This window comes from Meles meles, chromosome 5 (assembly GCF_922984935.1).
Source record: "Meles meles chromosome 5, mMelMel3.1 paternal haplotype, whole genome shotgun sequence".
Taxonomy (NCBI): domain Eukaryota; kingdom Metazoa; phylum Chordata; class Mammalia; order Carnivora; family Mustelidae; genus Meles; species Meles meles.
The window spans coordinates 48,783,856-48,855,944 of record NC_060070.1 but is presented as its reverse complement, the minus strand read 5'-3'; the positions used below and the strand labels follow the sequence as shown (position 1 = coordinate 48,855,944).

General features: G+C 38.2%; 1 protein-coding gene across 2 annotated transcripts; it reads right to left on the bottom strand.

Moving 5' to 3' along the window:
* Positions 1–19,532: 19,532 nt before the first annotated feature.
* TENT5A (terminal nucleotidyltransferase 5A) lies at positions 19,533–26,387 on the bottom strand. 2 transcript variants are annotated; one of them, XM_046006341.1, is made up of 3 exons: positions 26,058–26,387; positions 25,331–25,877; positions 19,533–24,231 (listed from the first exon to the last, which is right to left on the bottom strand). In XM_046006341.1, exons 1-3 carry the CDS (start codon positions 26,075–26,077, stop codon positions 23,455–23,457), a joined length of 1,344 nt encoding a protein of 447 aa, XP_045862297.1. In that variant the 5' UTR covers positions 26,078–26,387; the 3' UTR covers positions 19,533–23,454. The 2 variants fall into 2 exon arrangements, with proteins under 2 accessions (XP_045862297.1, XP_045862299.1); XM_046006343.1 differs by having other exon boundaries at positions 26,113–26,387.
* Between the last annotated feature and the right edge of the window lie 45,702 nt (positions 26,388–72,089).

The window sequence follows — 72,089 nt, the reverse complement described above, 5'->3', positions numbered from 1 at the left end:
GCTAGATTAGAAAAGGTTATTGGCCTTCCACCTGGATCTCTCCCTTGAAACATGCACCTTGAGAGCCCTGACCTACTCTGTAATAAGTTTGGCTAAGCTGAAATTGCCATGCTGGAGAGATCATGTGGAAAGGCCACAGAGAGAAAGAAAGAGGTGCCAAAGAGTCCCAGCTATTTTTGCCTCCAAGTATTTGAGTCTTCCCAGATAACAGCCAGCATCAACTGCCAGACCTGTAAGTGAACAGCATTCAGATGGCTCCAGCCCAGCTTTCAACCACTCTGATAGAGCAGAGACAAACAGTTCCTGCTGAATCCTGCCCAAAAGCTTTGTTATAAAATTAAATATTGATACTCTTTTAAACTATCAGTTTTAGGGGTGGCTTATTACATTGCAATACATAAGTGGAACACAGACCTTACTTCTACCTATAGAGAAAATCAACTTCAGGTACAAAAATGGCTAAATTGGTAGTCTCCAAACTTTTCTGATCACGCACAATAAATGTTGGCTTACACATGTATGAATACACTAATGTATTATATACAAATATAAACCAATGAAATGGGGGATCAGCTAAAATCAGAAATTCTAATTTTTTTTCATGCTCACTCAACTTTGAAAACTTCTGGAGTCAGTATGTGAATTGTTTAGATAATAGCTCTGAAGCTCCAGTGATTAGACAACCCACTAGTCAGGAACGGATTAAAAGTGTTAAGGTTTGCGGAAGCTTGTTATTTATATAATTTTTTTTTTCTTTTTAATCACTTTAGCAAACAGTGGAGACTTTTAGAATAGGAGGCCTTGGAAATTTTAGGTAAAATTTCTCTACTCTAGTATCAGTTATGAAATTATTTGTTATAAATATCAGTTAAAATATATCAATTCATGAGGCAGTCTCTTTTTAATAAAGTCAGCTGGGTCCCAGAAAGTATCCATAGTTAGATCTACCCAGTTGCTCATTTTAAGTGGCGATTCCTGGAAACAAACAGCACTGTGCAATGGTCACAATCACTACCTTGCAAAGACAGTGTAGCTTGGTGGGTCAATGCTCTGGAGTAGGCCCACTGCTTTCCACTTAAAGACCATGTATTCTTGGGCAACTACATAATTTCTTTGTGCAGTTTCTGCTTATGAAAATGGGGATAATAATGACATCTAACCTGCAAAGTTGTCATGAGGATTCAGTGAAGGATGTAAAGCTCTAAGCACCGAGGCTAAACTACAGATTTTTGTTATTATGTCATTACAGAAAGAATTAAATTTTAAATTTGAGGAATTGGTTGAAAATATATGTCCTGTCTATAAATATTATTATTTAAGTCAAGATCAAGACAGAAAACTAGCCCAGTTTTTTTGTTTGTTTGTTTGTTTTTTATGGATTCATTTATTTATTTAGAGAGAGAGAGAGCACAAGTACAAGGTGAGGATAGGCAGAGGGAGAGGGAGAGAATCTCCAGCATACTCCACTAAGCGCTAAGTGCAAATCCTGACATGGGGCTTGATCTCACAACCTTGAAACCATGATCTGAGCCAAAACTGAGTATCAGATGTTCAACTGACTAAGCTACCCAGTTGTCCCCAAACTAGCCCAATCTTTTGCTCACACATTTCCTCACACTCTTCCACCTCAGCCTACCCTCAAATTATTTATAAATGAGGCAGCTGAGGTAGAGAGCAGAAAAATGTCTTGTCTCAAATACTAAAGCTAATTATTGACAAAGAGTATGCTAAAGCTATAGAACTAAATGTATAGCAGAAACACCAGTGTGTTTTGAAGTGTGAAGATGTAATTCACCAGGAGTTATAATACACATGATACTCTTGTGTAGAGTGAAGTAAAAATATATGTAATCTATTGTTTCTTAAACAAAGGTAAGATAGAAACACTATTAGAATCTATAGTTCTTAAAAAATTAAGACATATTGTCCTCAAACTATATCAAAAAATAGAAAAGGAAGGAAAGATTCCAAGTTTATTTTATGAGGCTAGCATTAATCTGACACCAAAACCACACAAAGACACTATAGAAAAAGAAAGCTACAGGCCAATATGACTAATGAACATTAATGTAAAAATCCTCAACAAAATATTAGCAAACAAAATTCAACAATACATTACAAGAATCAATCACCACAATGAAGTTGAATTTATTCCAAGGATACAAGGATGGTTCAATATCTGTAAGTTAATCAACATGAAACATCATATTAACAAAATGAAGGATAAAATAAATGATCATCTCAACAGTTGCAAAAATGCATTTGACAAAATTCAGTATCTGTTCATGATAAAATTCTCAACAAAGTAGATTTAGAGGAGACAACCTCAACATAATAAAGGTCATATATGAAAAACCCACAGCTAACATTATACAAAATGGGGAAAAGCTGAAAGCCTTTCTTCTGAGTTACGGAACAAGACAAAGATGTCCACTCTTTCCACTTGTCACTTTTATGGTACATAGTACTGAAAGTCCTAGCTACAGCAATAAAACAAGAAAAGAAATAAAAACATCCAAACTGGTAAAAAAGAAGCAAAACTGTCACTATTTGCAGATGACATAATACTATATAGAAAACCCTAGAGACTCCACCAACAGTGTGTTAGAAGTAATAAATGAGTTCAGTAATATTGGAGGATACAAAACTAATATAAAAAAATCCATTGTATATCTATACTAATAAGTAAATAACAGAAAGAAAGTAAGAAAACAATCCCAACTACAATTGTACCAAAAGATTAAAATACTTAAGAACAGATATAATTCAAGAGGTAAAAAAAAACTTTTACTTTGGAAACCATAAGACACTTTTGAAAGAAATTGAAGATGGCACAAACAAATAGAAAGCTATGCCATGTTCATGGATTGGAAGAATTAATATTGCCAAAATATCCAAACTACCCAAAGTAATCTACAAATTCAATGCAATCCCTATCAAAAGACCAGTAGTATACTGAAATAAGCAATGCTAAAATTTGTATGGAACCAAAATGGACCTTGAATAGGCATAGCACATCTTGAAAGGAAGAACAAAGCTGGAGGTATCACAATCGCAGATTTCACAATAAATTATGAAGCTACAGTACTCAAAGTAGTATGGTATAGGTACAAAAATAGGCACAAATATCATGGATCAGTAACAGGATAGAGAGGCCAGAAATAAACCCATTCTTATATGGTCGATTAATCTATGACAAAGGAGGCAAAAATATATAATGAGGAAAAGATAGTCTCTTCAATAAAAGGTGCTCAGAAAACTGGACAGCTGCATGCAAAAGAATGAAACTGGACCATTTTTTTACACCATGCACAGAAATAAACTCAAAACAGTTTAAAGATCTAAACATGAGACCTGAAACCATGAAATTCCTAAAAGAAAACATAGGCAGTGACCTCTTGGACATGGGCCTTAGCCAATTTTTCAAACCAAAATAAACTACTAAAACTATGCCATGATAAAAAGCTTTTGCACGGTGAAGAAAACCATCAACAACAACAAAAAAAATCCAACCTGCTGAATGGGAGAAGACATTTGCAAATGATATGTCCGATAAGGGGTTAATATCTGAAATATATGAAGAGCTCATACAACTTAACACCAAAAAATAATCCAATTAAAACTGATCAGGGGATCCACATAGATATTTTTCCAAAGAAGGCAACAAATGTCCAACAGACACATGAAAAGATGCTCAACATCATTGTTCATCAGGGAAAAGGAAATCAAAACCACAATGAGATATTACCTGATACCTGTCAGAATGCCTAATATGAAAAAGACAAGAGTTCAAAAGTATTGGTGAGAATGTGGAGAAAAGGAAACTTTTATACACTATTGATGGGAATGTAAATTGGTGCAACCACTGTGGAAAATAGATAGTATGAAAGTTCCTCAAAAAATTAAAAATAGAGGGGCGCCTGGGTGGCTCAGTGGATTAAGCCGCTGCCTTCGGCTCAGGTCATGATCTCAGGGTCCTGGGATCGAGCCCCGCATCGGGCTCTCTACTCCGCAGGGAGCCTGCTTCCTCCTCTCTCTCTACCTGCCTCTCTGCCTACTTGTGATCTCTGTCTGTCAAATAAATAAACTCTTAAAAAAAAATTAAAAATAGAAATACCATATGATCCGGTAATTCTACTATTTGGTATTAACACAAAGAAAATGAAAACACTAATTCAGGAAGATGTATGTGTCCCTGTGTTTATTGCAGTATTATTTACAGTAGCCAATAGATGGATAACAAAGCTGTTATTTAGACACACACACACACATTTATACACACAACGGATATTACTTGGCCGTGAAAAACGAGGTCTTGCCATTTGCAACAACATGGATGGAACTAGACAGTATTAGGCTAAATGAAACGAGTCAGACAGACAGAAAAATACCATATGATTTCACTCATACATGGAATCTAAAAAACAAAACAAATGAACAAACAAACAACACAAACAGAATCATGAGAATAATAATAATGGTGACAAATGTTAACTACATTTATGGTGAGCATAGCTTAATGTACAGAACTGTTGAGTCACTATGCTGCATACCTGAAACTAATAAAATGTTGTATATCAAACATATTTCAATTAAAAAGAAGCCATAGTTCTTAATTCTAGTTGTAATATGTTTTATGCCAATATTTTTCAAACTATACGTGGTTACACACATGATTTATGTGATCCATTTGGCAGAACAACACATTTGTGATAATGTAAAAACGTTTTTTCACTAGACAAAACATTTAAAACCACCATATTAGTGGTTCCCAAACTTCTTCAGGCCTCAAAATCATCCACAGAACTTGTTAGAAATAGAGACTTTCAAGGAAAACAGGCTCTGTAAGAAGGTCCATAGGTGATTTTGATATATAGAAAATTGAGACTCTCTGCACACTACCACTTTATGAGACTCACTTTAGCAAGTGAGAAAGAGCTTATATTTATACATTCTTCACTTGTTCCTAACAACTGGATTTTCATTGCATCAATAAGATTTGGTAAAAAACAAACAAAGAAACAAACACCCTTATATATTTTGAGGAGTGCTTCAAACATCATTTGAAGGAAATGCACTTAAAATTCCCAAATACCTGGGATGTCTGGGTGGCTCAGTGGGTTAAAGCCTCTGCCTTTGGCTCAGGTCATGATCCCAGGGTCCTCGGATTGAGCCCTGCATTGGGCTTTCTGCTCAGCAGGGATCCTTCTTCCCTCTCTCTCTGCCTGCCTTTCTGCCTATCTCTGTCTGTGAAATAAATAAATAAAATCTTTAAAAAAAAAAAATCCCAAATACCTTATTAGATCACCAACCAAAAGAGGGCAGGAGTTGATCAATGAGTTTTTTAAATGCTTTGTACCAACCTTACAATGTGCAGTGTTGGTAAGTCATGAGTGAGACCAAATATTGTTCTCTTATTACTTTCCCACCTGCAAATTATAGTCTGGATATAAGCTGCTGGATATCTGTCATTCACTCATTTTATAAACACTTATCAAACATCTGCTGTATGTCAAGCTCTGTATTGGGAACTGGGGATATAATGGTGAGAAAATTGCTCTTACATCTGTGACTGAGTAGGTTTATTACAGTCCTAGTGACAACACACAACATGCATTACTTGAAGTACTGATGCTTTAGAGTTTTCCAGTTTAAAACATAATGTAGCTATTAAAAAGAAATTTTATACCCATTGTCTCATTAAGTCTGTGTAACAAAGATCTAAATTATTATGTTATTGAGCATTAGTCCATTTTTACATTGAGAAAACAAAAATCCAGAGGGTTTAAATACCATGTGTAAGGTTAAATAAGTTGTGAGCGGTGGGACCAGAATTGAAACCCAAAAGCTTGACCACGTGGTCTGTGCTATTTCAACCAGACAGTCCTGCTGCTGCTGACCTTTTCCATTCCTGCGTTGAGGACAGACAGAGATAAGGAGCAGAACATGAGGCTCAGTGCAGCAGGCTTCCACAGAGCCTGCTTTGCTCTTGGTGCTTCTAACTGCATTACAGGAAATGGAAACTGCTTCAGATATTTCCACCATAAAGGGTTTAAATGCTGAAAGAAGGTGCTTACAAAATCTTTGGAAGGGTTGAAGAAGTCAGAGGACCCTACTGGACTCTGGATCTTGAAATCACGCAACCATACCTGCAATCTAGAACTCAAAAAAACCACTGCTGCAACCAGTATACACATCTAGAGGAACTTTCGTGGGGGCACCACAGTGACATAAGAAAGGCCTCTCTATCATTGAACAGAAATATAGAAACAATCTACAGACAGAAAGACTTCAAAGGAAACACGATGTCAATAAAAACCTATCTCTCAATAATCACTCTCAATGTGAATGGCCTAAATGTGCCCATAAAACAACACAGGGTTGCAGATTGGATAAAACGACAGGACCCATCCATATGTTGTCTACAAGAGACCCATTTTGAACCTAAGGATACACCCAGACTGAAAGTGAAGGGATGGAGAAGCATCTTTCATGCCAATGGGCCTCAAAAGAAGGCCGGAATAGCAATTCTCATATCAGATAAATTAGATTTTAAACTAAAGACTGTAGTCAGAGATACAGAAGGACACTACATAATTCTTAAAGGGACTATCCACCAAGATGATCTAACAATTGTGAATATCTATGCCCCCAATATGGGAGCACCCAATTACATAAGAAAACTATTAATCAAGATAAAGAGTCATATTGATATGAATACAATAATAGTAGGAGATCTTAATACGCCTCTCTCAGAAATAGACAGATCATCAAAGCAGAAAATCAATAAAGAAATAAGAGCATTGAATGAAACATTGGACCAGATGGACCTCATTGACGTATACAGAACATTCCACCCTAAAACAACAGAATACTCATTCTTCTCAAGTGCACATGGAACCTTCTCCAGAATAGACCACATACTGGGTCACAAAGCAGGACTCAACCGATACCAAAAGACTGACATTATTCCCTGCAGATTCTCAGATCACAATGCTTTGAAACTGGAACTCAATCACAAGGAAAAGTTCAGAAGGAACTCAAACACCTGGAAGCTAAAGACCACCTTGCTTAAGAATGCTTGGATCAACCAGGAGATCAAAGATGAACTTAAACAATTCATGGAAACCAATGAGAATGAAGACACCTCGGTCCAAAACCTATGGGATACAGCAAAGGCGGTTCTAAGGGGGAAATACATAGCCATCCAAGCCTCCCTCAAAAACATTGAAAAATCCAGAATACACCAGCTGTCTCTACACCTTAAAGAACTGGAGAATCAACAACAAATCAAACCAACTCCACATGCAAGAAGGGAAATAATTAAGATTAGAGCAGAGATCAATGAGGTAGAAACGAGAGATACAGTAGAACTTATCAATGAAACTAGAAGCTGGTTTTTTGAAAGAATCAATAAGATCGACAAACCATTGGCCACACTAATCCAAAAGAAAAGAGAGAAAGCCCAAATTAATAAAATTATGAATGAAAAGGGAGCGATCACAACAAACACCAAGGAAATAGAAACAATCATCAGAAATTATTACCAACAGTTACATGCCAATAAGCTAAGCAACCTAGATGAAATGGATGCATTCCTGGAAAACTACAAACTCCCAAAATTGAACCAGAAAGAAATTGACAACCTGAATAGACCGATATCTAGTAATGAGATTGAAGCAGTGATCAAAAACCTCCCAAAAAACAAGAGCCCAGGAACTGACGGATTCCCTGGGGAATTCTACCAAACTTTCAAAGAAGAAATAACACCAATTCTCCTGAAGCTGTTCCAAAAAATTGAAGCAGAAGGAAAATTTCCAGACTCTTTTTATGAAGCCAGCATTACCCTGATCCCCAAACCAGGCAAAGACCCTACCAAAAAGGAGAATTTCAGACCAATATCCCTGATGAATATGGATGCAAAGATTCTCAACAAGATCCTAGCAAACAGGATCCAGCAGCACATTCAAAAGATTATCCACCATGACCAGGTGGGATTCATCCCTGGGTTGCAAGGTTGGTTCAACATTCGCAAATCAATCAATGTGATAGAACAAATCAATAAGAGAAGAGAGAAGAACCACATGGTCCTCTCAATTGATGCAGAAAAAGCATTTGACAAAATCCAGCATCCGTTCCTGATGAAAACACTTCAAAGTATAGGGATAGAGGGAACATTCCTGAACTTCATAAAATCTATCTATGAAAGACCCACAGCAAATATCATCCTCAATGGGAAAAAGCTTGCAGCCTTCCCGTTGAGATCAGGAACACGACAAGGATGCCCACTCTCACCACTCTTGTTCAACATAGTATTAGAAGTTCTAGCAACGGCAATCAGACAACAAAGAGAAATAAAAGGTATCCAAATTGGCAAGGAAGAAGTCAAACTCTCTCTCTTCGCAGATGACATGATTCTTTATATGGAAAACCCCAAAGACTCCACCCCCAAACTACTAGAACTCATACAGCAATTCAGTAATGTGGCAGGATACAAAGTCAATGTACAGAAATCAGTGGCTTTCTTATACACTAACAGTGAAAATACAGAAAGGGAAATTAGAGAATCGATTCCATTTACTATAGCACCAAGAACCATAAGATACCTGGGAATAAACCTAACCAAAGAGGTAAAGGACCTGTACTCGAGGAACTACAGAACACTCATGAAAGAAATTGAAGAAGACACAAAAAGATGGAAGACTGTTCCATGCTCTTGGATTGGAAGAATAAACATTGTTAAAATGTCTATACTGCCTAGAGCAATCTATACTTTTAATGCCATTCTGATCAAAATTCCACTGGTAATTTTCAAAGAGCTGGAGCAAATAATCCTAAAATTTGTATGGAATCAGAAGAGACCCCGAATTGCTAAGGAAATGTTGAAATACAAAAACAAAACTGGCGGCATCACGTTACCCGATTTCAAGCTTTACTACAAAGCTGTGATCACCAAGACAGCGTGGTACTGGCATAAAAACAGACACATAGACCAGTGGAATAGAGTGGAGAGCCCAGATATGGACCCTCAACTCTATGGTGAAATAATATTCGACAAAACAGGAAAAAATATTCAATGGAAAAAAGACAGTCTCTTCAATAAATGGTGCTGGGAAAACTGGACAGTGATATGTAGAAGAATGAAACTCGACCATTCTCTTACACCGTACACAAAGATAAACTCGAAATGGATAAAAGACCTCAACGTGAGACAGGAATCTATCAGAATCCTAGAGGAGAACATAGGCAGTAACCTCTTTGATATCAGCCACAGCAACTTCTTTCAAGATATGTCTCCAAAGGCCAAGGAAACAAAAGCAAAAATGAACTTTTGGGACTTCATCAAGATCAAAAGCTTCTGCACAGCAAAGGAAACAGTCAACAAAACAAAAAGGCAACCCACGGAATGGGAGAAGATATTTGCAAATGACAGTACAGACAAAAGGTTGATATCCAGGATCTATAAAGAACTTCTCAAACTCAACACACACAAAACAGATAATCATATCGAAAAATGGGCAGAAGATATGAACAGACACTTCTCCAACGAAGACATACAAATGGCTATCAGACACATGAAAAAATGTTCATCATCACTAGCCATCAGGGAGATTCAAATTAAAACCACATTGAGATACCACCTGACACCAGTTAGAATGGCCAAAATTAGCAAGACAGGAAACAACGTGTGTTGGAGAGGATGTGGAGAAAGGGGAACCCTCTTACACTGTTGGTGGGAATGCAAGTTAGTGCAGCCACTTTGGAGAACAGTGTGGAGACTCCTGAAGAAATTAAGAATAGAGCTTCCCTATGACCCTGCTATTGCACTGCTGGGTATTTACCCCAAAGATACAGATGTAGTGAAAAGGAGGGCCATCTGTACCCCAATGTTTATTGCAGCAATGGCTACGGTCGCCAAACTGTGGAAAGAACCAAGATGCCCTTCAACGGATGAATGGATAAGGAAGATGTGGTACATATACACAATGGAGTATTATGCCTCCATCAGAAAGGATGAATACCCAACTTTTGTAGCAACATGGACGGGACTGGAAGAAATTATGCTGAGTGAAATAAGTCAAGCAGAGAGAGTCAAGTATCATATGGTCTCACTTATTTGTGGAGCATAACAAAGAACATGGAGGACATGGGGAGATGGAGAGGAGAGGGAGTTGAGGGAAACTGGAAGGGGAGATGAACCATGAGAGACTATGGACTCTGAAAAACAACCAGAGGGTTTTGAAGGGGCGGGGGGTGGGGGGGGTGGGAGGTTGAGGAACCAGGTGGTGGGTAATAGGGAGGGCACATATTGCATGGAGCACTGGGTGTGATGCCAAAACAATGAACACTGTTATGCTGTAAATAAACAAATAAACGAATAAAAAAAAAAAAAAGGAAAAAAAAAAAAAGAAAGGCTTCTCTACCATGTCTCATGCACGTGTCTCCTACTGGCAAAAACCTGTAATGCACTCAGATCCCTATCTGCAAGAAAGCCTAGTAAATGGAGCGTTTGTTTTATTTTGTTTTGTTTTGCTTTCCAATTCCTAGGATACAGAGGGAAATGCAGAAAGAGGGGAAGAGATGTCAAGTGCCAATCAACAATAGTCGACACTAATTTCCCTTTTCTTGATATCTTCTGTGTGGCTGCCATCCTCCCAATCTTCCACTCCCTCTTTAAATCTGACTCTGTCTTCTTGGCATGCTGAAATATACCCCTCAACAGTCTCTTCCATACTCCAGGGACAACACTGCATTGTAGGACGCAAACCTGGACCACCTTCTTCTGTCTTTCTGAGTCATCACCCCACTTATTTCCAGATCCACACCAGCTCTGGAATTGAATGAAGCAACACCCTGGAGGACATGAGAGAGACCTGTCCTCCTGCACATCCACTAGGAGCCAAATAAGGCAACTGGAAATGTCAAAGAGGTAGTTCCCCAAGGAATGAAACTTGACTAATAGAAAAATGGAGACAGAAAGAAACCAGGCAGATAAATTTCTCTTCCATTCTCTATCCTGTGTACTACTCCAAAGTACAGAGATTTCTTGCAAACCTTCTGGAGAAATATCTCCTGTTTGTTGAACATGCCTACAGATTCACCTTTCATGTTGCTTTGTGGCTCCCTGTGATGCCATAGTCAACATGGTGACACACTGCATTCAATGAATTACACTTGTTCATTACCTCAACATCCTGTGATCATTATCTGGAAAATAAACCATTAGGATCATAATCACCACTTCAGATTCTGCTTTCTAGAGGGCCTAGGATAAATGACATAGATTAGGCACTATACATCTGCAAAGCAGGGGTTCTGAGCAGAGCTGTGCTCCAGAAACCCTTTATAAAAATTATATAATGTCCTTGCCTCCCTTGAGGCCGACTAAATAAAAATTGCTAAGAATGGGACTTAGGTATGCATGTGTTTCCTTAAATACCATTTTAGAAGTCCATCAATTATTACTAGTACAGAACTAGGATCAGGTCCACAGATCTAATCTTGTACTTCCCCACAATGACTATGAAGTATTTTTACCAAGTGACAAAGAGTCTTGTTGACGTTATATATTGAGAAAGGCTTATGACATCACAGAGCAGAAGTTCCAAACTAGAAGAAAAATGTTAAGGAATATGCTTGGGGTAGCATAACTGAACAGGTGTGATTAGCCCACACCACAAGAAGACTAATGAACATTTCAGGAGTTAACAGAAATTTGATATTCAGAGTTTCGTAAGAGGTTAGCATGTCTCATTACACTTTGCCTTTCCTTTCAGACATTCTTAAAAAAAAAAAAAAAAAGATTCAAAAGCAACCAGCTGGTAGTATGCGTTGTCAGTAAGAAGTGACGTAGGCCAGGCTAACTGATCACTTTTTAAAGATTAAGTGGCCTATTCTCTGTAATAGGATATACAGAAAACAGCTTTGACAGCATTGAAGTAGTTTACTGAGTTCTGACTGCCAACTGAAAATTTAAATCATGCTTATTTTTCATAAGGTAATCCACTCACAATAGGCAATTTACATGATCTTATACTCGAAGAAAAGCTCTGATGCTCTTCTTGAACCTTCTACCTGCTGTGTTGCTATGATGCACCTGCATTTTGGATAGATGGTTGAAAGGAAAGAGTTGTAGAAGGGCCTGAAGACCAATTTGCCTTGTATGTCTCAGGCAGAAATAGACTCTGTGTAATCTCTGAATAAGTTCGAAAGCCCTTTATGGCTTACATGCAAGCTCCATCTCTCTAGCTCTCATTTTCTTAGCTGAAATAGGAGATAATCATGATACACTTTTTAACTAATTGTGATGATTAAATGGAAAATATAATTAGTTTATCAAATTGAATGTGTATTACTGACATTACACATCATAAGGAAGGCCTGCTATAGGGAATAATTCACATCCTGTAATCACTCTTTCTCTTAGGGGTCACAGGGTCTTAGCTGGACTGCCACTGCTCATCCTTCCTCCTGCTCTTAAGTATAGAGGATTGAGAGAAACAGCAGCACTGACAAGCCACAGCTAAGGGTGACAAATGGAGAGTTTAGGAAGATTAGAAGAAGAAAACAAAGCATTCAACATTCAAGATTTGCTTTGGAAACCTCTCTCCCTCTTCTCCTTTTCAGTTGGTTAGCTAGTACTTCATCCCTCCTAGAGTCCATTTCCTACTCGGTAAAGCGGGGAAAATAACAGTGAACCATTATGGTGTTTGGTGATTAAGGAGGATGATGTATGTAAAGTGCTAAGCATCCCCACCCAGAGTAAGAACTCAGCAAACATCATGTCCCTTCTTCTAGGTTGCCTGAATAGACTGCACTGTGGGTTGGGGGAAGGATGAGGATTTCTCCTTATATGCACATACTCTGGTCCATTTTCCAGAAGTAAAGAAAACATATTTGTTTCTACGCTCCTCTTTTATAGATTTCTTCAAGAGGCCTTAAAACCTTAAGTTGTATCAGAACCTCCCAAATTACCTTTTTAATAGAGTTTTTTTTAATGAACTGTTCAGTACTTTTTATAAAATATATCATACTGTTTCATTTTTCTTGATTAACCTCCCTAACTAACCTCCTTCCTCATGTGAATCACCATGGATTAAGTGGATTGGGACTTGCGACAGGATCCAGAGAATTCAAGTCAGTTTTAATACATATGAGTGGCAATAATTAGTTTGAAATTAACTTTTAAATGATTTTTTAAAGTCTATGATCCTTATTACACCAGACATCTAACCTGTTCAGTATTTATAAAATGATACCTATGATCAGAAGGCTTATTGTGACCATATGCAACAACAGGGCAGCACTCTGAAATTGGGGCACTCCTGACAAATCAACAACAAATGATCACAGCAGGTATAATGCCCCAGGGCAAGACTGTTTGTTCTGTGAGGCTTGACCAGCTAAGGACACCAGTGGAAATGCTGATTATCTGTTTTCAGAAGAGGCTGATGAACAGACTGCCTTTTATAATTTTGCCTTCTTCAAATAGCAAATTTCCCTCCTAATGGCCCGTGACCCTTACGTAAAATATGAAACAGACCTCAGTCTTTTTGCCCATGGCCCTGAAAATTTATCTCAAGGATTCCCTAGTTCTGAAATGTAGCATATGGTGAAAAAGAGTAGTCATTACCAGGACAACTGTAGTTCTCAATTTACAATGCTGCTAGTTTTGGTTTGGAACAAAGAGAACAGTCCCTTGGCGCTAGAAGATTACCATCCTGTTATTGTCCTTAAGGGCCAGTGCCACAGAAATGCTTTGGGCACCAGTGGCCCACTGGTCTCAACAGCCTCAAACTCAGCAACCAAGGAGAGGTAAATACTTCTGCCCTGAGAATCCCCATGAAACCATCTCTCCTTTTGTTTCATGCTTCTAACTTGCTTCAAGATGGGAATTTCTCCACCTGGGTTCTCATCCTTGCCCTTTCAAAGAGCAAGCAGTCTCCGAGATCCTATTCTTGTTTTCATAGCACTCCTGGATACTCCACTCTTTCTACAAGTTCTCAACATCTTCCCAAATAGATAGTTCATGTAACTGTTCACCTGGAACCAAATGGGACTCATTCATTCATTCACTCACCAAAATTTAACAAGTACTTCCCATGTAGCTGGCACTATTTTAGACACAAAGAACACAGTAGTAATTAGACAAACTCTTAGCCTTCATGGAATTTCTTTCTATACTGACAAACAAACTATAAATGAATTAGTTTATAATACAGTTTCAGGTAGTGACAAATGTAAAGGTAATATACATCTAAAATTAGTATAAAGACTCTAGGGAATAACTTGGTAGAAACACTGGAGGGGAAATTCTATTTTTAAGTAGAAGATCAGGGAAAATCTGAGGTAGTAACATTTCAACAACAGAAATAACAAGAACAACAACAACAACAGTAATAATATTAATAATAATAACAATAATAATAATAACAAAGTGAGGGAGTAAGAGATGCAAAAGTCTGGAGGAAGAGATTCCCAAGGAGATGGAACAATCAGCAGATACTCCAAAGTGGAAATGAGCTTGGCCACTCATACTTTCGCTAATTTCTTAATTTCACTGCTGTTGTGTGTTTTGTTTGTTCATATCCCTGTGTCAGTTTTCAATTAAATGTGCCAGTGAAAAGAAGCCAGTTTTGTATAATTCCTTATAAATCTTCAGTGAGTATCAAGCCAAAGGCATAAGAAACTATTTGTTAAATGTTTTGATGATGGCGAAAGCTACAGATTTTCCCACCCCATGAAGTCCAGGAGAGTGCATAAACAATCAGTGACAGTTATAAACGTTCTTTAAATAAGAGCTCTATCCTGACTAAATAAGTACTCTGAATGAAAATGCAACTGGTTTTACACAAATGTGGAGGGGCTGAGATCTAGGGTGCAAGGTGTTTTTGGTGCATTTCAAGCATCAGAGAAAGGGACTATCACCGCTCTGGAAAAGGCAGGAAAAAATAAATTGTAATACTTCAAGATGACAGTTAACCAAAAGTGGTTACGTAACAAACATTCAAGGGAATTTTTTTCTTTTTTAACAATTTATTTATTTGAGAGAGAGACAGTGAGAGAGAGCATGAACGAGGAGAAGGTCAGAAGGAGAAGCAGATCCTCGTGCTGGGAGCCCAATGTGGGACTCAATCCTTGGACTCCAGTCCAGGATCATGACCTGAGCTGAAGGCAGTCGCCCAACCAACTGAGCCACCCAGGCGCTCATTCAAGTGAATTTTAATGTGCTGCAGCAAACAGGATGATAGGGCAATAAAATTTCAAGGTGCATTCTAGTTAAGTTCTAAAGATTTTTGTAATAGTTTTGAAAAGAGAATGCAAGTGCCCAGAACTTCAGGGAGAATTTGTGCTTCCCTCAGCAAAAATTGCAAAACATCTACACTTATCCTTTGCTGCAAAACAAACAAATAGCAAGTGCCTGTCTATACTGGGGCTACCTGTGGGAAATTCAGCCCTGTGACCTCCCGAAAAGGCACATTTCAAGGACTATTACCTTCATCTTGACTCTCCATTAGTCCACAGTGCTCTTTATGGTGCCCCATGCAGAGCTAAGCCTTGTGAGTAATTAACCCCAGGGTAGCTGAAAAATTAATTTTCAGCAAGTAAGTTCTACTCACAGGTATAATCTAGCCTTCTAAAGGGCAATAGTCCAGGTCTTTCCCTTCTTTTTGGGTCTCAGGATCCAGCACAAGGCTAAACACACAAAAGGTATTCAGCAAATACTTAACAGATGAACCATGTCTCAGAGGGTTTGCTGCTATGGCTACTCTAAGGATGCAGTATTTAATGGTTCGTAAAGTTAGATATTAAGGTGTAAAATGTCCTTGACTCAAACTGTAGTAGAAAATTTTTCAGATTTTTGTAATCCTATATAGATTATAAGAGTTGCCTGATAAAATTTGGAAATCCTACTTAAATTTGAATTTCAGATAAATGCAGGTAAGTTTAGTATATATCCAAAATATTGCATGGACCACACTTAAAATATTTTTCATTTCTTATCTGAATTTATGTGTGCTGTATTTTTACTTACAAAATGTGGCAACTGTATTTTCAGCCATTAGGCCTTGAACCTGATTGAATTTCTCTTTTCTCTGATAACTGAACTCTAAAATACAGGCATTTTAATAGTTCTTAATTATTCCCTTTTAAAATGAAAAGGATATGAACTATGTTCTTCTTCACTTTACTTAAAAAGATATGGAAAAAGAAACTCCAGAGCATATGCAATTTGGGATTAATGCATAGAATGGCACTACCCACAGTGCCTAGTATAGTTTGTTATGTTGAATTTTGCTGAAAGAAGAAGAAAAAATAAATAAAAGAATAAGGTTTCAGCCGTTTTCTAATGACATGCCCAGATGATGCCACAAAATCTTGGCATTACTGATAAGTACACACTGTGCTGGAAAATCAATAGTTTCAGAAGGGGATACTGAAGGGAACTTTCCATTATGGAGTTTAGAAATAACTTAGCCCCATACTCATAAATTCCTATTCAGGGTGCTCCATGTCCCTAAGAAGGAAAGCACAGGCCTTGTCCTAACTAAGCTGGAATTAACGTTTTTAATTACTAAAGGTGTCTATTTTTTAAAATTGTATTTTTAACCATTTATAATAACAGTGATTGAGTTGAGAAATTAAAAAACAGGTGTCCCAGTACTTTAAGAAAATCTGAGAGGCTGAAAGAAAAGCTGAGGTAAGCAGATAAATTTTGAAAGTGGTTATATTAAATAATAATTCATATCAACACTCCCCTAAATATTCACCTCCCCTGGCATTTAGTAAAGATTATCGATTTACTCCCTTGCAAAGGGTTGTTAACCAACTTTCCAGGGTCTTCCATATATTTGAACTGTGAAAGTTTAGCCCCTTGCTCATTTTAGAACTCCATGTTTATAAATATCTACACAATCATTTGTCACTGTATTTAGTATTGGTCTTCCTTAAAACTAGAGGGGAATAGGAATTCCTCCTACTATTCTGCAAGAAAACACAGCCTATAACAAATCTCTCTTGAACTTTTTCCTTTTTCTCTAAAACTTAAAGTTTAGTAAAGCTTCTCTAAAACTTTGAAGCAAAACATGTCACTTTATTTTCACTCCTTCACATGCTCTCCTAACTCTCTTAAGTGCAGAAGACATTAAAATAATAAAATTCACTATTCACAATTATTTTTCCAAATGGACTCACTTCCCAAGAAATAGCAAGGAAGGGCCCACTCCATTTTCATTTTTCAATAAACTTTTGAAAATAGTTTTAGGTTTACAGATTTGTGAAGATAGTACAGAATTCCCCACATCCAACACCCACTTTCCCCGTTACTAAATGTCTTGTGATACATTTGTCAGACCTAATAAACTGATATTGAAACATTATTATTTCAATAATGCTTTATTCAAATTTCCTTAGGTTTTACCTAACGTCCTTTTCTGTCCCAGGATCCCCTCCAGAATACCACAGTACATTTAGTTGCCATGTCTCAGTCTTCTCTTGGCTTTGGGAGTTTTCAGATTTTCCTTCTTTTGATGATTTAAGGAGTACTAGTCTGATATATTATGGAATACCCTTCAACTTATATTTCTCTGATGCTTTTCTCATAATTAGACAGAGGTTATGGTTTTTTTGGGAGGAAGACCACAGAGATGAAGTGCCATTTTTATCACATAGCAAAGCACAGTATCTTCATCTTTTTCCACACTGTACATTTTGCAGGAAAATCACTATGTACAGCCTCACTTAAGAGGAGGGATTTAAGCTCCATCTCCTTGAGGGGGCAGTATTTACACAGATTATTTGGAATTCTGCACAAGGATATTTGTCTTTTTGCCCCATTTATCCATTCAATCATCTACTTGTCTGTGTAAACTCATGGATATTTTATACTTTGGGTTATAATCCAATACTACTTATTTATTTTGTTCCTCAAATTGTTCCAGTTTGGGCCACTAAAACTCTTCAGTTGGCTCTTGTGCTAAGTTTTGACATGCCCTGCATCATTGTGGTTTTTTCTTTTTTTTTTTTTTTAAGCACATCATTGCTTTCTGGAACTGCAAGATGGATTCTCCAGCTTCCTTTGATATCTTTCTTGCCCCAGCCCTACATTTGTCCAAGGAGACTTGGTTCCTCTTTTGGAGCATGGCATTAGAAGGCAAAAAGTGGTCTTGATAGGTGAAAGCCACTGTCATTTTAAAATCATTTTCTCTTCTTCACCTCCTAACTAAATGTAATTGGCATTAGACTGAAGAACATTCATACTGTTTATTCCAAACTTGGTTCAAAAAGGAAATTAGTTAAATTTCTGAAGTATTTGATGATTTTAACAGTTCTTATTTTACTCCATATGTATAAAGGGCTGATTTTAATTTCCTTGTTTTTTCGCTTTTTTGGGTATTAATTTTTGTTTTTCTTCTGAAAGGAACAAAATGGTTGGAGAATGAGCTTCCTAAGGAAAAAAAGGGTGGGTTACTTCTACCCAGTCTTAGCTAGGTGCAGCCTCGTAATTCAACTAGAAATAGCAGGGTGTATCTAAGTCTAGGAAGAGTTTAATATATACTATCCTTATTCAACCCTTGCTTAGAAAGAATTATATGATGACCACAGACATGTGAGAGACTAGTTACAGAAGGATGAAGAGGTGGAAACAAAGAGAATGACACATTATCACACCAAATAACCGCCTTGTATTTTTTGTGATATATATGTGAGGGAAATGGCATTTTAATACCAGGAGTGGCTCTTTCATAGATGCAGTGCAAGCATGCATTTATCCAACATCAGGACATTAAATGGCTTTAAAAATCGCAATTATGTCCTATAATAGGTCAGGCTTACCAAATTCTCATGCTACTCATGGAGAAAATCTCCAAAATTACATGAAGAAAAAAAATTTAATACACACACATATAAAAATTTAATAAATACACATACACATTTGATGATCCAAACAGGTGAGATTGAGTATCAGCCAAAGGGGTGGTTTCTTTGCACCTAACACTCACATGCACACAAACTGTAACTTATTAGATCCTATAATTGCTCTTCCTTCCACTTCCCCTTCCAATTACCAGCTTCCAATTCTTATTCCCCTTCTCTTAATTCAGAATGTAAACACTTCTGGACAATATTATAGAGCCTCAAACCATAAACAACCACTAATGACTTTATCGCAGCACTTGGGCTACTCATGAAAACCAAGGCCCATTTAAGGTTACTGGAGCCCTGTAATCCAGAGCTGTGAGTCTCTACTGATGGTGGAAAACAGGTCTGACTTCCGGGTTAGTTAACACTAAGCTCATACCCAGATAAAAAAATTTGGCACCCGTTAGCTAGACTGTTTTGGAGCTAATTGAGCTAGTGAGAGATAGGCTGGCTGAAAGCTGAACATTTTAATGTTACTGTAATTAAAATTTGCAAAGGCTATTTTTTTTCCCAAATATTGGCTTGTCTTTTCTCATGGACTCAAGCTGGGATTCAAAGGACACAGTCTTTAGCCAGAACAGACGCCGAACATAAAAGACACAACTCAATAGAAAAAAATAACTTCTTTTTATTTACAAGAAAAAAAATCCAAATATTGGATGCTGTAAACAAAATTCACAATCTGTTCCCTCCAGCACTGATTCAAACATGTCAGTTTTTAAAAAGTTCATTCTCCATCAACTCCTTTTCTGCCTGTGACACAGTCTAAAGTCAAAAAATTCCAAAAGAGTGACCCAAGGTGCAGCTTGCTGCAATAGGACATCTCAGAGCAGGCAACGGTTGTAGAGAGGTTGAAAAGAGAGAGAGAGTCAGTGGGCAGAGCCTCCTCCATTCTGCAAGTCTTTGCAGCAAGTTTTGCCAAGTTACCTTGACATCTTCCAACTTTGTACTTTTTTCCATGTATTTTGTTAGCAAGCCATTATTACAACAAAATATTACATAGAGATGCTTTCTTGGCACTGAGAAGGCTATGCTATGAGAAATCTTAAAGAAAGATTATATTTAAATAGGTGCTATATATATATATTTTTTTTTTTAGTTTTTGGTTTCATCTAATACGCTGTCTTTAAACAACAGAAAAAGCTTATTTTTGAACTGCTGACAACTTTCAACATATTACATTTCATTTACAGAATAGTTCACAATATTTATTTGACAAGCACTCCATTGAAAACAACTTTATGCACAGTAAAGCAACCAACGATAAGCTAACAGAAAGGGGTGGCAAAAATAGGATGTTCACTTTTTTTTTTTTTTAAGTTTCTTCTATGGCTTGGCTTACAGATATTCTTCCACCCTAGGATCGTTTGGAGCCACATTAAAATAGTCCACCCACTACCAAACGGAGCAGCTACTTGACCACACTTCAAGAAGGAAAAAGTCCATCTCAATGTAGGACTTCTTGAGGCAACCAGATTTACTGCCTATCAACTTTTTTAAAGGGCACTGTCACAGGTCAAATGTTCTCTGACATGCCAAACTAGACAGGTGAGAAGCGCCTCCAGAAGATAAAACTTCTTCCTGCTTTAAAGTTAACACGCTAGGCCAGATAAACACAAAAGCAAGCAAATCACAGGCACTAATCAGGAGTTGAGAGCTGTTGTTTTCTCTGACTTATACACACGGCTCTCTCTCACCAGACATTCAAACTTTTAGGTTACACATCCACAAAGAGAGACATATATTCCACTGTTTGTTCACCTACATATGCACAAGACTATAATACGTACAAAAGAGAAATAAATTATGTAAGTTTTAAAGTACTGCTGAAGGTTGTCTTGAGCACAGCCTGTTCTATCTGAATGCCAGGTGTTGGCACTTCCAACTATGCTACCAACCCTGGAATAAGCAGGAAAAGAACATAAATATTTCAGAAAATGGAAAGTATATTTTCAAATAAGGCCCCTCTAAACAAATATCCGTGTCATAAATTAACAGCAGATTGTTGCTATGGCAGAGCCAGAGATCTCCAGATTCTTGTTAATATAGTGGACGACTCACTTATCAAGAGTTAGGATGAGAAGGAAGAAAGCAGATCACCATCTGCTCCTATGTTTCCAAGTGTTCCCTTAGTTTTCTTTTAGGAAATTCCAAACAGGTAAACAGGTGGAGCTGTGGCTTCTGATAGTTAAGTATCAGGCTTAATCTGCAAATGGAATCACTTCCAGGGAATTCACAATTAATTTTCAAACCCAGGGCTGGAGTGAGGGAGGATGAGCCAACAAGGGAGAAAAGAGTTCCCTAGGAAACAGTGACTGGCAGTGCAGTAGCTGTTACAGCTCAGACAGAATTCACAGGGAAGCTGCCACAGCAAACCCATCAAGTTCCTGTTAAGGCTTCAAAGAAAGATGTGCAAAAGATAGTTTCTGATGCCTAGATAGCAAATAAATGACACTGCCAAAAGGATGATGCTATTTTCTTCCTCAGTCCCTCTTGAATTTGATGACAAAAATCTGGTAGGTTCTTCAGAGGAATTATCATAGTAAGCAGTCATCCACTAGAGTTGGTAGGAATTATGTGGCTATTTCATAATACAAAGAAAGTTTTGCATGTGTTAGTTTTGTTTTTAACAAATGCATTTTTAGAGACCAGTGTCCAAAGGAATTCAGAGCTGGGAAAAGGAACGGTTTTAGGATTAGCTGTCACTGAACTGAAATGGTAATGCCAGTTCATTTCACAAAGATTTAACTGGTCTCTTGGGAAAGAGATAATAGAGTTGTATCTGTTTCAATGCAAAGTGACTGAATTTAAAGTACAGTACTAAGTATTTAAATGCAGTGTGACAACCAGATCTAATGTGTTTCATATTGGCATGAATTTATAAAATTGTATATATAACATATTTCATATATAAATTTTAAGCAATTGTGCAAATACTCTTTAAAAAGGGTCATTTCACATTTACTAAATTCTAGTGGTCCTGGAATGCAGAAAGCATTCATTAAAAAATTCATTTATATACTAATAAGTAGTGTTCAAATCACCAGAAATTTTATTAGCAGTCAGGGATTTAAATGGACTGTTCCATGATGCACTGGATTATACACCATGGAGGCATGCAAGTACTACACAAAATAAAAGGGTTCCTACTGTCAAAATGGCAGTTCAGTACAAAAAGAGTGCTCTGCCAAACAAATATTCTCCCATTTGTAGAATTCTATGGCTCACAAAAAAAAGGAAAAAAAAAAAACTCATTAAAAATGTATAATCTCTGCTCTTCCTATCATATATATTAATTGTTTTCCTCCTTCATTTGCTTTAATTTTTTAGATGTGGGTTTTAACTCATCACTGCAATATGCCCACGTCTCATGTCATCCTGTTGAAACATAAAAGCACACAGTATTTAAACATTTTCTATTTGCTACATTATTCTAGACCATAGTCAATGTATTATGTGTATATATATATACATATCCCAAATATGTATATCTATATGCACATCATGTACACACACATACACATGTACCTATAATATTACACCAACGTTAACTTTATACAAGTATTTGCCAAGAAAAAAATAGGGCATTTCCTCCACCATTCACAAGCTTATTATGTTGTTTTATTTTTCTCTTGAGTCCCTGATAAAATAAAATAATCATTAAACCATAAAATTTTTCCATTTCAAATTTTCAGAAGGCAACAGGCACTTTGATGTTTATTGGTGTGTAACAAATATAGTTAACTCTTTATATATTCTACTATATCTCTTCTACTTGGGTATTTTTATCTGTTAAATCTTTGGTCCTTGAGTGTAATTTCTTTGCTATAGCTGTTTTTGCTTGCATTTTCATATTTTAAAAATGCAAGCTATGTACACAGCTGGAAATAATGGATTGTGTCATTAAGTTCTGCTGTTTGCTATGAGAACTACACCAACCTACTACTGTTCATTCGGAGCAAGCTGTTTCTGTTAGCGTTAATAGGATAGTTTGACAGACAGCACTTGCTGCAAGTCTCAGATAGTAATCCCAACTTTGGAGACCCTTTCTTTCCATTATTGTTACTATCTGAACTTCTGAATTGATAATTAGGTTGGGGTAAAATCTTTTTTCTGTATTTTCCCTTTTGTAAATTCCACCTTATAAGAAACTCTTTTTTTTTTTTTTCCTATGGCAAAGCTATGGGAGCAGGTACTGCAAACCCATATTGTCATCAAGCATTTCTTTTTTCCTTGTTATTTTAGGAGAACCTGGTTGTTTTGAATGACAGGTCTCTTTTGTTTCAGGATAGAATCCAACTAGGTTGGAGGAACAGATGAGAGGGTTGGTGGGTAAGGAGGGATGTTTTGAGATCATGCTCCTATACCTATGAAAAGATCCACAAGCTTTGCCAAGCTTAAAACCAGGAGCAGATCTTCATTGCACAAAGCATATCTTTAATTGGGGCTGGGTCACTCAGCCTTTGTTATTTACTTATTTACCCTATCCTGTTTGAAATGGCTTCCCCTCAGGACATTTTTAAATGATTCTTAATTGCAGGGTAGCCAAGTGGAGTATGTCTGTTGCTGGCATGTGAATACTGGCTGGACCTGTGCAATGTAGTAATTGCTGAAGTTGGCATCTGCTACATAGGGGGCCGGCTGGTAATAACAAGTGACATTAGCCACGTTAGGGATGACATTTTGGTCAGCTAGCACCCGGATAGCCAACATTGTGATAAGGTTTAAAGTCTGTCTTCTTTCATGTCCCATCAGGCACACTGTACTCTCATTCACCACTCCATGAAGGGTCATGAGATAGTCATACTTGCGGTCTTCCAATCCCACGAAGTGGTTCTGCAAATAGGACTCGAGTTTTCTCTGTTGCTCTCCAATGTCTGAGAAGTCGATGAAAAACCTGGAACACATATACCTCTGAAGGGTCTTGATCTCATCAGAGGCGGGCCTAAAGCCCCTCACTAATAGGTTGCAGTACTTAAGTAGGCCGCCCCCTCTGATTTCCTCCGGGTTCCTGGTGGCAATGATCTTGTTACAAAGGTGATCAAAGGCTTCGTGGAAATCACCATAGACGCTCTCACCAATTATTGTGGGGTGAAATGTTTCAGTCATTGGGTTCTCTGAACATTCATAAAAGAGGAGAAGAGAGTCTAATTTGATTTGAAAAGAATCTACACTAAATTCAAACTGCCTCCGGAGGGAATCCACAAATTTCAGTTCCACATTTTTGCCACTGTTGTTTGACAAGGATATAAGACTCCATCGGTCAGAGTCATTGCACACTTTAACCATTTTCTGCACATAAGCTTCCTACAATTTAAAAGATAAAACAAGAAGATGAGCAAACCTAGAAGAAATAATAAATAAATAAATAAATACATCTTCACAGTTGAGAATTATTTTGTTCCTTCCCTTTTGTTTTGTCAAGTTTCAGCAAAACACTACCTACAGTCTCAAACAGTCCTCTGAAAACAGAAAAAAAAATGCATTTAACGAGTGGTTTTAGCGTCTGGGAAAGAGACTAGAAGTAATAGTTTGAGGCTTTTGGCAGACATAGCACACTACTAAGACGTTCTGTTGTCATGTCTGACTTTTGAAATGTTATTTTTTTTAAATGGTCTTATAGGTAGAATATTCACACGATATCCACATAACACTCAGAAGACAGAAAGGCCGTCCGCTTCTCACCCTTGTCCCTCCTCACCCAGTTCCACCTCCCCTGAGGCAACTGATGAGATTAGAATCTTGTCCCTCCAGGGGTACTCTGCAATTACAATCAAGTATGAACTAAATAAATTAGGATATTCTGGGAGACTGATTCCTCAGACAATTTTAATTGTATAAAACACGCTTTGAGACAAGTGCGTGTGTTGGGGGGGGGGGTACCCACAATATCCTTCACACGTGAGCCGACAAGGAGAAGCACCACATATATCCTTCACACACGGAGTCAGTGGCATGCAGCTGAGAAACCTAATCACACTATCCAATACAGTAATAAGCCCATTGACTGGATCCTGATTCAGGCTGCTCTTTCTCCAAAAAGCTAGACCATAAAATGATTCAAAAAACGATACACATTTCATTCTTCCACTTAATCAGAATCCACTCTGGACAAGACGCAAGCAAGAAAAGCCAAAGAGTTAAAAAAAAAAAAATACGAAAGAGAAGGGAGAACAGAGGAGAAAGCAGAAGAGTTGTGGCGCTGAAGAACCAAGTGAACTTAAAACACTCAACACCGTCCACGCACCTTCGTTGACTCATTAAAAAAAAAAAATTAAAACAAAACCAAATATAGAAGCATACCCAAACCCGTCACGGCCGCAGGTCTGCGGCATCAAACGGACGCCCCTCGGCCCGCCGCACCCCAGCCCGGCCCCGGACCCAAGCCCATTTCGGGGGGCTTTACCTTGAGCGTGAGTGGCGTAATCTTTTCTTTGTTCACCCCTTCGGGTAAGAAGTCCAACAGGCAGTCCAGCACGACGTCCTTCACAGTCTGAAACTCCTCTTCTCCGCGCAGGTCGGCGCAGAAGATGAGGTCCAGGTCCTTGTAACCCAGGCCGCTGTCCTGGTGCAGAACGTGGCTGGCCGCCGAGCCGTTGAGGCGCACGTCGCGGACGCCGATACGCTTCTCGGTCAGGCGCCGCCGCACCACCTTCACGATCAGGCTCGGCTGCAGCTCGAGCGTGGGGAAGTTGCCGCGCCCGTGGATCGGGATGGTCTCGCTCAGGATGCCGTCCAGCCGCTGCACTTGCTCCCAGGTCAGCACATTGCAGTGCGCCGTGGGGCTTTCGCAATAGTCCAAGCAGTGCCCGCCGAAGTCGCCGCCGCCGCCGCCGAAGTCGCCGCCCAAGGGGATGTAAGCGCCGCCGGCTAGCTCGTCCTCGGCCATGGCAAAGTACCCTTCGCCTTCCGCCATGAAGTGCCCTCCGAACGCCACCTGGCCCTGGTCAGTCCTAAAAACCAAAGGCGGGGGGGAGGAGCGCGGTGAGGACGCGCCGCGACGGACAGGGGCCCGTAAAGAGCGCGCCCCCTCCCCAGTTCGTCCGCAAGCTCGAGGGGTCCTCGGAGAGTCTCCCTCCCCAGACCCCCCCAGTTCCCAGCCGCGCCCCGCGTCCCGCAGAGAAGCCCCGCACCAAAAGTATCTCTGATGCATCTGGAAAGCGTAAGCGGGAGTCCCGTCTGTGTCACCTGGAGGCGGCCGCCCCTTCGAGGAGCGCAGCGAGCGAGGAACCGCGAGGCGGCAACACTTCTAGGAGCCGCGAGTGCGCTCTCGGCAGCGGCGAGCGACTTAGTCCTTCCTAGACCCCGCCGCCTGCGCTGGCCACTCCCGCCCCTCGCCCCCGCCCGCGCCGCTGTAGCCTCAGCTGCGGTGGTCCCGGAGGTGGCGCCTCCAGCTGCCGCCGCAGCACACGGTACTGTCTCTGGAGCTTTAGCAGTTGTGCGGGGGAAATGTCTTCAGTACTTTTTTTATACCGGGCCTTTCCGCGCTTCCGGGGCCCGGGTGCAGCTCACTCGCCACACCCTCTTCATCTGCATAGGGCACCGCCCCCCCGCCCCGCGGGCCAACGGGCTGTGCTGAGCGGCTGGCCAAGCGGTCCGTAGAGTGCGAGATCAGTAGGTGTTTGTACGTGCATGTATGTGTGTGTGTGTTTGCACATATATTTAATTTAGGGACGGTATTCCGCTTCCAAGCCTATTTTTTCCTTTTCATCCAACAAAAAGACACTTAAAATACCTCAAGAGTTATAAGTGGCCCTAAAAACTGAGCCACGGCTGAAATCGCACAACTGTAGAAAGTCGCCAAACATAAAACTCTCTCCAGATTAAAGGTGTCGTTTTAGCTTAATGATGGGGCTCAAGGGGTTCCTCAGGACCTCCCGTTTAAACAGCATAACGGTATAAAGCTAGACCGTTTTCTTAAGCAACAAAACTGGTTCTGGTGTGAACTAAAGAGACTACTAGTCCATGCATATTAATCTCAGCGAGTGAGGGGAAGAGCGTGCTGTGTTTCGATTCTCGAAACCTCTGGAAGCGGGAAGTGCCGGGGAGCTCCAGGCGAGCCCGAGACGCGGGGGCGGGGCCGCGAGCGTGCGTCCAACCCGTGCGCACGAGCTGCTCTGGGCGTCCGGGAGCGCGACGTCGGCCAGCGCGCGTCACCGAGCGGACGCCCCGGCCTTTCGGGCGGCTGGGTAGGCGAGCGGCCAAAGGCCGAGAGCGACGCAGGCCCGAGGTAGGGCGCGGGTAGCGCGCGGCCTCTGGGTCGCGCTAAGCACTGCTGCGCGGGCCCGGACGCACCGCGACGCATTCTGTCTCGGACAGAGGAAGCGAAGCGCGTTCGTCCCACGCCAAGGTTTGCCTTTCTCAAGTAAATATAGATGTCAGTGTGAAATTATCTAGTTTTCCACGAAACGTGAAAGGACGAGTCTAAAAGATAAGAGTTTCTCTACCAAGTTCAGTCACTTAGGCAGTGCGAAAGGATGGTTACCCCCACACGCGCTCCCGCTCGCACCACCCTGTTTGCTAGAACGCTCCCCCCACCCCTAGCCCTTCTTCCGGCCATCTATTCCGACCGCAGGCTGCTTTTCTGAGTAACTCCCCTGACGTGAGGCAAAGGGGAGCACACCCGCCAGAGGAGCTGAAGACGCTCTCCCAGGGCCCTGCGCAACCCCAGCCGCCCAGCCTGGGAAGAAGAACAGTCCGTCCCGCGGGAATTGAGGGAGCCCCATCCTAGTTATCAAGGCCGCGCGCCCTTGGGAGGGCGGGTGGGGCGGGGGCGCGCAAGTAGGGGGGGCGGGGAAGGACGGTTACCCGCCGAGTATCCAGCTTGCGTGGCAACGCCGCCCCCTGCCGGTGCCCAGCGGAGCCGTGTCCCAAAGCGGAGAAAACAGACTGGACCTTAGACGGAAGCCATTATCCCTCAGTGCCTGGCCTAGCAGTGATGAGATGGGGGTGACGCTAGGACAACCGCACATTACTCTCAGGCCCATAACCCCCCAAAGCACGTGCATTCCTGTCCTATCCGAATCCGCCGTTCTGTCCAGGCATTCAGAAAAATTACATATGTGTATATTTATGGTTTGATCACCTATTATGTGCCAGGAACCAAGCTAAGTACTCAGGATATAAGAATGACTATATTTCCCACAATCTAAGTGGGCATGACTGGCAAGTACATAATTATGGTTCAGCCCTACCTCTATTATGAGAGAAGTATGTCCTGACATGAATGGTGGGCCACTCGATCAGGGGAACTGGGAGAGAAGCCCAGAAGAGAGTTGTCATTTCGATTGGATCTTTAAAAAATGGACATTACCTCCATGGTTGAGTAAGAAGGAGACAAGCATTATCAACAAAGGGAAGAGAGAATTAGAAAATTTGAGAAAGGATGTATAGACTGTCGATGAGATTCTTCATGCATTTGCACAAGGTGTATGGGCGTTCCAGGACCTTGTTGAGCACCTGTGGGCTATCCTCAGGGCTTTACACCTAAAACTTCATTTACTATTCAATTTAAAAGAAGGTATTCTGTGTCAGAGAAATTTGGAAACAAAGAAACTGCGGGGTAAAGAAACCTGCCCAAGTTTCATGGCTAATAAGAGATGGAGCAAGACCTTGAACCCAGCCCATTTGACTGCCTTTAGCCATCATTTTCAGGAACGGGATTATCTGTAGTTTACAATTATCTTCTCATTGGAAGGCAAGAAAAGTACAAATAGCAAAAATAATTAGAAGATAAAAAGACCTGTTGAAAATGTTTCTTTCAAAGACCAATGTGAATTCTGCCCTTTCTAAAAATGAGGCCATAGGGGTAGATCACATATTAGGTACACTGCACCAAAAAAAGCAAGTGTTTAGCTCTGCTGCTATTTTTGTGTACTTTATTTTAACCCTTCCTCTAAAAATTGAAGAGAAAAAAAGTTTCAGAGCTGTGAGCACCTAGACTTCATGCATGTTCAGGGTTTTGTTCTGTGGGGCTAAGGGAATCTACATTTAACCAAGTTCTCTGATTCTGTTACAAGGCCCAACCACACTTTGCACTGCATTGACAACATTCACTGCTGCCCAGTTCTCTAGGTGCTCTACCAAGCAGAGCCTGCTCTTCTCTGCCCAACTGTTAGCTTCTGCCTGGCTGCTCCTATGGCCTCTCCCAAAAGTAGAGGTCATGCCTGAAAGGCAGTAGAGCTTGAGACCAGACGTGGATGGCCTATGCATGAGACCCTGTGCTGGGGAAAAGATGAATTCTAGGATCAGTGGGCAAGAGTCCTCTTAAAATGGCAGGGCTTTGTGGTTGACACGTCCTTAAACCTTTATCAAAGCATTTCCTGCTCCCCACCTGGGTTCCCCATCACAGCAACCTTCTGTATCTCTATAATTCAGACCCTGCTACCTCCTGCACTAGGACATCTGGGATATCTTGCTTTTGGCAGTACCTTGGTGATGCTTTGACTGGATTAATATGTGCCTGATTCATAGTGGCCATTTGATATGTACTGTTGAGTGAAAACGTCTGTTGTCCTTTGTTTCTCTTCTCCCTGTCTTCAAACTGAGATAATATTTACATTTCGGGGGAAAGAGGGGAAATGTTCATCCTTCTGTGAAATTGCAAATTTTGCAGTTGCAAGCATTTATTTTTTTTCTAGATAACCAAAATAATTACCAAATGAGAAAAAAATCTATACTTTCCTAACGTATTCACAGCCTAGATATCTTTCAACACAGTTACCCTTAGTTTAAATTTTGGATCGGAGCTGTTTTTTTCCCTCCAGTCTTCAGCTTCTGAACCTATTTGGTATATAGTTTACTTTTCTCCATTTGAAAGGAAAAAGAGAGGATACCTGGGTGGCTCAGTCAGTTAAATGGCTGACTCTTGATTTCAGCTCAGGTCATGATCTCAGGGTTCTGAATGAAGTCCTGTGGTGGGCTTTGTGCTGTGGGAACTCTGCTTGAGATTCTCTTCCTCTACCCCTTTCCTCTCTCTCTAAAACAAATAAATACATCTTTAAAACAAATGAAAGGAAAACATATCTATGGCAATATAATTCTAAGTCTCTAAGCCGAAATTATTTTTTTAAAGATTTTTTTTTATTATTTATTATTTATTTGACAGAGATCACAAGTAGGCAGAGAGGCAGGCAGAGAGGCAGGCAGAGAGAGAGAGGAAGGGAAGCAGGCTCCCCACTGAGCAGAGAACCCTATGCGGGGCTTGATCCCAGGATACTGGCTGAGGCTTTAACCCACTGAGCCACTGAGGCACTCCTAACCTGAAATTCCTAAAAGGAAGTTTTACATATATTTTTGAGAAAAAAAACCCTTATAATTAGTTGATCTTGATTTAAAGGTTACAATAATGATCAATCTACTGAAAATAAGAAATAAAAGAAAAAATTCAGTTTGGGTCTTAATAATTGTTATCATTATTTAGTTTGTTAAAATGTGCCAAGTAGTGTGCTCAGCATTTTATATACATTATTTTCTATTAAACTTCCTGCGAATATCAAAGCTGTTACATATTGCATACCTGTTTTCCAGATAGGGAAAATAAAGTAGAAGGTTAAATAACTGGGCAAAGTTGCAGAGCCTTGCTTCCGACCCACATATGTACTTCCTCTCCTAGTCCCTTTCATTCTGTGAGTCTGCCTTCTACCTGTCTACTCATTTACCTTTTAGACTTAAAACTGAACTGGAATTGCACTCTGCTCCTTCTTTCTTTCAAAGTACTGGACACATACAGATATGAAGTACTGGACACAACGTTGAGGACCAAGATGTTTTATCCCGAAACAACTGTTGAAGGCCAGAATGCACAGGGGCCTAACCGGACTAATGAGAGTGTCTTCCCCAAACACAAGTGACCTACCTGCCTCTATGGCAGTGGAGACCAAGCAAGCTGGCAGTCTTACAGCACTTAGAAGTAACAGTGTACACACTGAGAAACAGTGTGAGATGTGGAAATCTGCCCCAGGTGCATGTAGCAGTGATAATACCTTTCCCATTTTGCCTAATCTGCTTCCTACCTCTCTTCTCAAAAATAGTTTTCAAAGATAGGAAGCAAACAAATATGAAATGATTCTTCCAAGCTCATATCCAGAACAAGAGAAGAGTCCAGAAAACTACTGTTTTCTATTAAACTACTGCTCCCACTCTTGTGCCTCTCCCGGTCATCAAATCCCATTGCATAATGTATGTTGTTTAAAATTATATACCCCCTTTCTCTAGCGTACTTTTTGGACTTCTGTTTCTTTTTACCTTCTTTTATTTGGATGCTCACTACTTCTCTGTTCCACAGCAGTCTAGCCGTCTCTCCCCATATTCTTGTCTTGTTCTTGGCATTTTCATACCAACTTTCTTTAATTTCTCTATTGGCTTTTCTACTTTCCATTGCTTCTGCTCTTTGATCCCTCCCACCAAAAGTGGCATGACCCTGTGGAAGCACCTTGCAATCCAGGAGAATAGTGGCAATGTGAAGAATTTGAAACAACAGCCCACCCTCTTGTGTTACACTGACTTAGGGCAGAGCCTAGTGATTCCTGAAGCCACTGAGGGATAGGTAGGCATCCTTTTCCAAACACGCACATGCAGCTGTCTACATTGTAGGGTAAACTGGAGATACCCCAGCTGTCCAGTTAGTGTTAGAGCAGCAGCTAATCAAAGTGCTTCATGTAAAAATTAAACCTCACTTGGGAAGGAAATTACCTGTTTTCACAGGGAAATGGTTCTGTGAATGACTTTCCCCATGCTTCTTCAGGGAAATATATGTGTTTTTTTTGTTATTGTTGTTGTTGTTTTTTTAATTCAGGGCCTATCAAAGGCCAGAAGTATCCTAAGCCATACAGCTTGTACATTAGTTTGGGAATAATAGTCCAACTTTTTATTACTTATATACTTATTAGCAAGCAACAGGTTAACTTTTGTAGTTTTAAACTTTTCAACCCTTTTTATTCTATAACATTTAATTTTATCTTCAAAATTATTCTGATCATTTTGCAGTCCTAATTTTGGAGAAAGGCCAGATGATATTCTCCAAGTTTATATAGCTAGTTATGGAAAAGTTAAAGTTAGACTCAGTTACTGCTAACCGTGGACCAGCACCTCTTTCTCTTGGCCATATGTTTAATCTTACGTCTGTGTGAATGGATTTAAATGATTGGTAACAAATAGTTAAGTTTGAAGGAATTCTGTAGCTACACAGGTGGTCAATTGTATAGACTACATTCACACTTTTGAATGTCTTATAAAAGTATCACTAATCTACTGTTAATCATTTTGTAATTATAATTTACTAAGGTGTTATTTTTAAGAATATTTGAAGCCTATGACTTCATAAAAATTTTATTCACTGTCATGGATCAGTGAGCTTAGGGAAATTCAGTATGCAAGCAACAAACATGATAAACAGATGTACATCATCACTCCTAAAATCACAATTGATATAGATTGTTCTTTAATAGTTCTTCAACAAAAAGATTAGCCAGTATTTTCTTGTTCGACTATCAGTGCTGATTATGCCATAAGTTCTTCCTGTTTTGACATCTTGGTGAAATGCTTGCTGTTTCATTCAATGTTGTAAGTCCATGGACCAGACATTTTCCTTATTCCAAACAAAAGAGACATTCAGAAGTTGCATTCATTTGGAAAAATGTAAACTGGAAATACACATATATTTTCAAAAGCTACCAAATATGAATAAATAAACGCATTTTCCCTGAAGTAATATTTATATTATGAGTTTTTCCTTCTGTACGTTTGTACTAGAAGAATGTTTAATTTCTCTGAAGAAAATGTTGATGTTTATTGTAAAGCTTTGAGAAGGGCTCAAGGGGGGAATATAAATTGTCTCTCTTTTCTAAAAGGAATTTGGTCAAAAATATTCATGTACCTTGTGAGGAAAAAGAAAAAAAATGAAGACCATCTTTTTTGATATAGCTAGCTCATTCTGATATTTTTTAAGCCAATTCTTAATTTGTACCTATTTTGATACATCTGACAGTTAATTGATAGTTTCTTTCCTTCCACTGATAGCTGATTTCTTTTATAGGAGCTTTGAAATTTTGGAGATATTTCAGAATAGTATATACCCATTTTGCTAGCACAATTTTGATATGCCAAAATCAGAAATTTTATAACTACCATTTGAATTTATAATAGCTTTAGAAGGTATATTTTACTCATATTCATAAATCAGACATTGATTCAATAATATCTGCTTTTTTGAGAAAACTTTTATACATTTTTGTCATCACAATGTCTCTAAAGTCTTCTTGTACTAATAGCATGCCTTACCTCAAAATTTTCTGCCACCAAAGAAGGAAATTACAACTTAAATAATATAATTAATGTTATCTTGATGTTCAAGAGAAATTACTAACCAAAAAACACATTGTCATTGAAAGTATGAGAAACTGAACACAATAAATATACTTAAACAAAAATGTTTTCTTTTTTTTTAAGATTTTATTTATTTGACAGAGAGAGAGAGCAAGCAAGAGAAAGAGCATGAGCATGGAGAGGGGTAGCAGGAGAGAGAGAGAGAGAACCAGGCTCCCAGCTGAGGAGGGAGCCCAGTGCAGGGCTAAATCTCAGGATCCTGGGAGCATAACTTGAGCAGAATGCAGATGAACCAATTGAGCCACCCAGGTACCCTCAAAAATATTTTGTTAAAGCTACTAGAATGAAGGACATTTTTTAAATGACAGTTTTTTTAAAACCGTACAAACTGGACTCTGAAATAGAACACTTACTTGAAAATCCTGGGTTCCTGAAGTAAAATATGAGTGAGGAAGCAAGCCACAGAGTTTCTGCAGGAGGTGGGGAGACACCTTATTCTAGCATTGTGGGATTAAAGAGATTCAAGTTTAATTTCTTAATCGCCTGGGTGGCTCAGTGGGTTAAGGCCTCTGCCTTTCGCTCGGGTCATGATCCCGGGGTCCTGGGATCGAGCCCCGCTTCAGGCTCTCTGCTTGGCAGGGAGTCTGCTTCCTCCTCTCTCTCTCTCTGCCTGCCTCTCTCCCTACTTGTGATCTCTATCTGTCAAATAAATAAATAAAATCTTAAAAAAAAAAAAGAAAAAAAAAAGCTTCAGGATGCTGTGAATTGAGCCTTGTTTAAGAAAGTGTAGGGGGAAAAAAGCTATCAAACTTATTGATATTTGAAACATGGAAGCTCCTGACTCAAGAAGATTGGTTTCTAGTAAGCCACAACTACAGCGGGGGTGCTAGAAATTAAAACGGAATTTGGACTAACACATGATTAAGTAGCCACAGTTGAGATAAGTAAGATATCTCTAAAGGGCAATAGAAAAACTGCCCTCCAGCTTTTGAAATGTACAATTACTCAATGTAGTGAATGTTTAGCATAAAGCAAGTGACATTCTTAATTTTTCTTAGCAGAAAGCCGGGATAGAATATTAAGAGAGAAAAAAATACTATATTGTGGCTGAGAGTATTTGCCCTCATACCATCCCTGCTTTCCATTAAAATTCTGAAAACATTTATTTTTTCTTCACTGGTATTAATTTAGCCACCACTTCCCACTCCCATCTACTTAACATGAATTCTATAAATAGTAGTTCAGCTTCCTCATGCTGATCAAGAATGTATGGCTTTGCTGTGTGTTAAAAAATAAATGCTTTATGCAAGTACCTGTGACTTATCTGGTTGTCCACTCTTCTTCTCCTTACATGCCTCTGAACATCATCAATGTTCTTCTGTTTGTTATAGGACTCATTGAGCAGGTCACAATACTCAGAAGTGACACAGGCACCTTATACACTGCTGAGCACTGGAAATACCTGCGAGGTGAATCCATTTCATATTTGGAGTAGTATATCCATATTTTAAATTTATTATTTGAAAAATAAAATCAATAATCATAAGATAACATTAAGAATAACTTCTGTTTTACTTTAAAATTTATTAAAATATTAGGTTTATGTAGTACATGCACTGTATTGTTTTGTATGTTACAACTCTAGACCACACGAACAGATGACTTGAAAATATTTCTGACTCCAAAATAATTACCCTTTGCATATTGGATAGGTCATTACTTTGAGTCACATTTTTTTCATAAATCAAAGAAATTGAGTTATCATGACTAATTCTTAATCTGCTTTCTGTCTAAATATAGCAAACATTTAGACAAAAAATTGAAAAACAAGCTAATTATTTAATTGTTCTATCTACATGATATTAAACAGCCAGATGTCTGGTTAAAGTTTTTGTTTTTAAATAGGGCAAAATGGAAATCTCAGTTGTCTTCTAAACTTAATTAAAGACCAATTTGATCAAAACATTTACTCTGAAACTTGCATTATCGATTTTGAATGCCTGTGTTGATCAAATTAACCAGAGGCTTTACACACTGCACTTTACGCTGCATTCAAACTTGGGTAGTCCAAGCCTCTATCAACCCTCAGCCCTGATGTAGTGCACTGTCCCCATATCTCTGAGTTAAAAGGGTCGGGGAGTGGGGCAGGGGGTGGTGTTTGAACCTAGCTGTTCTGGGAGGTGAAGGTATGTGTGCACATATGTATATATCTCTCCCCCAAATTTTTTCCCAGATATTTGTTCTTCTACTCATCCTTTCTCATTTCTCATTCATTAATACAGATGCATGGCTATTGAATCAGACTAATGCTATCAGCCACTATTAAGCTACCTTTTGTAAATCCTTAGTTTGATCACTGGCACCTGAAAATCAACTGGCAAATAATCTAAATTAAGTAGCTTAATATGTTCTGTGTGTCTGTAGTAAAAATTCTCTATTGAAATATGGTAAGATTTAAAGTTTTAATAAATATCCTCAGTGTTATTATGAAACTAAGTTTTTGATTTTATGTTCATTTAATGACTCATTTTCCTGAAACTCCATTTACATATGATTAATGGGACTTTATTTGGGATTTATTTATTTCTCTCTTTTGTTTTCAGCACTTCTGGGAATATTTCAGAAGCTTCTACCACTGTTCTGTATTTTAATCAGGTGGGGTATGAAGACTAATCAATTTTAGGTTTCAAATTATGCCTTCATACATGTGATATGAAATTATAAATATACCATTTACTTTTATGAGGATGTTATGTTAAAACTTAAATTCTTCTCTCTCTCTCTCTCTCTCTCTTTTTTTTAAGCAGACTCCACACCCAGTGTGGGGCTTCAATTCATGAACCTGAGATTGAGAGTCATATGCTGTATTGACTGAGCCAGCCAAATGCCTCCTTAGATTCTACACTAATGAGTAAGTTTTGATTAAATGAGTGTTTTGATTAAAACTTACATTCTTATTCTTAGAACATTTAAGTATTATGACTATATGTCCCAAATCAAAAATACTAATATGCTAATAAATACTAATACTAATAATACTAATATGAGGATGAAATGACTATATTTTATATCTGCTTAGTTTTTCAGAAATTTAAGATGTATGGTGGTCATACTTCTACTGTGGAGGATTTGGATTCCTCCTTTAGTTTGTTTCTCTCTGACAGTGATGTTTCATATTGGTCATTGTTAAGTTATAATAGAAATGAAATACAGGGGATTTAATTCAATATTCACAAACCCACAGAGATATCACCATACTCTCTCATTTAAAATTAAAGGCTTTTGCACACTTAGTGGAAAGCATTGACTATAAATAATCGGTTTCATAAAATTGCAATGTAAGTTATTCTCCTAAGGTCTGTGGACAAATGTGATGTCTCACTGAAGAAGATTGTAGTCTTAAATAGTTTTAAGTCTCTTGCCATGACTTCTTATCTATCTGTAGAGTGTCTTTCATTTTTGGCTTCAGTCCAGCTCGCTTTCATTTGGGGCTGATTCTACTTTATTATTTTTTGTGTCTTTCTTTTTAAATTAATTTTGGCTAATAAATGCCTACAATATATTTTACTATATTTAATTGCACTAAGAAATTGGATTTTGATTACAATTAAGTAGAGCATTTCAAATATAATATCATTATAGCATAAATTGGGCTAGCATCTGTGTTAGATTACATTATCCAAACACATGAAGGAGTCAGATTTCTGACTTGGTCATCCCCTGCAGGCAGGGATCTGCTGATTCTTGGCAGTTGAAGTCTGTTTTCTTGTTATTGCTCTCACTGTCAGTGGATCATCCTCACAATTCCATAAAAGCTGTTGAACACCCAGAGGTTTCCTATAGTTCTTATTTATTACATTGTTCAAGAATATTACTTTAAACAACAACAACAACAAAAAAGAAGAAAGTAAACAAGAATAGGCCATTCTTACAGAACTTCACAAACTATTTTCTTTTTTCTTTCCTTACAAACTATTTTCAATCGGGATTTAGGTAATTAACTCCTAGCCCCAAAATAGCCAGTTCATTTTGTGGTCAATAAATTATAATTCAAAGAAACCTTACCCAGGAAGAAACTGAGTTTGTTCCAAAGGTCCAAAAGCTCTAGAGATCAGTTGTCCATGTTCCTTTAACCTTATGGCAAGGTCACCTTAGTGCCACATCTCCCTTATTCATTTCTTGGGAAAATCAAAGGCTAACATGCAAACAGCTGAGTACATTATTCTAAGATGAAGTTATTAAATCGTGTGGTTGAGGGTTGGATGCCGGAACCCTGGGGATGGATATTTTTTCCCTAGTTCTTGAAATGGAATCTTTCTATGAGAACTTACAATTAGTCTCTTTAAAAGCAGCCATAGTAAGTAAAATCTCTACAATGTTGAGCCTAGGAGGGTTTGTGGGGATGAGTAAAATATTATCACAAATTTTTGTTGAGGAATTACAGAGGATTAGAAGGACATGTTTCATAACACAGAACATGTACATTCATGTCATAGCTTTGGAGAGATGGTCCCCTGGTGCTGAGGTGAAAAGAAATAGATACAAGATTGTTATACATGACTAGGCTGGGCAATATTAAATGAGAAAATACATATAAATATATCCTAGAGCATGCTTGATGCTTTGTAAGCTAACTGTTCTGCAAGATCTGGAGTGGAGCCTAATGCTTAGAAATGGAAGCCGGTGGTAGCAGAGGGAGGGTCCAGGAGCCAGGTTGCGCTTCTCCTAGGCATCAGGCCCATGAGGGTTCAAATGATACTCCTAGTATTAGGCTTCAGGGAATCCTCTTTCAGGACATCCACTTTGAGGCTCAGTCAAATTTAGCTGATTCCAAGTACCACCTGAACTCAAAAGCAGGTATATCCTACATCCCCATCCTCCCAAACAGCTGCTGGTGAAGGATAACACTTACAAATATCTACTTATAGATCTGGAACTGTTGGAATAGACATAGGGGCTTTTAGTCCCTAGGACAGAGAGGGTTACAATGCCCCCTCAAACAGACTACCCTGGCAAGCTGGCAAGTTAATAGAGTACAAAATTGGCAAGTTATTCATGATCTCCATAACAGGAAGAATCTCTAAAGTTAGAAAATTGAAGGTTCAAGGATGGATATATCTTCCTTATTAAAACACTACATAAAACTCTTTAAGAAAGAAGAGATCTTATTTTTTAAAGATTTATTTAAAGAGAGTGCATGGTGGTGAGGGGCAGAAGAAGAGAGAGAGAAAGAATCTTTTTTTTTTTTTTTTCTTTTAAAGATTTTGTTTATTTATTATATCAGAGAGAGAGAGAGTAAAGGCAGGGAAAACAGCAGGCAGAGGGAGAAACAGGCTCCTGCGGAGCAAGGAGCTCAATGTAGGACTCCATCCCAGGACCCTGCCAGGACTCTGGGATCATGACCTGAGCCAAAGGCAGATGCTTATCCAACTGAGTCACCCAGGCTTCCCAAGAAGAGATCTTAAAGAGAACACTCACCTGACAGGAGCTGACCCTACGGGCAGTCTCTGACCCTTGCACCTAAGCATTGCCTTTTGGTAGGGTCTATTGCTTTGCCTCTGTCACCAGATATCCGCTCTTAAATTTGTTGGCCTACATGTAATCATGGATTTCTTTTTCTTCATTCTTCTTAGTGAAATAGTGACATGTAGCATTTTAAAAATCAATGTGATTCAATAATAAAAAATTGAAGGGCAGTAATTACAGGCAAGGTGCTTCACAAAGCCGTGCTTCCAAAGTCCAAGATTTTGATTTTAAGATAGACACAACCTAGTTCCTAAAACCATGCAATTTCCTGCTCTGGGTCTTCCTTCCACCTCCCCATCCTGCCTGTTACTTGGTCAAAGTTTTCTAGCTGCCATATTTTTTCCGTATTTCTCCAAAGGTAGTAAATATTCAAACAATAGGCTGAAATAGATAACAATAGGGAAAGACTTACTTCTTTCAAGTTGTTAAGAAAGGCTTCTCTGTAGAGAAAATAAGAAAGGCTTCTCTGTAGAGAAAAAAAGTTGTCAAGAAAGGCTTCTCTGTAGAGAAAATAAGGCAAAAAACTGAAGCATAAGCAATAACTAGTCATGAGAGGTTGGCAAAAGAAGGTTCCTGGCAGAGGGAAGAGATTGTATCCAGAAGGCAAGAATCTGGTGTCCTAGTGGGATCGAAACAAGTTCTGTGGAGCCAGGGCATATTGAAGAAGGGAGACAGGATGTAAGATTAGTCTGTAGAGGAAGTAAAGGACTAGGTCATGAAGGCCATGGTGAGGTGTTTGGCTTTTATTATTAAGTACAAGAAGTCACTGAAGGTTTTGAGCAGGGTAGTACCAGGATTTGATTTATTTTTTGAGGTCCTTCTTGCTCTGTTTGCAATAGGGAATCAAAGGGAAGAAAGAGAAACCACTTAATAGGAAACTGCATATATCTGGGCAAATGATGAAGCTGGCTTAGACTACTGTTTTCAGTCTTGTTTGTCACAACCCGTCAGGGTCACACAATGATTTTAGTGGTGTTGACCAGCAATACCAGTGAAATAGAATGATATACAATAGAGAATATTAGAGGCCATCATATCATTTCATGACATTTTCTTCATGCTTGTTATGCATATCCACCAGATATGCTTGTACAGAATTATAACGTAAAGTGGACTTACCACTCTGGGTACTGGTCAGAGAAGCCATGGTGATAACAGTGGAGACAGAAAGAAGAGGGGATTCATTAACATAAAGATGTCTTCAGATACGTGGAGATGAAGAGGCCGCCTTAGAGAGCACATAAAGATAATAAAAGAGACAAAGTTCTGTGATATATTTCATTTCATTTTAAATATTATATTCCTATCTCTGTACCCTGACTATTCTTTATAAAATTATTTACAACTTAGGCAGAGTAAAAATATAAAAAGATTGTACCATTAATATAGGAAAACAGGAAAATTGCAAATAAGCAGCAAATTTATTGAAGTATACATATAAGAAGAATCAGAATGTAACCTGATGGTTGCCAGTAGTTCTTTCTCTCACCTTTTGTCTGTTACCTTTGGGGTCATTGATATATTTATAGCAGAGATTATAAGCAAATTAACAATATTTATTTAAAAAAAAAACTGTATGCAGGGGAGGGAATAGTAAACTCTATTCAGTCTTCATTCCTTCTAAGAGGGAATGTTCCTTGGTCTTCTGAAGTAATAATTCTAGCTTTGCTGAACTTTTTCACAATACAGTTTGATCTCTGCTTGGTTTAATGTACTCAAGTCAACACCATACAACTAACCATTCAAAACTTACATTATCCCTGTGAGTAATAAAAATGTGTGGTGTCTTGGGTAAAATGTCATGTTTATGTTTTATTTTGTCTAAAATACGATATAATGACCTCTCTTCCAGAAGGTCATCTTAATGAATATCACTGTCCATATCTACTTGAGCATCTTAGATTTAAACTGCTATTTGGGATAAGTTTTTAACCTGATGAGAAATAGATTTATATTAAATAATTGAAACTCAGAAACTTGCCTTGAAAAGAAAGGGTGCATGTTATGGGCAATTAGCAGATCATGCCCTTACCTGGGGAGCTTCATACTGTGCTGACAAAGGGCTGAATCTAATAATGCTTTTTATTTTACAAACACATATGTACACACCCACCATCTATGAGCATTTTAAAACCCGTATGTACAAACAACTCATTTACAAATTGCTAGATGAGACCAGCATTTACTTCCTACTCCCTCTGCCATTTGAAGAAAGCCAATTTACTATTTCTTTACCTGTCTTCTTCCTGGGATCCTTTGCCTCAGTTATAAAAGTACATCTTTCTCCCCTCCTTTTGTCAGATGCCTATCTTGCTTTGTGGTAGGTGACAACCAGAGACCACAACTGTATTTTAATAGTAAATTCTTAAAGATCTAGAGAGTCGTAGGAATAAGTCTCTAATTGTAAAAAATTAACTTTTAATGGGAGCTATTCTAATTGAAGTACTTGAGATGCCTTCCCCATTTCTTCTCAAACCAGACCATCCAGGTACCTTATCCGTATATGCTGAATGTCCATACATTTTGATAAGGCCATCCAGAGAGCCACTCCTGACCCAACTAGTTGTGCTGCTGACTCTACTGTAAAGTCATCCCTGTGCCAGATGTACCAGAGAATTTCAGCAAGTAAGGAGCTGAAGACAGGGTAGCATCATGATTTTCAATCTGTTTCTTCATTCTCAGACTTCACAAGGTTGAACCTTTCTGCAGAATTTCAGTTCGGTTTTTATTATTCACTGAGGAAGTCTGGTACATATAAAAGCTTCCTCATAGCACAGATAAGATTAACAGGTTAACAGTTCTTTGGGTAAGTAAGATTAATTATCAGGAAGCTGTTGATAGTTCATTGTTGACCTGTAAAAACCCAGTAAGAATGAGGTCAACTAAAATAACAGGTCCATTTAAAGTTTGGGTCATATAAGACATCATTAAGGATCACATTATTTCAGCAAAGAAAATATTGCAGAGAGCTCTCCTTTTAAAAGAAAATAGTTTTTCTGCTGGAGAACTTCCAAACCACACCATTTCAAAACTAAACACTTCAATCCATTGAAAGCTAATGTTTAACTGTCTGGTTCTCATCTTGAAAACCTTTTCCCGCCTTAGTAATTGGTTTTTGTTGAAATCCAGGTGTCATCTAGTTTTTAATCCCAATTATGTTAATTTTGCTGGGCCAAATACTTTCATTGCCCAAGGGTTACTTTTTTATACCCTATGCAGTGTAGAGTGAATTCTGCCCTTCTCTGTGTGATTAGGAGAAGTAGTAATCAGCATTTTACTAGAGTTTAGGAAAACAGTAAAGGGCAGGGCTAGCCCAGGGCAGGATTGTGAAACACCCGAAATTGTTAAAGCCCTAAACTCCTAATTGTCATTTAACTTTTTGTCTCCTAATCTCTGTGAAATCTTGTTCGGCCAAGAGCTATATGATCCCTCTGAGCATCAGTTTCTTCTTCTTTTGGGGGATGGACTGAGACCATGTGTGGTATAGTATACGACATATGGCCTGATACATAGTAGATGTTCAAAAACTGTTAGGTCATCATCCTCATCTTCATTAGTATCTCCTAAGGCTCAGGAGTAAGGGATATTTAATACTGACTTATGATGAAATTATTTATAAGACTGTTTGCTTTTAATTGTATTCTTGAGGACTGGAAAGCTCTCCAAACTTGGAAGAATGTATCTCTAACTCAGACATTATAGGGCCCAAAGGAGGAGGAGGAGATATGTATGAACTTGGGAGAAGCTTCACTTCTCTACAGTGATAATAGCTGGTTTTTCATTAGACTGAATTAGACTGGCCTTGCTGGGGGAGGAAAAAGAAAAAAAAAAAGATTGTGTAAATCAGGCACGAAGGCCAGCATGTTGGACCTGAATGCTCATACCACAGCCAGAGAGCCCATGTGCCAATTCAGTTCCAAAACCATTCCCCTAGCAGCCCACAGGTCTGAACTCTTCCTCCTTCCCACCATCATCCATTAACTGAAGGGTCTACTTAGTGCATTTTTTTAAAGATTTTATTTATTTGTTTGAGCGATAGAGATCACAAGTAGGCAGAGAGGCAGGCAGAGAGAGAGAGAGGGGGAAGCAGGCTCCCTGCTGAGCAGAGAGCCCAGTGTGGGGCTCAATCTGAGGTCCCTGAGAGCATGACCTGAGCCAAAGGCAGAGGCTTAACCCACTGAACCACTCAGGTGCCCCAACTTAATGCATTTTTAAATGCTATAGTGGTGGAAGCAGACACCAAATTTGAAAGGTATAAAGCTTATACAATTATTGGGGCCCTGTTTAATAAAAGGATGCAAAGAAATAATAGAGACAGGGGTGAATATTTAGTTAGAATAAAAGAAATCACCACAAAGTAGACTTAAAAGTATATCTAAAAAGATGATAAATACCACAAAACATCACAAAATCCATAAAAATAATGTTTGTTAATTACCTTCCTGGCACCCTATAGTGTCCCCCTCTTTTTTTTTAGGTTCCTTACTGTGAGTGTTTCTTTACATATTTCCTGATAGGAGAGAACTTGTGAGTTAACATGGCATCAAAGAAAACCAAAACCTTTGTTTACAATTTTATATGTAGGATGGTTTGAAAACTTTCCACAAATAAGCTTCTGGCTCTGAACATCTCAGCCTTTTTTCTTCTCCATCATCTACAGATTTCTAGTATTGTAGCATAGGCTCATACTGCTTTACAACTTCTAACCCTGCATCTTCATTCCATGACTTCAAATGAGTGGGTAGTGGGAGTATTTATGAAAGTATTGCTGCATAAGGACAGGTAGCAATAACTTAGCTACACCTGAAATGAATGCAAACCACATAAATACATTTCACTAAACTCAAACTCAAGTGAACTTCAATTCAATTTCCCATTAGCCAGATACCCAAAATGTCCACAGCCAGCCTGTGGACAACACTCAGTATGAAAGGACAGGGAGAGAAATCTGATATGGAAAGAAATAGCAGTCTAACTGATTGTGGTTAAATATTTTACCTTTTCAATTTTTACAAAAGCCTATCCCTGTGCAAATAAGAGTCCCTTGAAAATTTAGTTTTTTTAGATTCACAGAAAATCCATTTCTGCAAAGAGGCATTATTAGCCCAACATAGAATTCTGAGGATGAAGGAGAGGTCCTCCCCTTTCACTCTTATGGCAAGAGCTCTTTTGTGCTGAAGCACTTGGTAACTTATAAAGACTTATACAGATGTAATAAAAATAATACCAGTATTATTACTGAAGTCCACTGTGCCCAAGCATGAAGCAATCTCAGAGACAGAAATCATAATATCTCACCGTTTGAGGTATGGAGAAGGAATTTGAGTTGGCTTCTTCCCAAACCATGAAGAACCACTTTTTCTCCCTCCTGCTCCTTCAGCTGACGCAACCTGAAGAAGCAACTTAAGTTAAGAATTTTTTTTTATCTCGTTCAACATTTTTAGTTGCCTGATTATTTAAATCCTAACTTGACTTTGCCACTAACAAGTTATGTGAGCTTGGACAAATTAGTGTGCCTCTCTAAGCCTCAGTTTTCACCTCTATAAAATGGCAATAATAATAATTTCCTTAAAGGACTGTAGAAAGTTTAAATGGATAGCATATACTATTTGGCTCCTAGTAGATGACTAAGATAGTGCAGCTGTTAATTCCAATGATAATAATAAGGGAAGAAACAGGGGAATGGTACACAGCCAGGAGTCCAGGGACTCCAGATGTGCTAAACACAGTATGAAAAGACAAACTCTATAAAAGCTGAAAGTGGTGCTTTCAGCTTCAGCTCTTCCAGTTTTCCCCAGGGGAACACAGTAGCAACACAGTAAAAGTGACCATGGCAACATAATGACCATAGTACTCAGTGAACAGAATTTGTCAATAATCATGAGGCTGTTAGGAAGCAATAGGAATTCATATCTGGCTCAGGTTTTCCTTCTGATGTATGCTTTAATTCTGAAATTGCATGAGATTTGGAAGTGTTCCAGCCTCAGAGAGTTTGATAATTAAACAAGAACAGCAAATTGCCTCTAGTGCTATCTGCAAAGGATCAACATACCTGAGTACCTAGCAGGTAGTTGGGGCCCTGTAAAGATTCTTTGAATTCAACTAAAGTAATTTATCCTCAGAGGTCCTGGGCACTGCTGCTTGGGTTAGACATGACTAGGCTTTGAATAGCCCGAGACATTAGGTAATTTGAAGAAGCAAAGCACTATTATTAATGATTGGCTCTGAAGGTAGATCACACTAGGCCCCAAATCCCAGCTCTAGCATTTAACATTCTTTTAATTTAATTTAATTTGAATTCAGTTAATTAACACATGGTGTATTATAGGTTTCAGAGGTAGAGTTAAGTGATTCATCAGTTGTATATAATACCTAGTGCTTATTAGATCACATGCCCCCCTTAATGCCCATCACCCAGTTACAGCAGCCCCTATCCCCTCCAGCAACCTTCAGTTTGTTTCCAATAGTTAAGAGTCTCTTATGGTTTGTCTGCCCCTCTGATTTTGTCTTATTTTATTTTTCCCAACCTTCTCCTATGATCCTCTGTTTTGTTTCTTAAATTCCACTTAAATATGAGTGAAAACATATAATTGTCTTTCTCTGATTGACTTATTTCACTTAGCTTAATACCGTCTAATTCTACCTATGTCATTGCAAATGGTAAGACTTCCTTTTTGTTTTGTTTTTTTTGGTGGCTGAGTAATATTACATTGTATATATACCATATCTTCTTTATCCATTCATCTGTCAATGGACATCTGGGCTCTTTCCATAGTTTGGCTATTGTGAACATTGCTACTATAAAAATTGGGGTTCAGGTGTCCCTTTGGATCGTTGCATTTGTATCTTTTGGGTAAATACCTAGTAAGCACTTAACATCTTTATAACCTAGAGCAAGCTACTTGAATTCTATGTCTCAGCTCGCTCATTCTGAAGTGAAGATATTAAGTACTTCATAGGATTGTAGTGAATACTAAAGTGAATATTAAATGAGGTAATATTTATAAAGCAAGTGCTCAGTAACAGCTAGTTCTCATGTTAAATGGGAAGCCGGTGCAATGTCCAGTAGGTATTTGGCTTTGTGTGTCTGGCACTGAAAAAAGAGATAATAATTAAAGATAAATTTTAGATTTTGTTAGTTGTGTTAGTTCCTTGTGGCTGCTGTGTAAATTTTTTTTTTATTAACATATAATGTATTATTAGCCCCAGGGGTACAGGTCTGTGAATCACCAGGTTTACACACTTCACAGCACTCAACATAGCACATACCTTCCCAATGTCCATAACCCAACCACCCTCTCCCTCTCCCCCTCCCCCCGGCAACCCTTAGTTTGTTTTGTGAGATTAAGAGTCTCTTGTGGTTTGTCTCCCTCCTGATCCCATCTTGTTTCATTTTTTCCTTCCCTCCACCCCAAGCCCCCCCACTTTGCCTCTCAACTTCCTCATATCAAGGAGATCATATGATAATTGTCTTTCTCTGATTCACTTATTTTGCTCAGCATAGTATCGTCTAGTTCCATCCATGTTGTCACAAATGGCAAGATTTCATTTCTTTTGATGGCTGCATAGTATTCCATTGTGTGTGTGCATGTGTGTGTGTGTGTGTGTGTGTGTGTGTGTATCGCCTCTTCTTTATCCATTCATCTGTTCACGGACATCTAGGTTCTTTCCATAGTTTGGCTACTGTGGACAGTGCTGCTATAAGCATTGGGATGCACGTGCCTCTTTGGATCACTGCATTTGTATCTTTAGGGTAAATACCCAGTAGTGCGATTGCTGGGTTGTGGGGTAGCTCTATTTTCAACTTTTTGAGGAACCTCCATGCTGTTTTCCAGAGTGGCTGCACCAGCTTGCATTCCCACCAACAGTGGAGGAGGGTTCCCCTTTCTCCGCATCCTCGCCAGCATCTGTCATTTCCTGACTTGTTAATTTTAGCCATTCTGACTGGTGTGAGGTGGTATCTCATTGTGGTTTTGATTTGTATTTCCCTGATGGCTGATATGGAGCACTTTTTCATGTGTCTGTTGGCCATCTGGATGTCTTCTTTGCAGAAATGTCTGTTCATGTCCTCTGCCCATTTCCTGATTGGATTATTTGTTCTTTGGGTGTTGAGTTTGATAAGTTCTTTATAGCTTTTGGATACTAGCCCTTTATCTGATATGTCTTTACAAATATCTTCTTCCATTTTGTCAGTTGTCTTTTGGTCTTGTTAACTATTTCCTTTGCTGTGCAAAAGCTTTTGATCTTGATCTAGTCCCAATAGTTCATTTTTTCCCTTGCTTCCCTTGCCTTTGGCAATGTTTCTAGGAAGAAGTTGCTGTGGCTGAGATTGAAGAGGTTGCTGCCTGTGTTCTCCTCAAGGATTTTGATTGATTCTTTTCTCACATTGAGGTCTTTCATCCATTTGGAGTCTATTTTTGTGCGTGGTGTAAGCAAATGGTCCAGTTTCATTTTTCTGCATGTGGCTGTCCAATTTTCCCAATACCATTTGTTGAAGAGGCTGTCTTTTTTCCACTGGACATTCTTTTCTGCTTTGTCAAAGATTCGTTGACCATAGAGTTGAGGGTCTATTTCTGGGCTCTCTATTCTGTTCCAATGATCTATATATCTGTTTTTGTGCCAGTACCATACTGTCTTGATAATGACAGCTTTGTAATAGAGCTTAAAGTCTGGAATTGTGATGCCACCCACTTTGGCTTTCTTTTTCAACATTCCTCTGGCTATTCGAGGCCTTTTCTGGTTCCATATAAATTTTAGGATTATTTGTTCCGTTTCCTTGAAAAAAATTGATGGGATTTTGATAGGGATGCATTAAATGTGTAGATTGCTTTAGGTAGCATGGACATTTTCACAATATTTATTCTTCCAATCCATGAGCATGGAACATTTTTCCATTTCTTTGTGTCTTCCTCAATTTCTTTCATGAGTACCTTATAGTTTTCTGAGTACAGATTCTTTGCCTCTTTGGTTAGGTTTATTCCTAGGTATCTTACAGTTTTGGGTGCAATTGTAAATGGAACTGACTCCTTAATTTCTCTTTCTTTTGTCTTGTTATTGGTGTATAGAAATGCAACTGATTTCTGTGCATTGATTTTATATCCTGACACTTTACTGAATTCCTGTATGAGTTCTAACTGATTTGGAGTGGAGTCTTTTGGGTTTTCCACATAAAGTATCATATCATCTGCCAAGAGTCATGTTTGACTTCTTTGCCAATTTGGATGCCTTTAATTTCTTTTTGTTGTCTGCTGGGGCTAGGACTTCTAGTACTATGTTATACAGCAGTGGTGACAGTGGGCATCTCTGCCATGTTCCTGATTTTAGCAGAAAAGCTTGCAGATTTTTTCCATTGAGAATGATATTTGTGGTTTTTCATAGATAGCTTTGATGATATTGAGATATGTACTTTCTATCCCTACCTACACTTTGAAGAGTTTTGATCAGGAAGGGATGCTGTACTTTGTCAAATGCTTTTTCAGCACCTATTGAGAGGATCATATGGTTCTTGTTCTTTCTTTTATTAATGTATTGTATCACATTGATTGGTTTGCAGATGTTGAACCAACCTTGTAGCCCTGGAATAAATCCACTTGGTTGTGGTGAATAATCCTTTTAAAATAGTGTTGGATCCTATTGACTAGTATTTTCGTGAGAATTTTTACATCTGTGTTCATCAAGGATATTGGTCTGTAATTCTCTTTTGTGTCTGGTTTTGGGATCAAGGTAATGCTGGCCTCATAAAATGAGTTTGAAAGTTTTCCTTCCATTTCTGTTCGAAAGTTTTCCTTCCATTTCTGTTTTTTGGAACAGTTTCAGGAGAATAGGAATTAATTGTTTTCTAAGTGCTTGGTAGAATGCCCCTGGGAAGCTATCTGGCCCTGGGCTCTTGTTTCTTGGGAGATTTTTGATGAGTGCTTCAATCTCCTTACTGGTTATGTGTCTGTTCAGGTTTTCTATTTCATCCTGGTTCAGTTTTGGTAGTTTATACATCTCTAGGAATGCATACATTTCTTCCAGATTGTCAAATTTGCTGATGTATAGTTGCTCATAATATGTTCTTATAATTGTATTTCTTTGGTGTTGGTTGTGATCCCTCCTCTTTCATTCATGATTTTATTAATGTGGGTCCTTTCTCTTTTCTTTTTAAATTGGGTTTTAAAACAACGGAAATTAATTCCCTCACAGTTCTGGAGGCTACAAGTCTAAAATCAATACCAGTGAGCCAAAGTCATGGTGTCAGCAGGCCATGCTCCTTTCAGAGACTCTAGGAGAGAATCTAGCCCTTGCCTCCTCCAGCTTCTGATGGCTGCAGGATTCCTTGTAATTGTGACATCGTCATTCCAGTCTCTAGCTCATGTTATCTTTTTCTCTGCTATCTGTAAGAAATCTCCATCTTCCTCTTTCTAACAAAGACACAGTAATGGCATTTAGGGCCCACCTTGATAATCCAGCATAATCTAGGATAATTTCCTCATCTCAAAACCATTATCTTAATCACACCTACAAAGATCCTTTTTCCAAATAATATAACATCTACAAGTTCCAGAAATTAGGACCTGATAGTTTTGGAGGTCATTATTCAGCTATTACTCTTGTTAATATATGATACTGTAAGACATATGGGGAAAATGAAATTATAAGAAGGAGATCTAAATACAGTACTCTAGGAACCATAAACATATACAGGGAATCAAAGAAAGAGAAGCTACTACCAGAAAGTGAGTAAGAAAGAACAGCAGTTAGAGAAGGAGACAGTTGTGGTAGGGGTGGGGGGTTGTTTCAGATTCCAAGGACATAGTACATTTCAGAAAGGACAGCATGCCAGAAAGGATTCAGAGAATCAAGGAAAGGGTTGAGAAGGAATCATTGGGTATGACTATTAGGAAAAAAAAATCTGTAAATTTGGCCAAAGTGGATTTATTGGCATGAGGGAGAAAAAGCGAAGTCGTGGTAGATTAAGGATGGAATCACTTATCTCTGTGATAATATTTTGTGTGTAGTTATAGATAGGGGAGGAAATGGTGCAAACATTACATCTTGACAAGCTGCTCCTCCAGCTCTCTCTCAGTGGTATTTTCTTTGGATTCCTTACAACAAAAGCTCATCAAAGGCCCTGAACTTGCCAAGGTGGACATGGCCCATGATTAGAAAGGGGAGGCACTGCCACCTTCCCATGTAAATATGTTCACTTTCCAGCTGGAGAGGTTGATGACAGAGGCTTATTCATCCTTATAATTGTTCAGCTTATTTGCTCTCTAAAGTGTAAATGACTAAACTTGTCAAGCAGTGATTTTTTTTAAATCATAATACTCTTTTGCAATATCTTCAGGGAACTCTAAATATTAGTTTGAATTTTTTCAAATATATAAACATTATTTAATCATCCAGCAATCATTATAGATCACAATGTACAAAGAAATGTATTGGGGATAACGTAAGACATATTAGGGATAATATAAGATTAGCATAATATTAATGGGTAACATTCCAGTGCCTTGTATGTGACAGGAACTGAATTAATACTTTATATATCAACATATTTCAAAATCTGATGACGAAGGAGACATGAGTATGATCTTCGTATTATTGCCCTATTTTACATAAAAAGGAACTGAGAGTCCCATGGCTAGGAAGTTTGAAATATGAGGTAAGGCCTATTTTCTGAACCACTATGATATTTTTTCAGCATCTGCAAGAAAACATCTCTAACACACTTATTTGGGACAGAAGCATAAAAATAAGCATTGTTTCAAAGTGATATAACAAAAATAAACTTTTGACTTTAAGAAAGCCTCATAATACTGAAAATCTGCATCTGTTATTCATTTTCACATTTACTGATATCTACTATGTACTAGGTACTATTGTAGAAACTGAATTTTCAAAAATGGACCGCCCCCCCCAAAAAAAACCCTTGTTCTCATGTTCAAGTGAACTGGCTCCACCTTTCATTTCATGCAATAATCAATGCTGTCACCCTAGTCCCAGAACTGAATGAAATGAAGGCAACTTTCCCCTAATTGAATTTAAGAGAACAGCATTGACTCATTGGAAGAATTACAATGTATGTTAGAAACTACCACTACTCACTGCTGAAATCATCCTTCTGGGAGAAACTGTACTATACTGAACCATGGGTAAAAAATAACACAGAAAAAAGAAAAAGAAAAGAAAGGAAGGGAAGAGAAAGGAAAAAAGGAAGGAAAGAAGAAAGGGAGGGAGGAAGGCAGGATGGAAGGAAGGAAGGAAGGAAGGAAGGAAAAAAGGCAGATAGGTAGGTAGGTCAGACATGGAGAATGTTTCCTTGCAGCTCACTTACCGTTCAGGCATCTAAACCTATTGGTTTAGATAAGTACTGTCTTCATAATATTGAGCAACTCATTCAAAACTATTCTGGACATGTTTCCTGAGGACTGTATTACCTGACATTTAAGATCGCTTTCAGTCTACTTCTTGTGACCCTGAGTAACAAATATTAGGAGTTAAGAGGACTCTGTAAAGCTCTTCATGTTCTACTTCCCACCCACTCACAGGAAGGAATCTAGAGAAATTTCAAAACCTGAAATACTCAGAATAAGACAGCCCACTCTCAGCCTCTACAGCAGTGAAAATGGAGCCCCAAAGCTCTGGGACCTTCTCTTTTTCACACCCTGTGATACCTCCTTATCATCGAAACTCATTTGCTCTTTTCCAAAAAAGAAAACTCATCCCTTGTCTCCAGGCATGGTTACCACATAAAATGCAGGATGTTTGATGGAATTTAAGTGACTGTCCTCCATTTTTATTTGCTGAGTTTGGCAATATACCCAAGGTCTGTCAGTGCCTTAGGAAAAAAGGAGGCACCATATCCGGGAAGACTTCTCCCATCACCCAGCCTATGTCAAACTGCAGTTTCTCCTCCCTCAATAGTCCCTATCTTACTCATGTGTTAATTTTCTCCATAGTATTTGTCATCATCTGAAAAGTGATTGCATTTTGTTTTTTATTCTCTGTTTCCCCTCCTCCCACCAGGATGAAAATCCTACAAAACTATAGATATTTATCTATTTTGTTTGTGCTATCCAGTGCCTGCAGTAATGCCTAGCACAGAAAATATCTGTCAGTGAACTCGTAAATTGTCGATTCATTTGATGTCAAAAATGATATTGCCATTATAATAAACATCATAGGTAAATTGAGTAATAATATCTAATCATACAAATAGCTGGTATTTGCTGAGCATATAGCATCTACCAGGCAGAATACTAAGTAACTCACTTTATGTTCACAAAAATCTGATGAGGTAGGAACCATTATTCCTTTGTTACAGCTGAGCAAACTGTTGTAAGAAAAAAAAAGTAACTTGCCCCAGGGCACATAGGGTAGCATTGACATTCAAACCCAGTAACTTGACTCTAGATAGAGTCTGAGTTCTTTACCTGAGTACTTTCCTTGAAAAGAATAATTTTACCTAAGGACATTAAAAATTAAGAAAAAAGGGGTTGAATTCTCACAATAACTAATAAAGGCTTTTTTTTTTTAAAGATTTTATTTATTCATTTGACAGAGAGAGATCACAGAGAGGCAGAGAGGCAGGCACAGAGAGAGAGAGAGAGGAGGAGGAGGAAGCAGTCTCCCCAATGAGCAGAGAGCCTGACGCGGGACTCAATCCCAGGACTCTGAGATCATGACCTGAGCGGAAGGCAGAGGCTTAACCCACTGAGCCACCCAGGCGCCCCTAATAAAGGCTTTTAAATGAATGAATTACTACCCCAGACCAAAGAATTTTATTTAATGAATTCCTATATGTGAGAGACAGACTTAAGTCATGTTAATAGATCATATGATTGGAGAGGAAGATGTGGGAGTGTGGTCATAGCTGCTCATCCTTTTTTCCTAACTTTGAAACTCATAATCTTGACTCCACTGGGCCCCAACATGTAACTGGCCAAGATACCACATATATATATTTAGGCTGTTTCTTAGCACTATATAAAGATGGTGAAGGAATTTGTAGGTCGGAACTGAAGCCACTGTATATTCTAGGGTAAAACTATTTCCATTTTACTGACAATTAATTTGAACACAGATATATACAATTCTGGGTACAATCTGATTTAAATTTCTAGTCACTCCTTGCTATGGAACAGGCTATACTCGTTACCAATGACACAAAGGGAATCCCCTCTATCTTAACCCATTCAGAAAGCCCTTTTCCTCCTCCTTCTGTGCTGTTTTTAACTCACACTGTTCTGTGCTGGGTTCCTTTTATATTAGGGTACTTATTATCATTTTCACATTATTCTCAATCACTATTAAAATTTTCCAAGTTTATCTTAAGGAGTTCCTATTATTTGGTTTGAACACTAGTATACTATATCAGTATCAAGAACTAATAACAACTCATGGAAAACAGTAACCAGGGGCTGTTAACTGGTTAACTGTTGTTTGCTCTTTTATGGACATGCTTTGCTGGTCTTCTTCAGTGAATCTAACCCAAAGATTGGCAATCTATAGCCAGCAGAAATAAATCTAGCCAACAGCCTGTTTTTGTATGGTTCCAGTACCTAGGAATGACTTTTACAAAAAAGCATTTGTAATCAATTGGATGATAGGGAACTCTAGAATTGAACTTCAGTTAAGTAAAATGTACTGGAAAAAAAATCTATTCACGAATAGACTTGTTTATAAAAAATCATACTCAATTATTATTATAGTTTAAATTTCATCAATAAAAACTGGAAATTTGTTTTCTATTTGCTATGTAAGTACCCAGTTATTACACTCAATTTGTCCTCTTAGCCTGCAAAGCCTCAAATATTCACTGTATGTTCTTCTACAGAAAAAGTTTGCTAATCCCTGATCTAATGCTTAGGCACTATGATCAAAAAAAGGCCAACTAGTTATTATTTTATAAAAGGAGTAATACTGTTTCATCAATTCTTACTTTGTTTATATTTAAATATGCTATTTTGTGACATCATTTTTAAAATTCGTATTTATTTGCCACACACAGGGTTTTTTTTCAGGGGGAGGGGATTATTGCTACCGTTTATCATGTTCAAAGGATGTTCACAGTTCTAGCCTGTCTGTTAAGTTTGTATGTCACACTTGACTAATTTTTACTAAAGTATTCCTTTTGGCCTTGTTTTTGGTGGGTGCCAAATTATGTGCAGGGTAGTATTAAAAAATAACTTGGATCATCTAAATATATACCCCAATAAATAATCCAGAAAAAATTTTTTGAGGATCATTTCTTCCTACCTACATTAATAAAAATGTTAATGATTTTTTCTTAATTGACTACCATCTAGTTCAGAAAAAATATTTTTTTTAATTTAATTTACTTGAAATAGGGAGAGCATAAGCAGGGGGGAGGAAGAGAGGGCAAGGGAGAAACAGGCTCCCCCCACTGAGCAGTGAGCCTGATGTGGGGCATGATCCCAGGACCTTGGGATCATGACCTGAGCAGAAGACAGATGATTAACTGACTGAGCCACCCAGGTACCTGAGAAAAAGAATATTTTGAACAAAGAGAACTTGCTGAAGAAAACGTGTAAAAATATCTATTTATATACTAAGGAATCCCTTTAGTTGATCCCAAGGAAAGTATGCAGCATCCTTACTGGAACTATAAAGACATAGTTGTGATTTTTTTCCATATTAAACATTTTTTAAGCTGTCCCTTCCCCCCCTTTTTTTTGGTAGACCTTGAATCGACAAGTGGGAAAGGAACAATAGGAGTGGCTCCATCCCCAAAGCCCTGTCTAAAGCCCTGTCTTTGGATTTAATCAAGTTAGTTTTATGGAGCAAATAAGTTCAGCATGGACTTCAGGCTGTTTATTCATCACTTACTAATCCACTGAACAACACATTTACTGAGAGCTCATTGTGAGCGCCAAGACAACAGTTTCTGTTTCAGTGGAAATTGTAGTTAATTTAATCCTGTTCTGCCACAGTTAACTGTGGGAGAAACTATAGTTCAGGCGAGTGTAGTTAGGTGTCTCTCCTTGTTTACCTACATTGCTTTCACCTTTTAAAGTCACCAATATCATTGCTCCTTAGATACCAAAGATTTATAGTACAGCCCTGCCATTCCTGCCTTAGCTTCTGGAAGTCAGAACCTACTCCTCAAGACACCATTACAGCCTTTCCCATGGCTCACATCTCCAGGACATTCCCCATAGCACCCAAAAACCAAGAATCCCCTTTTATTGCTCTATTTTACCTTTTTCCCATTTCATTCTTTCAGGATCAGATTGAGTATAAATGTCAAACTACCACTTTAGAAAGGGTACTAACTTCTCAGACTTCTAAATGAGCGAAATAGCTAACAGCGATTAGTTCTGGCACTTACTTGTTCTGTTCTATACACTTAACCTGATTAACTCATTTCCCTCTGACTATAACCTTATACGGTGAGCAGTATTATTCTAACTTTTGAAGATGAGGAAATAGGCACAAAGAATTTAAATAACTTGCCCACTGCTGTCTGCTGAGAAGTGGAAGAGCCAGGATACAAAGCCAGCTGGACTGGCCTATAGCATCTACTCTCTCCATTGCCTCTAACAAGTAGATCATGTATAGATTTTAAGAGTTGATCAGCCAGAGGCAGTCTTCTGAATTTGTCTTCACCCCAAACAGGAGCAACTTTGAAGAGGGAAATTTTGAATTAAGCGTGAGGGGATGGGTAGCCTTCCTTATGTCTTTTCCCTTCCTTATGGGGAAAGACACTTTTAGTAAAAAGACATCAACACTGGTCAGTGTTGAATCTGGAAGCCCATTCATAAAGGAGTTCCATTCATAAAAGAGGCCCATTTCTTGAAAAGTTAGAAATGAACAACCTTTTAGGCTTTGGTGCCTTGGCTTGGCTCACTTTGTTCCCATGCATGATCCACTGGGGCTCTCACCTCAGGTGGTTTTTCACAAAAGTAAGAGGATAATCCAAGACTAGGTTGTGGCCAGGTTGAAAAATTACCAGGTTCAGCTAGGACTTGTGACTCTCCTGCTCTAGTCAGAGGCCAAGTCCTTCATAGAAATCCATTCCTGTCACATAAAGAGAAAAAGGCTGGAGCCTGTTGGCCAGTTATCCAGGGTTTTCTGAGCTAAAAAGCCCTTCAAGTGTGGAATGTCATGTCAGACTAGGCTACTGAGAATTCATACATGAATAAAACTGCAAGAATGAATTTTTGGTTTTGACTTTTGTATATATGTCTGTGCCTGTCCTCCAGAATCTGTGTTGAATGTGTCAAAAGAAGCCTTTAATTGTGAACTCCTAATAAATGACTATAAATGAGTTGCAAGAATAGCATCCATGGCATTCCTAAGCTTTCTGTCATCCCCTTTGCATTCCCTCCCATGCACGGGCTCTGAGACTGACTGGCTTAGATTCTGAAAGAATAGAGATAATGTGACCCCTCCAAAGGGGTGACAAGGGAGTAGTATCTTCATGTGCCCAAATGACAAAAATCTATACCCCCACCGGAATGTAACAAGGATAAAGATAGGGTGAATTCGGTTATTATCACCAGATGCCAATCATTCTTGCCTATTTAGGAAGGAGAGTTTTAACTTCAGGGATGGCTTTTCAGGTTTTGACCTGTTACACATAATTCTTTACTATTTACCGTTTTGTTTTTAACTGATATTTGATGCTTGATACTTGAATAAGCTAGGTAACAGGATACTAAAGTGTTTCACAGAGAGGTTTGCCTGCTTGTATGCTTTGTCTTTCTGTTTGCAAATACCAGTCTCCATTCTCCATACATAAAGCAATTTAGAAGATTATTTGAAATAGATTTTCCAGGACATCAGAGATGGCAAGAACTTTTCAGAAATCCTAGATATTCTATGAAAATGTACTTTATATTACAATGTACAGAATAGAATCCACGAGGCTGCCCAAAGACATACCTCCTACACTCCCCTGTAGGATACAGCTTGACTTCTCTAATGACTGGACTAAGGGCAGATAGGAAGACTGTTGCAGGGGTGATAAATGCTGTATCAGTCTTACAAGAATTCAAGGAGAGTAGAGGCGGCATGATTTCAGAGCTCCTTGGAAGGCCTTGTTTCTTTCCTTCCTTTTTTCCTATTTTTAACTCCTTCCTTCCTTCCTTCCACTCTTACTAGTTGTTATTGTGGAAAAAGTAAAATATTTGAAATTTGGGTTAAAAATCCTGGCTTTGCAAAAGAAAAAGAGAGAGAGAGAGGAAGAAAGAAAAGGAGAGAAAGAAAGAAAGACAGACATAAGTCAGTCCTGGGTTTGCCATTTCTATTTGCTAGGGTCTTTCTCATATGTAAAATAGGAATGATATTCACCTATCAGTTTACTTGTGAGGATTACATGGAACATTTGGGAAGTTGAGAATAGCCTGATGCTTACTCTCAACAACTTAAGCCACTAAAGCTGGAAACCTCTTTAATTTTGAAGGAAAAGCCTTTTGATTAGAGATAAAAAGTGCTAAAGTGATAAAATGATGTATTATATGGTGACTAACATAACAATAATAAATAAATAAATAAATAGATAGATAAAATAAAGTGGTAATTAAGCTAGGGTTTTCTCCTTTCTTTTGCTATCTACATTTTAAAGAGATTGTAAAGATAACATATTAATGTAGTATTTTAAGGTATATTATTTTTTTAAAGATTTATGTTATTAATAAGCAAATAAATCACTGGGAAAGGAACATAGGGTATATAAAGTTAAGACAATAAAAACTACCAATATTTATTGAGCTCTTATCCTTGCCAAATATTGTTCTAAGTGTTTTTCATGTGTGAAACCATTCCATCTTACAACTTGATGATGTTAGATATTATTATTTCCATTATACAGGCAAGGAAACTGACTAGCCCAAGGTCATAAAGCTAATAAATAATGGGTCTGGATTCAAGCCCAGGAATTCTGGATCCAGAGCAATACACCCTTATCAGGACATACATGCTTAGTCTTCAGTTCTAAGATACTGACTAATCAAACAGATGAAATAGTTATACCGGGCGTATTTTATTCTACTTGAAAGTCATCCTTTGGTGACCAACTGATCTGAGATTTAGGTCTATACTGCATATTCTGAAAAGGGGAATTTGTGATTGTTTTGTTTACTCATAGTCATATAATTTTAGAGCTCAAAAATATAGGTACCATCTAGCCAACTTCCTAATTTTACTGGTAGAGAAATTAAGAGTCTTGACTGTAGTTACAGACTTAATAAGTAGCAGATCCCATACAAAAATTTGGGCTTCCTAACCTATTTTCCAGTTCAGGACTCTTCTTTATTGTACCATATTATTTTGTTTTATTTTTGTATCCTTTTACCAACCTTTCCCTATTTCTCCAACCCTACCCTCCAGCCACTGGCAGCCATTTTCTATTCTCTCTTAATAGGAGTTTGATTTTTTTTTTTTTTTTTTAGATTCCATTCATAAGTGATACCATGCGATATTTCTATTGTCTTTCTCAGTTTGGCTTACTTGTCTTAGCATAATGCCCTCAAGGTCCATTCATGTTGTTGCAGATGGTAGAATTTCCTTCTTTCTCATGGCTGAATAATATTCCATTGTGTGTGTGTGTGTGTGTGTGTGTGTGTGTGTTGTGTATACCACGTCTTCTTTATCAATTTACTTATTGGACACTTAGGTTGTTTGTATATATTAGCTATTATGAATAATGCTGCAATAAACATGGGAATACAGATATCTTTTCAAGATAGTATTTCATTTCCTTTGGATATACACCCAGAAATGGGATTGTGGAACCATACAGTAGCTGTATTTTTAATTTTTTGAAGACCCTCCATACTGTTTTCCATAGTGAGTATACCAATTATATTCCTATCAAGAGTGCGCAAGGATTCCCTTTTCTCCACATCTTCACTAATGCTTGTTATCTCTTGTCTTTTTGATGATAGCCATTCCAAAAGGTGTAAGGTGTGATGTCTTATTGTGGCTTTGATTTGCATTTCCCTAATGGTTAGTGATACTGAACACCTTTCCATGTACTCCTTGAGCATTTGTATGTCTTCTTAGAGAAATGTCTATTCAGATTTTCTGCCCATTTTTTAGTCAAATTGTTGGGTTGTTGTTGTTTGCAATCGAGTCATATGAGTTTCTTATGTATTTTGGACATTAACCTATTATATAATGATTTGCAAATATTTTCTCCCATTCTTTAAGTTGCCTTTTCATTTTGTTGATGGTTTCATTTGCTGTGAAGAAGCTTTTTAATTTGATGTAGCTGAACTTACATGATTTTTGCTTTGGTATCAAATCCAAAAATCGTTGCCAAGGCCAATGTCAAGTAACTTACCCTCTATGTTTTCTTCTAGGAGTTGTATGGTTTCAGGTCTTAAGTTCAAATCTTTGTCTGTTTTGAGTTTCTTTTTGCATATGGTGTAAGACACAGGTCCAGTTTCATCCTTTTGCATTTGTCTGTCCAGTTTTCCCAGTACCATCTATTAAAGAGACTGACTGTCCTTTCTTGGTTCCCTTGCTGTAAGTTAATTGGCCATTATTCATAGGTTTGTTTCTGGGATCTCTATTCTGTTCTGTTGATTTATGTGTCTGATTTTTAATACCAACATCATACTATTTTGATTACTATGATTTTGTAATATAGTTTGAAATCAGGAGGTGTTATGCCTCAAGATTTGTTTATCTTTCTCAAATTGCTTTGGCTATTGTCTTTTGTGACTCTACACAAATTTTAGGGGACTGCCTTTTCCTTCTGGATAATGCCTTTGGAATTTTGATAGGGATTGCACTGAATCTGTAAATTGCTTCAGGTACCATGGACATTTTAGCAATATTTATTCTTCCAATCCATGTACGTAGAATGTTTTCCATTTATTTGTATCTTCTTCAATTTCTTTCATCAATATTGTATAGTTTTCACTGAACAAACTTTCCACCTTCTTAAATTTACCCAATTTTATTCCTTTTGATGTAATTATAAATGGGATTATTTTCTTAATTTTTCTTTTTGAAAGGTTCTTTATTTGTGTATAGAAATGCAACAGATTTTTGTATGTTGATCTTGTATCCTGAAACATTATTAAATTTATTTACTAGTTCTAATAGTTTTTAGTACAGTCTTTGAGGTTTTCTGCGTATGTTATCTGCATATAGAGACAGTTTTGCCTCTTCCTTTCTGATTTAGATGCCTTTTATATATTTTTCATTATGATTTGCTCTGGCTAGAGTTTCCAATACTGTGTTGAATAAAAGTGATGAGAATGGGCATCCTTGTATTGTTCTGATCTTAGAGGAAAAGTTTTCAACTTTTCAGCATTTAGTAGGATGATATGTGTGCATCTGTTATATATGGACTTTATTATGTTAATGTACATTCCCTCTATACCCAGGTTATAGATATTCTACTGTATTCTAATAATAATGATAGTGAAGCCTCACTGTGTTGTGTTAAGCCATTGATTTATGTTTTCCTATGTAATCTTTCCCAAGATCTTATGGATATTTTAATATTTGTTTCATAGGAGGAACTTATATGGCCTATGGGTCTATGTGTATGTATATGATCCAAGGTTCACACTATAAACTGTACTTTAATAGAATCATATTTTATAAATCAGATTTATTATTTAATTTAAATAAATAAAGACCTAAAAGACTCCTGTCTAGTTTTGTTTCAGGTTATTTGATGTAGCTTTCTCTTAAATTCACTGAGTAGTAGTTCATCTCTCTGTAAGACTAAATTGAGAACATTAGTAATCTATGCTACCTGTTGGTGTTCCTTGTTTATATAAGAAAAGAGAATGAAGCAGAAGGTTCCCCAAGCTAAAAAACTTTTCTTCTAAGTGAAAATCCTTTTCAAAGGTACTAGAACCTATTTTTAGTTTCATGATTCACTTCAAGAGCCTTTGTTATTTAGAAAGCAAATGTTAGGAGCAGAGCTGAATGTCGTAGTGTATGCAATAAAGTCTAGCTGGTATCTGTGTGCTTTTCAAACACATGAATCTGACCACCACCTTGCAGGAGGTGGGACGTTTATCATTGTATTCTGGTTTCTCCATAAAGAGGGTAAAATGGCAGCTGTAATTAAGAAGCAGTGCAGAATCCTGTGATAATTTTGCAAATAATACAGGCCTATCTGTTTCGGCCTTTGCTTTTGTATATTATTAGTCTTACTGTTTTATATTTTCTCCACTCTAACCATCCACTTCAATTAACTGATTATCAAATTATCTGTTAATGTGGCATTCAAAAGATGCTTTCCATCTATAATCCAGGGGAACATACTAGATTTATATACTGATACTTTGAAGATATTTTATTTAATGATTAATAAATAAACAATTATAAATGAAAATAAAGTTTTTATTAATAAATTAATATCAAAATGCAAAGCATCTGGACAACTGAAACTCTAAAGACAAAGTACAAAACAATGCAGGCTGAACATTTAAACTAACTACATTGACAATTCCTATTCATGTTTAAGAAAAAAGCACACTATAGAATCTTAGAGACCTTGAGAAAAGCTTATAATGAACATTTATATCAACCTGTTACCCAGTGCCAAAACCATGATTACATCATCCACATCAGAAGGTCTGTTCATCTTTCCTTGATTATTTACAAGTTATACCTCACAAAATGTGCTGAATTTTTGAGGACTTTTTATTGTTTTTGAAAATTTTCTTTCTATTGAAAAAAGTTACTTTGATAATTTTTATCAAATAAACTTTGGTAATATAATTTCTCTTCAGTTCTATTCTGGCTTCTGAGGCTGCATATCTAATCTTTCTGATGTAACAGCTGCTGAGAGCTTTTAATATACAATGAATGCAGTTTCCCTATGACTCCATCCTCTGTGACCACCACCACCACCAGTTTTCTAGGTTGAGCACCCAAATTCCTTCAGTTGCACCTTGAAAGGCATGGTTTTCAAAAATTTAGCCACTATAACAAATTATTGGCAACTGTCTACTTTATGACTTTTCATAAATCCCAAACCTTAAAATATATTAACTCACAATAGAATATATGCTTCAGATATGATGTTATCAATACACAGTTCAATAAGACTCGTTTAGTCTTGTTTTACGTGATATATTTTCATGAAAGCAAATTAAAATTGTTATTCTTTTTTTTTCATTTTATTTATTTTTTTCAGCATAACAGTATTCATTGTTTTTACACAACACCCAGTGCTCCATGCAAAACGTGCCCTCCCTATTACCCACCACCTGTTCCCCCAACCTCCCACCCCTGACCCTTCAAAACCCTCACGTTGTTTTTCAGAGTCCATAGTCTCTTATGGTTCGCCTCCCCTCGCCAATGTCCATAGCCCCCTCCCCCTCTCCCAATCCCACCTCCCCCCAGCAACCCCCAGTTTGTTTTGTGAGATTAAGAGTCATTTATGGTTTGTCTCCCTCCCAATCCCATCTTATTTCATTTATTCTTCTCCTATCCCCCTAACCCCCCATGTTGCTTCTCCATGTCCTCACATCAGGGAGATCATATGATAGTTGTCTTTCTCCGATTGACTTATTTCACTAAGCATGATACGCTCTAGTTCCATCCACGTCATCGCAAATGGCAAGATTTCATTTCTTTTGATGGCTGCATAGTATTCCATTGTGTATATATACCACATCTTCTTTATCCGTTCATCTGTTGATGGACATCTAGGTTCTTTCCATAGTTTGGCTATTGTAGACATTGCTGCTACAAACATTTGGGTACACGTGCCCCTTCGGATCACTATGTTTGTATCTTTAGGGTAAATACCCAGTAGTGCAATTGCTAGGTCATAGGGTAGTTCTATTTTCAACATTTTGAGGAACCTCCATGCTGTTTTCCAGAGTTGTTGCACCAGCTTGCATTCCCACCAACAGTGGAGGAGGGTTCCCCTTTCTCCACATCCTCGCCAGCATCTGTCATTTCCTGACTTGTTAATTTTAGCCATTCTGACTGGTGAGAGGTGATATCTCATTGTGGTTTTGATTTGTATTTCCCTGATGCCGAGTGATGTGGAGCACTTTTTCATGTGTCTGTTGGCCATCTGGATGTCTTCTTTGCAGAAATGTCTGTTCATGTCCTCTGCCCATTTCTTGATTGGATTGTTTGTTCTTTGGGTGTTGAGTTTGCTAAGTTCCTTATAGATTTTGGATACTAGCCCTTTATCTGATATGTCGTTTGCAAATATCTTCTCCCATTCTGTCAGTTGTCTTTTGGTTTTGTTTACTGTTTCCTTTGCTGTGCAAAAGCTTTTGATCTTGATGAAATCCCAATAGTTCATTTTTGCCCTTGCTTCCCTTGCCTTTACCGATGTTCCTAGGAAGATGTTGCTACGGCTGAGGTCGAAGAGGTTGCTGCCTGCATTCTCCTCAAGGATTTTGAAGGATTCCTTTCTCACATTGAGGTCCTTCATCCATTTGGGGTCTATTTTCGTGTGTGGTGTAAGGAAGTGGTCCAATTTCATTTTTCTGCATGTGGCTGTCCAATTTTCCCAGCACCATTTATTAAAGAGGCTATCTTTTTTCCATTGGACATTCTTTCCTGCTTTGTCAAAGATTAGTTGACCATAGAGTTGAGGGTCTATTTCTGGGCTCTGTATTCTGTTCCACTGATCTATGTGTCTGTTTTTGTGCCAGTACCATGCTGTCTTGATGATGACAGCTTTGTAATAGAGCTTGAAGTCCGGAATTGTGATGCCACCAACTTTGGCTTTCTTTTTCAATATTCCTTTGGCTATTTGAGGTCTTTTCTGGTTCCACATAAATTTGAGGATTATTTGTTCCATTTCTTTGAAAAAAATGGATGGTATTTTGATAGGGATTGCATTAAATGTGTAGATTGCTTTAGGTAGCATAGACATTTTCACAATATTTATTCTCCCAATCCAGGAGCATGGAACATTTTTCCATTTCTTTGTGTCTTCCTCAATTTTTTCATGAGTACTTTATAATTTTCTGTGTATAGATTCTTAACCTCTTTGGTTAGGTTTATTCCTAGGTATCTTATAGTTTTGGGTGCAATTGTAAATGGGATTGACTCCTTAATTTCTCTTTCTTCTGTCTTGTTGTTGGTGTCCAGAAATGCAACTGATTTCTGTGCATTGATTTTATATCCTGACACTTTACTGAATTCCTGTACAAGTTCTAGCAGTTTTGGAGTGGAGTCTTTTGGGTTTTCCACATAGAGTATCATATCATCTGCGAAGAGTGATAGTTTGACTTCTTCTTTGCCAATTTGGATGGCTTTAATTTCTTTTTGTTGTCTGATTGCTGAGGCTAGGACTTCAAGTACTATGTTGAATATCAGTGGTGATAATGGACATCCCTGCCGTGTTCCTGACCTTAGCATAAAAGCTTTCAGTTTTTCTCCATTGAGAATGATATTTGCGGTGGGTTTTTCATAGATGGCTTTGATAATATTGAGGTATGTGCCCTCTATCCCTACACTTTGAAGAGTTTTGATCAGGAAGGGATGCTGTACTTTGTCAAATGCTTTTTCAGCATCTATTGGAGTATCATATGGTTCTTGTTCTTTCTTTTATTAATGTGTTGTATCACATTGATTGATTTGCGGATGTTGAACCAACCCTGCAGCCCTGGAATAAATCCCACTTGATCGTGGTGAATAATCCTTTTAATGTACTGTTGAATCCTATTGGCTAGTATTTTGGCGAGAATTTTTGCGTCTGTGTTCATCAAGGATATTGGTCTGTAGTTCTCTTTTTTGGTGGGATCCTTGTCTGGTTTTGGGATCAAGGTGATGCTGGCCTCATAAAATGAGTTTGGAAGTTTTCCTTCCGTTTCTATTTTTTGGAACAGTTTCAGGAGAATAGGAATTAGTTCTTCTTTAAATGTTTGGTAGAATTCCCCTGGGAAGCCGTCTGGCCCTGGGCTTTTGTTTGTTTGGAGATTTTTGATGACTGTTTCAATCTCCTTACTGGTTATGGGCCTGTTCATGTTTTCTATTTCTTTCTGGTTCAGTTGTGGTAGTTTATATGTCTCTAGGAATGCATCCATTTCTTCCAGATTGTCAAATTTGTTGGCATAGAGTTGCTCATAGTATGTTCTTATAATTGTCTGTATTTCTTTGGTGTTCGTTGTGATCTCTCCTCTTTCATTCATGATTTTATTTATTTGGGTCCTTTCTCTTTTCTTTTTGATGAGTCTGGCCAGGGGTCTATCAATCTTATTGATTCTTTCAAAGAACCAGCTCCTAGTTTCATTGATTTTTTCTATTGTTTTTTTTGGTTTCTATTTCATTGATTTCTGCTCTGATCTTTATGATTTCTCTTCTCCTGCTGGGTTTAGGGTTTCTTTCTTGTTCTTTCTCCAGCTCCTTTACGTGTAGGGTTAGGTTGTGTACTTGAGACCTTTCTTGTTTCTTGAGAAAGGCTTGTATTGCTATATATTTTCCTCTCAGGACTGCCTTTGCTGTGTCCCACAGATTTTGAACTGTTGTGTTTTCATTATCATTTGTTTCCATGAATTTTTTCAATTCTTCTTTAATTTCCTGGTTAACCCATTCATTCTTTAGAAGGATGCTGTCTAGTCTCCATGTATTTGGGTTCTTTCCAGCTTTCCTCTTGTGATTGAGTTCTAGCTTCAGAGCATTGTGGTCTGAAAATATGCAGGGAATGATCCTAATCTTTTGATACCGGTTGAGACCTGATTTGTGACCCAGGATGTGATCTATTCTGGAGAAGGTTCCATGTGCACTAGAGGAGAGTGTGTATTCTGTTGCTTTGGGATGAAATGTTCTGAATATATCTGTGATGTCCATCTGGTCCAGTGTGTCATTTAAGGCCTTTATTTCCTTGTTGATCTTTTGCTTGGATGATCTGTCCATTTCAGTGAGGGGAGTGTTAAAGTCCCCTATTATTATTGTATTATTATTGATGTGTTTCTTTGATTTTGTTATTAATTGGTTGATATAGTTGGCTGCTCACACGTTAGGGGCATAGATATTGAAAATTGTTAGATCTTCTTGTTGGACAGACCCTTTGAGTAGGATATAGTGTCCTTCCTCATCTCTTATTATAGTCTTTGGCTTAAAATCTAATTGATCTGATATAAGGATTGCCACCCCAGCTTTCTTTTGATGCCCATTAGCATGGTAAATTGTTCCACCCCCTCACTTTAAATCTGGAGGTGTCTTCGCGTCTAAAATGAGTTTCTTGTAGGCAACATACTGATGGGTTTTGTTTATCCATTCTGATACCCTGTGTCTTTTGATTGGGGCATTTAGCCCATTAACATTCAGGGTAACTATTGAGAGATATGAATTTAGTGCCATTGTATTGCCTGTAAGGTGACTGTTACTGTATATTGTCTCTGTACCTTTCTGATCTACTACTTTTAGGGTCTCTCTTTGCTTAGAGGACCCCTTTCAATATTTCCTGTAGAGCTGGTTTGGTGTTTGCAAATTCTTTCAGTTTTTGTTTGTCCTGGAAGCTTTTTATCTTTCCTTCTATTTTCAATGATAGCCTAGCTGGATAGAGTATTCTTGGCTGCATGTTTTTCTCATTTAGTGCTCTGAATATATCATGCCAGCTCTTTCTGGCCTGCCAGGTCTCTGTGGATAAGTCTGCTGCCAATCTAATATTTTTACCATTGTATGTTACAGACTTCTTTTCCCGGGCTGCTTTCAGGATTTTCTCTTTGTCAGTAAGACTTGTAAATTTTACTATTAGGTGACGGGGTGTGGAACTATTCTTGTTGACTTTGAAGGGGGTTCTCTGCATCTCCTGGATTTTGATGCTTGTTCCCTTTGCCATATTAGGGAAATTCTCTCCAATGATTCTCTCCAATAGACCTTCTGCTCCCCTCTCTGTTTCTTCTTCTTCTGGAATCCCAATTATTCTAATATTGTTTCGTCTTATGGTGTCACTTATCTCTCGAATTCTCCCCTCATGGTCCAATAGCTGTTTGTCCCTCTTTTGCTCGGCTTCTTTATTCTCTGTCATTTTGTCTTCTATATCACTAATTCTTTCTTCTGCCTCATTGATCCTAGGAGTGAGAGACTCCATTTTTGATTGCACCTCATTAATAGCTTTTTTGATTTCTACTTGGTTAGATTTTAGTTCTTTAATTTCTCCAGAAAGGGCTTTTATATCTCCATAGAGGGTTTCTCTAATATCTTCCATGCCTTTTTCGAGCCCGGCTAGATCGTTCAGAATCGTCATTCTGAACTCTTGATCTGACATATTACCAATGTCTGTGTTGATTAGGTCCCTAGCCTTCGGTACTGTCTCTTGTTCTTTTTTTTGTGGTGTTTTTTTCCGCCTTGTCATTTTGTCCAGATAAGAGGATATGAAGGATCAAATAAAATACTAAAAGGGTGGCAAAGACCCCAGAAAAATGTACTGTAACCAAATCAGAAGAGACCCAAATTGTGGGGGGGAGAAAGGGGATAAAAAGAGGTTCAGAAAAAAAAAGGAAAAAATTTAAAAAACAAAACAAATAAAGAAAAAATTAAAAAAGTAAGAAAAAATATATATATTTAGATAAACTAGGCAAAAAACATTAAAAAAGAAAAGGGTAAAAGTTTTAAAAAATTTAGCAGAAGAAGAAAAAAGAAAAAAAGAAAAAAAATGAAAAAAGAAAAAAAAATTGAATTAGCCGCAAGACTAAAGAATCATGGGGAGAAAGCCATGAGTTCCGTGCTTTGCTTTCTCCTCCTCTGGAATTGCGCTGCCCTCTTAGGAACTGAACCTGCTTTCCTTGATAGATGAACTTCGTCCTGGCTGGATATTTTGTTGATCTTCTGGGGGGGGGCCTGTTGTAGTGACTCTCAAGTGTCTTTGCCCGAGGCGGGATTGCACCGCCCTTACCGGGGGCCGGACTAAGTAATCGGCTCGGTTCGCTCTTGGGAGCTTCTGTTCCCTGAACGCTTTCCGTAGAGTTCTGGAGGACGGGAATGAAAATGGCGGCCTCCTAGTCTCCGGCCCGGAGGAGCCGAGAGCCCGGGGCCCCACTCCTCAGTGCGCCCCCAGAGGACAGCACCCAATCACTCCTGTATCCCCAGCCTCCAGCCACGCTCCGAGCTCACCCAGCCCGCCACCAGTTCAAGGTAACCCTGAGCTGAGAGTTCAGTCCTCGGCTCTGTCTCTGTAGCTGGCTTCTCTGTTCTAATACCTGCGAGCTCTGTGACACTCCGACACCCCCGATCCTTCTGTGACCCTGCGGGACCTGGGCCACTCTGACCCCGCGTGGGCTTCACCCTGGTTTAACCTCTGGAGCAATGTCCCTCAGTGGAACAGACTTTTAAAAGTCCTGATTTTGTGTTCCATTCCTCCGCCGCTTGCCGGGAGCCGGCCCCTCCCCCCGCAGTCTATCTTCCCGTGGTTTTAGATTCACTTCTCCGCCAGTCCTACCTTTCAGAAAGTGGTTGATTTTCTGTTTCTAGAATTGCTGTTCTTCTTCTCTTCGATCTCCCGTTGGATTTGTAGGTGTTTGCAATGTTTAGATAAGCTATCAAGCTGATTTCCTGCTACCTGATGTAGTCTCAGCCTGCTACTTCTCCGCCATCTTGACTCCTCCCCCTTAAATAGATTTTTTAAAAGAAATTCTTATATTTGTTTTTCCTGATACTTTACTAAATGAAGAGTGTTCTGTCACATATCTAGCAACTCATTTACCAGGATTGCTTTCTCATCATCTCCCCAAAGCAGGTTTTCCTCAGGATTTCATATTAGCTCAAAGAATCAGAAATGACTGGACAGAAAACTTAGAAAAAGAATATGGTCATTATGTAACTCCTTTTAAAGCCCTAGTAAATTGCATTATTGGCAGTGTAAGAAAAAAATCTGTTGATGATGACATTATAAGAAACTGGGAATATTGCCATTTTGATTGATACTACTACTACTAGATAGTCATAAGTAGTATCAGTCCTGGAAACTGTGATTCTCAGGTTGAATCTAGAAATAAAAATCTAAAATTTCTATTATTTTTTATTTTCCTAATTCTCAGGCTGATATTTAAAAAAATTATAAAACAAATTTGGCTATTTGACAGTAGTAGCAACATAGTTCTAGATCATATAGTTCCGCTTAGAGAAATATGATGCTTTGAGGACAAAATTTTGACTCAGAGCTTAGCTATTTAAGGTGTATGATATCCTACATTTGGAGAGCATATTTTAATTTACAGATATTACTTTGATAGTGGCAGCAACCTTAAGAGCTTTGCAAAGAGCACACCCTATTTATTAATCCCAATTTAATGCTGAAGAAAGTAGAGGTCAGAGGGTGTGAACAACTCACCAAAGGACAGACAGTTAATTAGAGGAAGATTCAGGTCTCTGGATTCCTAGTCCATGTTATTTCTATTTGAATTGAATGATTGTTAAACTAATGATCCTAGAACATTTTTGAGCCAATCAAAAGTATAAATTTGTATGATTTCTCAAATGATCTTCCTACAATAAATGTTAGTTTTTGTTGTTTTTTTATTGGGGGAGGGGATGAAGTAGGAGGAAATAGTTTTGAATTTTATAAAAGTTGCTAATTAGTTTGAAAATATTAGGCAAACATGTAACTTAATTTCATGTACTCTTTCCTCCTACAAAGAAGAGTTCAGTCAATTGTGATAATTATTAAAACCAAAAAATAACAAATGGTGTTGGAAAAAACTAGACAGTTACATGCAAAAGAAAGACCACTTTCTTACACCAAACACAAAAATAAATTCAAAATGGATTAAAGACCTAAATGTGAAACCTGAACCCATAAAAATCCTAGAGGAGAACACAGGCAGTAACCTCTTTGACATTAGTGATAGCAACTTCTTTCTAGATACGTCTCCTGAGGCAAGGGAAATAAATGTAGGAATAAATTGTTGACTCTACATCAAATGAAGAAGCTTCTGCACAGTGAAGTAAATAATCAACAAAACTAAAAGGCAACCTATGGAATTGGAGAAGATATTTGCAAATGACATATCTGGTAAAGGGTTATATCCAAAATCTATAAAGAACCTCTAAAACTCAACACCCAAATAATGAATAATCCAATTAAAATGGGCAGAAAACACGGACATTTTTTTCAAAAAAATACATATGGATGGGCACCAGACACATGAAAAGATGCTCAACATCACTCACCATCAAGGAAATACTGATCAAAACTACAATGAGATATCACCTCACACCTGTTAGAATGGCTAAAATCTACAATATAAGAAACAACGGGTGTTGGTGAGGATGTGGAGAAAGGGGAACCCTCTTTTACTGTTCGGGGGAATGCAGACGGGTGGAGCCACTCTGGAAGGCAGCATGGAGGTTCCTCAAAAGGTTAAAAATAGAACGACTCTGTAATCCAGAAATTGCACTACTGGGTATTTACCCAAAGAATATAAAAATACTGATTTGAAGGCATACATGTACCCTGATATTTATGTTTATAGCAGCGTTATTCATTAACAGCCAAATTATAGAAACAGCTCAAGTGTCCATCAACTGATGAATGGATAAGAAGATATATCTATATCTAGATATAGATATATTCACAGTGGAATATTGTTCAGCCATAAAAGAGAATGAAATCTTTGAGATGTCTTAATTGAGAGCTAAAGGGCAAGAATCATCCATATAAAGACTAGTGGAAGAGCATCCCAAGCAGAGGGAACAATGGTTCAAGTCCTAAGACAGGAACTCATGTAGGATATTTGGGAACAAGTGGAAAGCAGGGCAGAATCCTGTAATCTTCATAGTCATGGTAAGGAGTTAAGGTTTTATCCTTAATATGACAGGAGCCACTAGGCTATTTTAAACAGGGGGGATTGATGACTCATTCTGATTTATAGTTTATAGTATATATTTTAAAATGAAGACTGGTTCTAGAAACCTCACTGAAAGAGGAAGTTATAATTTCCTGACTAGAGGAATGAATTGATTACTTATTAATTCATTGGTTATGAGTTCTTATCTCAATTTAGGTCTTCAATGAGGACATTTGGGAAGGTCATATGATTCACAATTGACTCCTTTAATATTGGAAAAATAAGAATCAAAATATTTTCTCACCCTGAGTTTGGAGGTATGACAAACAGATTACAGCTGTGAAAACCTTTTGGGTTTCTTTAAGGATAATGTATCCCACACATTTCTGATTCAGTGTTATGAAGTGTTCCATATTCCTGTGGGAAATCAGGGGGAAAGTCAAGGAGTGGACATCTGCATTAGCAAGTCATTAAAAATATAGACTCAGGAGTCAAACTACCAAGTCAGTATTTCTGCAATGCTGAAAAAATTACATAACCCTATTTGTAAAATGGTAAAATGGTAATGATAATAGTACCTAACTCATAAAGTTACTGTGACTATTAAATAAAGCCCATATAAAGTGCTAAGAACAGTACCTTGTACTTATTAAGTGCCCAGTTAATAACCACTAGTCCCTTTGGGATCTCCAGCTTGGAGATGGGATCTCCACCCCATTCCTATTTTAGGGGACTCCAATAGTGCTGTGTTTGTGGATGTCCCACCATCCACTGTGAAAGCTGGGGACATGGTTTTCTCTCTCTCCCACCTCTGGCAACTAAATATATGTGACCTAATCTAGATCAGAATTAATATGGTACAAAGATGATGGAATCACTTGATTTTATTCACATTTAGGTTGTTGTTGCTACTTTTTTTTATTATGATATATTAGTCACCATACACCAATGTTATAGTACATCATTAGCTTTTGATGTAGTGTTCCATGATTCGTAATTTGCATGTAACACATGCAGTCTGTGTCCTCCTTCATACCCATCACCAGGTTCACCCATTCCCCCACCCTCCCTCCCTTCTAAACCCTCAGTTTGTTTCCTGGAGTCCATAGTTTCTCATGGTTCTTCACCCACTCCAACGCCCCCCCCCCAACCAACTTCATTTTTCCCTTCCTTCTCCTAATGTCCTCCTTGCTATTCCTTATTTTTCACAAATAAATGAAGCCATGTGATAATTGACTTTCTATGGTTGACTTATTTCACTTAGCATAATTTCCTCTAGTTCCATCCATGTTGATTCAAAAGTTGGGTATTCAGGGGCGCCTGGGTGGCTCAGTGGGTTAAAGCCTCTGCCTTCGGCTCAGGTCATGATCTCAGGGTCCTGGGATCGAGCCCCACATCGGGCTCTCTGCTCCGCGGGAGCCTGCTTCCTCCTCTCTCTCTGCCTGCCTCTCTGCCTAGTTGTGATTTCTCTCTGTCAAATAAATAAAATATTAAAAAAAAAAAGTTGGGTATTCATCCTTTCTGATGGATGAGTAATATTCTATTGCATATATGGTCTGCATCTTCTTTATCCATTTGTCTGTTTAAGGGCATCTTGGATCTTCCACAGTTTGGCTATTGTGGACATTG

Excerpts from the sequence above, each read along its gene's own strand:
- TENT5A (XM_046006341.1), bottom strand. The coding sequence starts at position 26,077 with ATGCATCAGAGATACTTTTG. Across the intron at positions 25,878-26,057 it reads ATGCATCAGAGATACTTTTG|GACTGACCAGGGCCAGGTGG; the intron begins GTGCGGGGCTTC and ends TTTGGTTTTTAG. Across the intron at positions 24,232-25,330 it reads TTACGCCACTCACGCTCAAG|GAAGCTTATGTGCAGAAAAT; the intron begins GTAAAGCCCCCC and ends TTTAAATTGTAG.